The sequence below is a fragment of the Hemiscyllium ocellatum genome, chromosome 9, assembly GCF_020745735.1.
Source record: "Hemiscyllium ocellatum isolate sHemOce1 chromosome 9, sHemOce1.pat.X.cur, whole genome shotgun sequence".
NCBI classification, from domain to species: Eukaryota; Metazoa; Chordata; class Chondrichthyes; order Orectolobiformes; family Hemiscylliidae; genus Hemiscyllium; species Hemiscyllium ocellatum.
Window position 1 is genome coordinate 77267848 of NC_083409.1, and position 59358 is coordinate 77327205.

The 59358-nt window shown below is 41.2% G+C and overlaps 1 protein-coding gene across 3 annotated transcripts; it reads right to left on the bottom strand.

The window, feature by feature from the left end:
• Window positions 1–9513: 9513 nt before the first annotated feature.
• Window positions 9514–43593, bottom strand: akr1a1b (aldo-keto reductase family 1, member A1b (aldehyde reductase)). 3 transcript variants are annotated; one of them, XM_060830486.1, is made up of 9 exons: window positions 43500–43593; window positions 38500–38592; window positions 31317–31436; window positions 28595–28746; window positions 25995–26190; window positions 18593–18792; window positions 15152–15224; window positions 12130–12216; window positions 9514–11511 (listed from the first exon to the last, which is right to left on the bottom strand). In XM_060830486.1, exons 2-9 carry the CDS (start codon window positions 38584–38586, stop codon window positions 11446–11448), a joined length of 981 nt encoding a protein of 326 aa, XP_060686469.1. In that variant the 5' UTR covers window positions 38587–38592; window positions 43500–43593; the 3' UTR covers window positions 9514–11445. The 3 variants fall into 3 exon arrangements, with proteins under 3 accessions (XP_060686469.1, XP_060686470.1, XP_060686471.1); XM_060830487.1 differs by having other exon boundaries at window positions 43432–43555; XM_060830488.1 differs by lacking the exon at window positions 43500–43593 and having other exon boundaries at window positions 38505–38581.
• Window positions 43594–59358: the final 15765 nt, after the last annotated feature.

Below are 59358 nucleotides of genomic sequence, written 5' to 3' on the forward strand. Positions count from 1 at the left end.
TCACACAACTCCAGGTTATAGTCCAACAGGTTTAATTGGAAGCGCACTAGTGATAGTGGAGGGCTTAATCCTAAAACACAGAATTTATAGCAAAAGTTTAGTGTGATGTAACTGAAATTATACATTGAAAAATTGATTGTCTGTTAAGCCTTTCATCTGTTAGAATACAGTGATAGTTTCACTTCTTTCCTGTGTAAGAAAGAAATGTCTAGGGTTTTAAACAGAACTTATTTATGATACATCACACATTTTATAGTGCATGGTGGACCAATTTTGAAGTTTCTTCTAATGTAGAAGCTTGATAGGGTTAAAAAGTTATAAATTAGGACTTGAAGAGTATACTTAATTTTTCATTAAGTAATTTGGGACCACTCCAGAGATTGCATTGTAATTAAGTACAAACCTTATTATTGTAACAGTAATTATGGTAATGCTTTTCAGTTGGGCTTCTATGTTCTTACAAGGTTCCGACTCTGTTACAATCACCCATACGAAATGGGTACAAGACTTGATCCTAATTTTAAATTTGTTGCTTCAATTAACATTAATATTATAAAACTTGATTTACAAATTTATGGATTTATTTTCATTTAACAATATCTACTTTTGCTTTTCTACATGCATGAGTTTTTAGTGCTATGCCATTCTGAGCACTTTTGCAGTAATTTTGTTTTGCTTGCTGCTGCAATTTATTTTTCAGCAAATGAAGTGGGCAGAATAGAATCTGCTTTGGAGTTACAAAACATGAAAAGTCTAAATGAGGAAGACAAATTCATTAGGGGACAATAAATGCAATTAAAATGAAATCTAGATGGTTTTACCTGCACCTATTATTACTTCAGGATCTGAAGCTACAGATACCTTGCCTGAACATGTTATTCATTAATCTATTTCACATGAGAAGCTATAAATATATATTGAGCTGTGGTCTGAGCTGCAAACAGATCAAAAAAAGGTTAAGTTTTCTGGTAGAAGTGTAAGTTGCCATAAAATGAAGCTATAAAGCTACTGTATTCATCCAATTTATTGCTAAGTTGAGAAGATCACAATGTTCCTTTTTATCAAACAAGCAACAGATGCAGTATTCACGAGGAGAAACATTTTTGTGTTCCTGCAGAATGGAAGCACCTAAATGTTCATGGGGTTAAATGGTTCCCATCAAAAGTGACAATCTCCGAGACATCAGTATTCCTCATATCAACAGATTGACTTACACAAACATAAATATTCAAATCGTGCCTAACTACAGGAGGCTCATTATCAGGGAAGCAACCACAGTCATTATTTTACATCACAAAGTTCCACATTATTAGCGTGTCACAGAAACTATGTATGTTTGTTAAGAAACTGCAGACATAATCTGCACACATTGTTGCTGTCTCAATTGACACCTTTGAACAGCATGTAACAAGGATCCTATTTATGTCAAAAGATCTATTTTGTAATAAGTATTCAAAAATGCTGTATAGCAGCAACAGCAGATTGTTGGAGTAGGCCCAGTCCTGCAAAGCTTGACTTTCTCTCCTACCAAGTCCTACTGTGAAGTATATTTATAAAGACTGTTCTTTATGTAGTTTTAAACATGGTGTCAAACTTATTTTCTTTTAACAATATGAAGTCATTTTGTCATCTGAGCAGAAGAAGTAAGTATGGTCATTGGATGCTGTTCAATGTCTCAAAGAATGAAGGTAGGATGATACCTTTACAATGTGGAAATTTACGGAATGGCCTGGATAGAGCAAATGTGGAAAAGATGTTTCCTCTAGCAGGAGAGACTAGGACCCAAAAACACAGACTCAAAGTAAAGGGGTGACCATTTTGAACTGTGATGAAAATGAATTTTTTTCAGCCAAAGCGCGTTGAATCTGTGGAACTTGTTGCTGCAGAAGGATATGGAGGCCAAGTCATTGAGTGCATTTCAGACAGTGATAGGTTCTTAGATTTGTTAGGGGGATCAAGGGAGAAGGCAGGAGAATTGGGTTGAGAAACGTATCAGAGCAGAAAATGTTTTGCTGGAAAAGCGCAGCAGGTCAGGCAGCATCCAAGGAGCAAGAGAATTGACGTTTCAGGCATGAGCCCTTCTTCAGGAAACATCGATTCTCCTGCTCCTTGGATGCTGCCTGACCTGCTGCGCTTTTGCAGCAACACATTTTCAGCTCTGATCTCCAACATCTGCAGACCTCACTTTCTCCTTGAGAAATGTATCAGCCATGATCAAATGGTGGAGCAGACTTGGTGGGCTGAATAACCTCATTCTGTTCCTATATCATGCAGATTCATTGAGATATACAGCACAGAAACAGATCCTTCAGTCCTACTTGTCCAGGCTGACCAGGTATTCAAAATAAATCTAGTCCTTTTTGCCAGCATTTAGCCAATATCTCTCAAAACCATTCATATTCATATACGCAACCAGATACCTTTTAAATATTGTAATTGTACCAGTCTCCACCACTTCTTCTAGCAGCTCATTCCATACATGTATCACTGTCTGCATGAAAAGTTGCTCTTTAGATCCCTTTTAAATCTTTCCCTTCTCACCTTAAACCTATGCCCTCTATTTTTGGACTCCCCCACCCTGGGGATAAGACCTGGGGAAAACCATGCTCCTCATGATTTTACAACCTCTAAAAGGTCACCCTTCAGCCTCTGATGCTCCAGGGAAAATAGTCCCATTCTACTCAGCCTCTCCCTGTAGTTCAAACCCTACAACCCTGTCAGAATCCTTGTAAATCATTCCTGAACCCTTTCAAGTTTCACAACATCCTTCCTGTAGCAGGGAGACCAGAGCAGCACACAGAATGTCAATAGTGTCCTGACTGATATCCTGGACAGTCGCAACATGACCTCCCAACTCCTATATTCAGTGCACTGACCAATAAAGACAAGCATACCAAATGCCTTCTTCACTATCCTATCTTCTTGCAATTCCAGTTTCAAGGAACTATGGTGTTTTTATAAATGACCCTTGTGTGCCTGAAGCCATGTTTCAGAAAACACAGGATAATAGTACTTACCCAGAAACAAGAGGTCTTTGTGGTAATTTTATTTTACTATGTCACCATTTTATGGAATGCTAGTATTAACAGCAAAATACTGCAGCTGCTGGAAATTTGAAATAAAACAAAGTACTGTGAAAGTATCCACAGATATTGCCAGTTCCACAATGTTTTTCCAGCACTTTCTAGTCTTATTACATTTATAATTAAGTTTTTCAGAAGAAACCCTTGGTATGAGGTTTGGTTTATATATACCTTGAAGGAAGGTAGTCAAGTCACAATGGATGAGTCATACTGTGCCTGATCTCTACTGATGAAGGGCTCTGGCCCGAAACATCGAATTTCCTGTTCCTTGGATGCTGCCTGACCTGCTGTGCTTTAACCAGCAACATATTTTCAGCCCTGATCTCTACTACCCACATGTCTACAGTTAGGTGACCAGATTTCAGTTTGATAGATGACTATCAAACCAACCAGCCTCCAACTGACATACTTCTTGTGACAGCAGTCATAATACCGGAATGTGTGCAAAGGCAAAATACTAACATTACATTGAGTCTTATAGTCATACAATACCCATGCTGGCCAGTTTCCTGAACTGAACTCACATTTATCTAAATTAAACTCCATCTGCCATTCCTTGGCCCACTGGCCTAGTTACACAAGATCCTGTTGTACTCTTAGATAACCTTCTTCACTATCCACTATACCACAAATTTTAGTGTTAATCCACAAACTTACTAACCACATCTCCTATATTCCCATCCAAATCGTATCGTAAATGATGAACAACAATAGACCCAGCACCAATCCTTGCGGTACACTGCTGGTCACATGTCTCCAGTCTGAACAACAACCCTCTACCACCATCCTCTGTCTCCTACCATCAAGTCAACTTTGTATCCAATTAGCTAGTTCTCCCTGAATCCCATGTGATCTAACTACTAACCAGTCTACCATATGGAACTTTACGAAAGTCCATGTAAACAATGACTACCGCTCTGCTTTCATCCACCTTCCTGGTCACCTCTTAAAAAAAACTCAATCATGTTTGAGAGACAAAAAAATTGGAAGGTTTTCCACAGGAATTCAGTCTTAGCATAAACTTCATGTGATATTACATGAAAGAAAATATACGAGAATGATTAGCCAGTGTAGGAATAATAGGTCATTCAACCTTAAGGTTATTCAGCCATTTGATTAGATAATGTTTTAAAATTCATTCATGGTATGTGAGTATAGCTGGCTAGGGTAGCATTTAGTGTCCATCATTAATTACCCTTGAAGTGGCAGTGAGCAGCCTTCTTGAAAGGTAGATCTTTCAGGGAGGAAGTTCCAGGATTTTGACCCTGCAACAGTGAAGGAATAGCAATATAGTTGCAGATCAGGATGGTGTGTGGCCTGGAGTGGAACATTCTAGGTGGTCCTTCTAGGTGATGGACATGGATTTAGAAGCTGCTTTTGAAGGAGCTTTAGTGAGATGTTCTAAGACATATTGTATATGATACACACTGCTGCCGCTGTGAATTGGTGATGGAGAGAGTGATTATGGTGTTAGATAAGGTACCAATTAACAGTTCTGAAGAAGGATCACTGGATCCAAAATGTTAATAATGCTTTCTTTCCGTAGTGTTGCCAGATCTGCTGAGTTTTTCAGTTTCAGTTTTTGTTTTTGATTTCGAGCATCTACGGTTATTTGTTTTTTTTTTTGTTTATTACTAATTAAACAGACTGTTATGTCCTTGATGGATTTGTGTTCCTTGTGGAGCCAACATATAGGCTATGGGCCAAATGGCCACCTTCTGTGCTGTAATTGTTCCATGTTATGCTTTAACATCTTACCTTCAAGTAGTACATAACATAATTTCTAATGTGAGGAACAATGTCTTTGCAATGCACAATACATTTAAGAGTATTTGAGACAGGTTTTACAAAAAGAATTCTTTGCCTGGTGCACTGGTTACTGCTTCATCTGTCATTAGGCACCTGGTAATCAAATGAAATTCAGCTGGACAATGTCCTCCAAACAGTAATGTGTGCAAAATTACCTTCTCGTTACTTATTACGTAGAACCTGTCATTCTGTATTTTAAAATAGTTGAAAAAATTGTAAGTCAAGGGAATTTTCAGTAAACTTGTGGTTGCTAAATTATTTATACATTTAGAGTCATAGAGATGTACAACATGGAAGCAGACCCTTCGGTCCAACCCGTTCCATGCCGACCAGATATCCCAACCCAATCTAGTCCCACCTGCCAGCACACGGCCCATATCCCTCCAAACCCTTTCTATTCATATAGCCACTCAAATGCCTCTTAAATGTTGCAATTGCACCAGCCTCCACCACTTCCTCTGGCAGCTCATTCCATACACGTACCACCCTCGGTGTGTAAAAGTTGCCCCTCTCACAAGACAGAACTGTTATGAAGTTTATGATAGACTCACCCATCATTTACATGGATGAGTATCTAGCAAAATTAAAGACTAATTTGCAGTCTTGATTGATGTTGTCTTATTTGCAACATTAGGCCAAATCTAAATTTGCATAAGTGATTCTGGGTACTGCATCTGAAGTCAGTATTGGAAGAATGAATGGAAGCACTTGTCCTGAAGACCTCAACTCAGGTTATTGAAATTGCATGAAGATAAGCTTCTCAATTTGGGTCTGTCGATGGTTGATTTTTCCTACATGTTGGGACCCAACCTGCAAGCTCTGAGGGTGGCTTTCAGATTGTCTTTATATCAAAGTTTGGGACATTCTGAGATGCAGGTTCTCGTGGCTTTTGAAGACTGCCAATGGTAGCCAGGAATCCTCTGTGATCAACTCAGAGAAGTGGAGATCCAGTTAGCAAATCTTCAATGCGACATCTGCAGCACCTGTGAGAACCTGTGTTTGGCATTTTGTCCTGCAACTTGATATTGTAAATAGATGTGACAGTAAAGATGGAATGTTTTTACTGTATAATGAAAACAGAGAGCTGTGGATGCTGGAAATTTGAAACAAAAACAAAATACGGAGAAAATCAGAAGGTTTGTCAGCACTTGTAGAGAAAAAAAAGTTAACTTTTCAAGTCCAGTGACCCTTCATCAGAGCTGAAAATAACTGGGAAGGACTGATATTGATGCTGATGATGGGTGTATGTGTGGGAGTGGGGAGGAAATTAACAGAGTACAAAGTAATTGCTAATAAGTAGAGAGAGAGAGAGAGAAATGCCGAGTAAGATGCTAATGTGAAGTGTAAATTGTTGAAAATGGGTTGGCTGTTCTGGGAGCAACCTGAATAAATCAGGACCTAGGGATGTGGGGGTAGGTAACAAATGTTCACATTCTGAAATTTTCAAACTCTGTGCTGAATCCTGAAGGCTGAGAGGTACTTTGGCAGAAGATGAGTTGATGTTCCTCCAGCTTGTGTTGTACCTTGCTAGAGCACTGGAGTAAGCCTGAGAGCACTGCAGTAAGCCTGAGACAGATATGTTGATATGGGAACCTGTGATGTGTCAGAGACTGACAAGTGTCAGCAACGCAGATACCCAGTCAGTGTTTCATCTCCTCCATGTAGAGGTGTCTACTTTGTAAGTAGCGATAAGACTAGATTAAATGAGGTGCAAGTACATCAGTGCTTCACTTGGAAAGTGTGTTTGGGGCCTTGGATAATGAGGGAGGCTTCTAGTTGCTTTATATTATGGCATTCAGTTGTCCAAGTCTCTAATACAAAGAGGTGATGTTAAGGACTGCTGCTGGAACATGTAGATCATTTGGTTCAATAAGTATGCTCCAACATTCAATAAAATTATCTGAAAATCAACTCTTTTGCTGCCTTTTCCCCATAACCCTCAATTCCCTTAATTTAAAATCTGCTTATCTCACTTAAATATACTTAACATGCTGTTTTACCCCCTGGAGAACTCCACAAATTCATTGCCCTCAGAAAAAATCCTCACCTGTTCTAACTGGGCTAACCCTTACTCTGAGATTATGCCCTCTTGTCCTAGAAACTCTCATGAAGAGAAACACTTCTTTTGCATTCTACCCTGCAGAGTCCTCAGTGAATATTTCAATGTGGTCTCCTTTTATTCTTTAAACCTAACCTACTCAACCTTTCAGTAAAAAATGAGGTCTGCAGATGCTGGAGATCACAGCTGAAAATGTGTTGCTGGTCAAAGCACAGCAGGCCAGGCAGCATCTCAGGAATAGAGAATTCGACATTTCGAGCATAAGCCCTTCATCAGGAATGATTCATCATTCCTGATGAAGGGCTTATGCTCGAAACGTTGAATTCTCTATTCCTGAGATGCTGCCTGGCCTGCTGTGCTTTGACCAGCAACACATTTTCAGCTACTCAACCTTTCCTCAGGATAATCCCTCCCTACCAGGGATCAACCTAGTGAACTAAGGGTGCTTCCGATGCCAGTATATCTTTTCTTAGAGAAGAGAACTAAAATTGCAAGACAATCTCCATGCTCTTTCCAAAATCTGAACATGACTGCTACTAGTTCAAAAAAATTGTACAACATTGGACTTTATACCCTTAATTTTAAATCAGAGTGGTGCTGGAAAAGCACAGCAGGTCAAGCAGCACCTGAGGAGCAGAAAAATTGACGTTTTGGGCAAAAGCCCTTCATCAGGAATAGAGGCTGGAAGCCTCCAGGGTGGAGAGATAAATGGGGGGGGGGGGGGTCCCAGACTATGAGGTTGGAGGCTGTGGGTGGGAGATCTCCTGAAGTGATGAGGTTCTGTATGGTCCAGGAAATGATGGTTTGGTGATGGGGTGTGGGGTCATGGTCGAGGGGGCGGTAGGAGGAGGGGTCTTCAAGTTGGCACCTGGATTCAGCAGTATCCCCAACAGTACCCTTCCACTGATTCTCATTCGTTTGGCTGAACTGGTCCTCACCCTTAATTTCTCCTTCAAATCCTCCCACTTCCTCCAAACCATAGGAGTAGCCATGGGCACCTGTATGGGCCTCAGCAATGCCTGTCTCTTTGTCAGCTACGTAGAACAGTCCATCTTCCGTAGTTACAGCGGCACCACTCCCCACCTCTTCCTCCACTACATTGATGACTGCATTGGCACCACCTCATGCTCCCACGAGGAGGTTGAGCATAAACTTCACCAACACATTCCACCCAGACCTTAAATTCACCTGGACCATCTCTGACACCTCCTTCCCCTTCCTGGACCTCTCCATCTCCAATGATGACCAACTTGACACTGACATTTTTTACAAATCCACAGCTACCTGGATTATACCTCTTCCTACCCTACCTCCTGCAAAAATGCCATCCCGTATTCCCAATTCCTCCACCTACGCCGTATCTAGTCCCAGGAGGGCCAGTTCCACCACAGAACACACCAGATGGCCTCCTTCTTTAGAGATCGCAATTTCTCTTCTCACGTGATTGAAGATGTCCTCCAATGCATCTCATCCACATCCCACACCTCTGCCCTCACAACCCACCCCTCCAACTGTAACAAGGACAGAACCCCCTGGTGCTCACCTTCCACCCTACCAACCTTCACATTAACCATATCATCCACTAGCGTTTCCGCCACATCCAAACGGACCCTACTACCAGAGATATATTTCCCTCCCCACCCCTATCCACTTTTCGCAAAGACCATTCCCTCCGTGACTACCTGGTCAGGTCCATGCCCCCGAACAAACCATCCCCCCCCGTCCTGGCATCCTCCCCTGCCACCGCAGGAATTGCGAAACCTGCACCCACACCTCCTCTCTCACCACCATCCAAGGCCCCAAAGAAGTCTTCCACATCCATCAAAATTTCACCTGCACATCCACCAATGTCATTTATTGTATCCGTTGCTCTTGATGCAGTCTCCTCTACATTGGGAAGACTATACATCTCCTCGCAGAGCACTTCAGGGAACATCTCCAGGACACCCGCACCAATCCATCCCACCATTCCGTGGTCCAATATTTCAACTCCCCCTCCACCGAGGATATGCAGGTCCTGGGCCTCTCCACTGCCGCTCCCTCACCACCCAACACCTTCCGCCTCAGAACACTTCAACCCCAGGGCATCACTATGGACTTCACCAGTTTCCTCATTTCCCCTCCCACCCACCTTACCTCAGTTCCAACCTTCCAGCTCAGCACTAACCTCATGACCTGTTCTACCTACCAATCTCCCTTCCCACCTATCCGCTCCACCCTCTCCTCTGACCCATCACCTTCAGCTCCACCCTCTTCTCTGACCTATCACCTCCATTATCACCCTCATTCATCTATTGTACTCTTTGCTACCTTCTCCCCAGCCCCACCCCCTCCATTTATCTCTCCATCCTGGAGGCTTCCTGCCTCTATTCCTGATGAAGGGCTTTTGCTCAAAACGTTGATTTTCCTGCTCCTCGGATGCTGTCTGACCTGCTGTGCTTTTCCAACACCAATCTGATCTAAACTCTGATTTCCAGCATCTGCAATCCTCACTTTTGCCTAACTGATTTATAACATTAAGGGTATATCAGTTGCTTTTGGTAAATAAATACAAGAATACACTTATTTTAAAGATAATTTTATTAATATGCATTAGAATCTTGTGACGAGGTGTTTATACTTGAAGCAAAAAACCTACTTCATTACTACATCTATTTAAAAGAATACAGCACAAAGTAGGAAATCAGCAGTTAGTGAATTTATAATCAGATTGTTAAACAATCCAAAATCTTTAGAAATTGAAGTCAGTTTCATAGAATATTTTTCAGAGAGACTTCAGGTTCTTTTATGGAAAATAAATATGAAATCAAGGTTTGTTATTTCGAAGTTTAGTTTTCAAAGCCATCCAATCTGTATGCCATTACCTTTCTTGTACTTGCTCAGTATTGATCTGTCTCCCTGTTAATGCACTGCTTAGTGATGTAGGTTGAGTGTTAAAGTTCTTTCTCCATTTGGGACTTCAAGTTACAAGTAATTTGCAACTGAGGAGTGCTCACCCAAAGTATATGTGTAGTACATGGAGTTGGATCACAAATCAGCCATCAGTTTAGCCTCAAATGGGATACATGGCTTCATGTTGTTCATTGTTTTTTCTATATCAAGTGGAAACTCACCACAGTTAGAAGCAATATTCCCTCAGCTGCACAGCTGTTGCAGAGATTTCTGTGCACGCAGGTGAATGGCTTCTGCTTTCAGAACCCATTGCTGCACATGGACCTTGGAGGTTTGTGCAGTAGTGAAATAAATTATAGGGAACATTGTTTGGCAGGTAGTATAGAATCAAGGAGGGAAGATGTTATAACAATCATTCATAACCATAAAGGAAAATATGAGGAAAACTAATGGGAATCAATGCTCAAGGCCACCACACTCAGTGCTTGCACCTTCAAAAGTCATAAAATAAGTGGATGTAGAGGTGGTAGATCTTTGAGTGTAACGTTTCAAAATTCTGCAAAGATCCTAATGGATTGGAAAACCACAAATGTAACAACACTTCAGAAAAAGGAGACAACAGATTTTGGGAATCTATCGACCAGTTTGCTTAACAGCTGTCATTGGGAAATTGCTGAAATTCATTATTTAAAGGAATTAGTAGCAAGACATTTAGAAAATAGTCAAAACTGTTAATCCTGCTCAATTTCCAGAAAGGGGAAAAAAAAAAGTGTTTGACAATTTATCTTTGAGCAGGGAGGATAAATGAGAAACAATGGATGCAGCATATTTGAATTTCCAAGAGGTATTCAATTTGCTGGCTTATTAAAGGCGACTGCACAAGATTGAAGTATTCAGGTCAAAATAAATAGAAATGAACAGAGGAATGGATAACTAACGGAAAAATATTTAGGTAAGTGTAATTTTTAAGTTGGACAACAACAACAACCACCACCAGTAGGATACGTGGGACCAGTGCAAGAGTCAACTATTTACAAATCTATGTTAATGGCTATAGAGAGGCACTGCATCTCAAGGATACATGGTAATGATAACAATAATGTTGCACAAAGTAAATTCACAAAGGGATGTACATCTCAAACCAGCTCCTGGGTGATGTCATAGTCCATATTGGCAAAAACAATTTCTTCATTCCCAAAGAGCACAGTTAATATTTTGATGGGAGGTATAATAATTTGTGATTACTTAATATGGCAAAGATGTTCATCCACTCCCCCATCAAAAGCCCCAGTTTCTAAGATTCATTGTCAAGATATTTGTTTACAGGGATGGCGATGTCATATAAACTGTTTCTCTATCAAGATCTGTTCTTTTTATAGAAAGGGAATCAGGGCAAGGAAAACTTGAATAGCAGTTTCCTTTTCTCCTCTATTTTGGTTTCAAACATTTCATATCAAAGTAACACTACATAGAATCAGTATTGAGTATCTAAAAAGCTACAAAATATGATAATGGTTCTGAAGATTATTTATTTATGGAATCATACAAGTAGAATAAAAAGTTGATTTTCATGTAATGTTACAAACACGTCAGGCAGAAGCATTAATATGGATCATTGAAAGGGTAATAGGGATGTTGTGCATCTCTGTGTACAAATTCATTGTCAATCTGCATTAACAAGGAGAAAAAGGTATTAGTTCAAGAAATATGACATTACTATGCACACAATCCAAACAGCTAATTACTAACTAAATGTTTAATAATTTGTTACATTTTAGTATTGAACACAAGATTGAAGAGAGTGACTTCAACACTGTACCAGGGCTAAAAATGAATCAAATAGTAGTTTAATTGACTTGAGGTAGAACCTCATAACTAATGACAGATAATTTTCAAAGAGTCTCCAAAGAAATCCAATGCACTACCGATATTGAAAACATGATCATCAGAGTAGATACTGCTACAATTCAGACTAAAATTTAAACTCTGATCCGTTAAAGTTCATGTATGGAAGTGATTTTAGAATTCAGATTTATTGCTATCTAAACAAATGCTACATACAAAGCCACTTGAGGTGCAAAGATAAAATAGTTTAAAACGTTTCCCTATTTTACAGGGAAGGTGGAGCAATTTAATATTCTGGATGCAAGTAGGAATATAAATTTGAATACATAATTAGTTCTGGCTACATAGTACTCGATGGAAATCGATATTGCAGTCTCAGCTTTGAGTGAAATTCAATTGCTTTCATCTTTGCAAGGGTACGGCAAGACTTACTACACTTACTTTAATTTTTGGCACAATGTAACGCCAGTTTCTGTTGAGAGTTCCAATTCTTTTCATCTCATCTTCAGTCAAGGTGAAATCAAACACCTAGAAGAGAATAACAATTCCAAGATTGAGTGGAAAGAAAATAATTTTATTAACTGCGAACCAAGGTGGCAAAAACATGACAAAAAAGGGTAATAAGTTTGAGGAAAAAAATTGTGTGGGTAGTACAGAGAAATAATGGTATGCAGTTCAAAAGTCCTTGATTTGGGGAGGCATAAGCCTAATGATATTATTGTTGCATTGCTATTCCAGAAACTCAGCTAATGTTCTGGAAACCCAGGTTGAATCCGATCACCAGATGATTGAATTCAAATTCAATAATCTACCTGCATTAACAAAGAGGAATACTGATGACTATGAAACCACTGCTGGTTCTTGGAAAAATTCAACTGGTTAACAAATGTTCTTCAGGGCAGGAAATCTGCCACCCATAACTGATCTGACCACACATCACTTCTGACCCTCGGGCAACTGTCTGTGTAGAGTTTGTACATTCTCCCTGTGTCTGCGTGGGTTTCTTCCGGGTGCTCCGGTTTCCTCCCTCAGTCCAAAAATATGCAGGTTAGGTGAATTGGCCATGCTAACTTGCCCATAGTGTCAGGTGAAGGGGTAAGTGTGGGGGAATGGGTCTGGGTGGGTTGCTCTTTGGAGGGTCAGTGTGGACTTGTTTGGCCAAAGGGCCTGTTTCTACACTAAGTAATCTAAATCTAAATCAACGTGGCTGACTCTTAAATCTTAGTGGCTTACCAAGCAGTTAACAATCGCTTCGACAGCACGTGTACTACAGCGATTCAAGACGACAGCTTATCATCTCGAGAGCAACCAAGGAGAGGCAATAAATGCTGATGGAGCCAGTCATGCCCACATCCCATGAGTGATTACAAAAAATGTTAAATTTTTGAATGCATGATGACAGTTAAATTGTTGACCAGTATCCTCAGCAGTGCCAACATTCATAAATATCAAGAGTTTTTGGCAAATAGTTATTTTCTCAATGTGCTTTTTCACCTGGTGATGTTTGACCTGGTGGAATGTGTATAAGAGACAGAGACAGAATCGGGGAGACTGGATAGTACACAGATAATCTGTCCCCAATATATGAAATCATACAGTGTGAATTAAAAAGCAGGAAATGAAAATTTCTTGACACTGTTTTAATTGTTTTGATTTATCTTTTTTTAAAAAAGCTAATTTTAGTACAGTCTGTGTCCTTTCAAAAATTATTTTAGTCCATGAAAGCTTTGGGTAAAATAGTCAGGTGATGGAATTTTAATCATAAACATGTTTTACACTTTAAACACTTTCCTAATGACTAAGTAATAAGCTATTATCAAAGTTATTTTATCTACATACGTAAGAGTCAGAGATATACAACATAGAAACAGATCCTTCATTCCAACTCATCCATGCTGACCAGATATCTTAAATTAATCTAGCACTATTTGCCAGCAATTGGCCCATGTCCCTCTAAATGCTTCCTATTCATATACCCAGCCAGATACCTTTTAAATGTTATAGTTGTAAAAGCCTCAACCACTTCTTCTGACAGCTCATCTCAAACATGCACCACCCTCTGCATGAAAAAGTTGTACCTTAGGTCCCATTTAAATCTTCTCCCTCTCATTTTAAATCTATGCCCTCCAGTTCTGAACTCACCCACCCCAGGGAAAAGACCGTCTCTATTTACCATTACCATGCCCTTCATTATTTTATAAACCTCTATAACCCCTCAGTCTCCAACTCTCCAAGGAAAAGGGACTTTGCATTTACTGGCTGAAAACCATTGACTGGATTTTTAGAAGTCTGGGACAACATTTGTAGCTGCAGCTTTGAAGGTAGCCAAATATCTGCAACACCACACAATATGACCTTTACCACCACCAATTGGCACCAACTGGTCTAGAAAGCCCAGAGACAATTATTCTGTATCAAAAACTTTGGTTGAGAAAGGAATTTATCCCAGCCACAAGTCAAAACCACCTATCCAGAATGTACGAACCATGACCGTATTTAGATCATTGGTCACTTGAATGGAGCAGATCATATTTTAAGTCAATTATGAAAGAGAAGAATGTAGAACACACATGAACATAATTGTACCTCAAGCTCTGATCACCGTGGTTCTCCATTATTTACAGACTGCCACTTGTAAAATTCCCCTTTATCCCAACTGTCTGTCTTCAACTAGTAAGCCAAAACTCTAACCATACTATATAGTATTTCCAACAATTCTTTTCTTGTTAAAAATAGTGTAACGCATGTTATCCAACTATATTACAACCAAGGTCCCCGTTTATCTATCTTGCTTGTTACTTGTACAGAAATAAACTGACATCTGTCAAGCAGGATTTCTTTAAGAAACCATGCTAACTCTATGATAACACCAATGTAAGTTTTGGGACCAATGTGAGGGAAACTGTAAATACAGGTCATTCTGCAATAATGTACATTTCGTCAACGTGAATTGGCTACAACATGATTGACAAATAGGGACACGATTTCTAAAGCTAGACTTTTAAAACGTGCGTTGGCTATAATGCGATTGCATCGCCAACACTAAGTGCTATTTTTATTGTGCAATTTTACACAAGAAATACCTGTAGCTCAAAATCTGATAATCAAGTATAATAATTCTGTATCCAGTTCTGGTAGTAAAGAAATAGACATGTACACATTATTGACAGTGCTGAGAAAAGTCATGCAACTAATATGCAGATTTGGGTTAATGAAAGATTGGTTACATTTCATTCAGTAACACGTGGATAAACTGTGGAAATCATTATTAAAAGGGGCGTGGATATTAATTCGGCTATGCAGTGGTCCTAATGCAGGTGGAATGGCTTTCCTCATTCTTACCTGCCTTTTCATCACAAGATCATAAAATGGAGAACCACTGCATATATAACAAACACAATCTTTGTCTTTACAACTAACAGAAATAGAGTTAATCTTAACATTCATAAAACAGCCACGTTACCTGTAGATTTTGGGCAATTCGTGCTGGATTGACACTCTTGGGAATGGCTACCACTCCACGTTGTACCTGCCATCTGTAGAGGAAAGGCATCTAATGAGGTTACATGAAAAGATTATGGAAGCTTAAGAGTAAAAAATTTCAATATATTAATTCTAACTCATTGATCAATGGCGATGAGCCCTTACAGGAATGTATCATTGCCATATGAAAAATTTTCACAATTTAACATATCAGAACAGAAGAGAATTATTGTTTTTATTTAGGATATGGTCACAAATGGCAAAGTACTGAAAAAATTCAGTAATCCTAGCAGAATCTCTGAAAAGAGATTTTGTGTTCCTATAATTCTCGAAGATTCATAATCAGATTCAAAAATTTAACTTTCTTTCTCCACAGATGCCATCAGACCTGCTGAACTTTTACAGCAATTTGAGAGTGATAGTGGGACTGCGAGCAAGAGAGCCATCAGTATATCACTTGGAACATGGAACACAAATTGTATCACTTAAGGTGTTTACAATTGCAAGGACTATACCCAGTGGTTGAGGGAATGGAAGGAAGACCGGTTAACAACATTACCTACAGTTGCCAGGCAAAGCAGAAACTTTTCTCAAATGGGTTAAAGTGCATGGCATTAATAGCCATTAAGAGTCCTGTCCAATACTTTCAACTGTGGCAGTTATATCTAGACTATATATTACAATGTATTTTTCTGACAGACCACAAAAAGCTAGTTTGAAAACCCAACTGACTGTATGGTTAATTCTCCTTTGGAATTATTTTGATTGAATAATCCTCATTGCGTATACATTAAGATTCTGCGGTGATGGTGGTGCAGGTAGGTTTATGGGGTAAAACCTGCTCAGTCCTCTGACCATATTTGATCTTTGTCATTGTCAGTGTCCTCATGAAACCCAAGATATTTAGTTCAAGGTGTTATCACGCAATCCAGTTTTCTGCTTAGCTACACTAGGCTTTCCCTCTATCTTTCCTTCTAACATCATCTTTCATAAACTACCGCTTCTTAACAAATATCAAGTATTTCAACTTCAGTTTGTCCACCACTAATAAATGTATGTTACCGACTCTGACCTGATGCAAATACTCATTTGGTTGAACATTTTTTGATCCTTTTCACCCTAAGCATCCTGCAAAAGCACCAAAGTTCAAAAGAAATGATCATTTCCTTGTTTATAATTTAGATCATGAGACCTAGGAGCAGAATTAGGCCATTCAGCCCATCAAATCTGTTCTGCCATTTAACCTTGGCTGATATGTTTCTCAAATACAATTTCTTACCTTCTCCCTGAAACCCTTGATTGTCTTACCAATCAAGAACCTGCCTTAAACTATCTTTAATGACTTGGCATCCACAGCCCTCTGCAGCAATGAGGTTCACAGATTAACAATCCTCTGACTCAAGAAATTCCATCTCATCTCAATTCTTCATACTGAGGCTGTCTCCTCAGGTCTTAATCTCTCCTACTAATAGAAACATCATCTTCATATCCACTTTATTCCAGGCCTCTCAGTATCCTGTAAGTTTCAAATGAAACAAACACTCTTCTAAATTTCATGAGTACTGACCTAGAGTCCTCAACCACTTGTCATACAACATGCCCCTCATCCTAGAGATCATTCTTGTAAACCTCCTTTGGAGGTCAGCACATCTTTCCTTAGATATTGACCCAAAACTACTCAATATTCCATATGCTGTCTGACCTGAGCCTTATACAGGTTCAATAGTACATTTCTACTCTGAATTCTAGTTCACTTGAACTTAATGTTAACATTACATTTGCCTTCCTTACTGCCAAATTAATCTGCATGTTAACCCAAATCCCTTTATATTTTAAAACATTCCCCCATTTAGAAATAGTCTATGTCTCTATTTTTTCTGCCAACATGTATAACCTGATCTTGCATTCATATGCCACTTCTTTGTCCAATCACCCCTATACGCACCACCCTCTGCATGAAAAGGTTACCCATCAGCTCCTTTTTACATCTTTCCCCTCTCCCCTTGGCTAATCACCCTATCCATGCCCCTCACTACATTGCAAACCTCTAAGTCCCAGTCTATTCAGTTTTTCCCTATAACTTAAATCTTTGTGTAAAGATTCGTAGCTCAGGTGCCGGTTGTCATGGTTGTGGCTATGTTCGACTGGGACAACACAATGATCGTTGGACAGCCAGAACATTTCTGGAAGCATGGCACTCAGCCACAGACTCCACCAACAAGCACAGTGACCTCGACCCAATACGTCAGCCACTATAATGAACAACCAGAACTGAAAGCAGCAGAAACAGAACCAAATAAATTCCAAAAGGCAGTGTACAGCAGGGCTTCACAGGAATTTCCAAAGCACTGAAGATTTAACCTAGACAGGAGACGAATCATCTGCAAATCAGTTTGCCAGCTTGGCGAACATATCCATAACTCAAATCCTCCAATCCCTACAACATCCTTGTAAATCTTCTCTGGACTCTCTCAAGTTTAACAACATCTTTCTTATAGGATGAGAATTGAATGCAATATTCTAAAAGTGGCCGAACCAATGTCCTATACAGCTGCAACATGACCTCTTAACTCCTTTTTGTAATGTTCTGACTAATGAAGCCAAACGTGCCAAACAACTTCCTCATCACCCGGTTTATCTGTGACTTGACTTTTAAAGAACTATACATCTTGCACCCCCACGTCTGTTTGGCAACACACCCCAGGGCCCTACCATCAAGGTGTACAGGTTCTGCCCTGACTTGCCTTACCAAAATGCAGCACCTCACATTAAACTCCGTCTGCCACTCCTCAGCCTATTGGCCCATCTGATCAAGGTCCTCATTGTACTCTGCGGTAATTGGCTTCACTATCCACTACACCACCTATTTTGGGGTCATCTGCAAACTCACTAATTGTACTTCATATTCACGTTCAAATGTTTAAATAATGACAGAAAGTAGTAGACTCTGCATGGATCCTTGTGGCACACCACTGGTCACAGGCCTCCAGTCTGAAAAAGGAACCCTCTACCACCACCTACTGTCTCCTACCTTCAAGCCAAGATTGCCAATTGGCTAGGTCCCCTGGATCCCACGTGATCTGACTGTACTAAGCAGTCTACCATGAGAACCTTGTTGAATGCTTGTTCTTTGTTCCCCATGAATACTGCTCCAGCCTCATTTTCGAATGAGGAAATGTCCACTCTTAGTTCTCTCACTTCTTAAGATAATGAAAAAGATTTGTGCAAATCTTCTTTCATATTACTAGCAAACTTACTCGTATTTCATCTGCTGCTTATTTCTTTAGTATCTTTTTTTAAAAACTCTATCTAATACCTTAAATGGCAATAGAAAACAGCATGATTCAAGGATCTTAAGCTGAGTTCTTTTACCAATAGATTTATCTTTCCAAGTATTAGTTGATACAGTCCTTGCTTGTACCTGAGCATAACTTGAGCAGGGGATTTCCCATGTTTTTCAGCTATAGCTTTAATGTTGGTATCTGCAAGTAACACTGGTTCATCTGGTGCTTTCCACAACCGATCAGAGGAACCAAGAGGACTGTATGCTGTCACCACTAATCCATGTTTCTGGCAATGTCCAATCAGCTCATTCTGGGCAAGATATGGATGGCATTCAATCTAATAATATAAAATAAAATGTATTTTAAGTCATGCATCACCAGGATCTGTGTGTAATTGCTAGATCTAAAAACATTTTAGGTGTACACTAAATTGCAGGAAAACAACTTACAGTGGATATGATATTTACAACAACTATTTATAACTTAGATTAATACAAGAGACATTGTTAGAGACTAATGAAGGCTACGTAGATAGCAGGTCTAATTCCTTCAAGATTCTAAACTGATTTCCTTCCTCCCCAAATCTATGTAATATCATAACAGGTGAGATTTTAGGTACATATCAGTATTAAACCACAATTATATATCCAACTTTCCAAGTTTTCTCATTATTATTATTATTAACTGCTTCGCCCCATCTAGGATCAGTGAATTCACATATTCAAGTAGTCTAATTGAAGTGCTTAATACTGCTCATTAGATATTAGATTATTTGAGAACACCCACAGTGTTACTGAATTTCGCAATCTGAACTCTTTTTGCTATTGACAGCAGTGGAAAACATTTTGATTAATCCAGTATATTCACATGTTTTTCAAGAAATGTTCATTTTGCCAGTATAGCTAATCCCAAAGGATTTGGTCTTCTGTTTAGTTTCCGCTATGCACTTATCAAGCCCTGCAAAATCTTTTTACTGGCCATTCCTTGATTTGGACTAATCCTCCTGTCACTTAATGATAATGAAAGTTAAAACACACAATCGTGCTCGAGTAAGAATTCTTGATGCTATATTATGCATAAACTCGATACTATCTGATAGTGTTGCAGAGTTGCTTGTAGCATATCTTCGTCTTCAGTGCTGTTCCTCCATGACTACATTAATGCTGTCAGCTGAAGATGGTATTTGATTAACCACAACACACTGATTGATTATATAGTGACACTTACTCCCGTATCAAGCTTAAAAAATGAGATGTCAATAGACAAATATATGCAATCCTCAATTAATGCATTAGTTCCGTTTCTGAAAACCACTGCATTAAGCAAAACACATTAAAGTTGATCTTCCTCTGCAGCTATAACACTATAGTCTGTATTCTGTTCTATTATCTGGATGTGCTCACATAAGGTATGGTCTGCCTGGATAGCATGCAAAACAAAAAGATTCACTATAATCTCCGAACATGTGACAAAAATTTGATTTGATTTATTCAAGTTACTTGAATCATATTCCCACAGAAGTACATAAATATGCGCTTGTACCTGGGTTTGCATCAGTGACCATGATCATTAGTAGCGAGTGTTGATTTTACTGATTTATTAGTTTCTCATGTCACTTTTTAGGGATTTTGTATCTTAATAAACAAATACCTAAACCAGAAACCATGGATGATCTAGGAGATCTACTGCCTGGTGAAGTCCAGGTCTGAGGTGTACAAGTCAAATAACCCTGACCTATACAGAAAATCCAGGTATGATTTTTGAAGGGTCATCAAATATGCCACGAGATAATACCAAGCTAAGCTTGAGATACAGACCAACTAGATGGGATCCGTTATTTGTGGCAAGGCTTTACACAACATATTGGACTACGAAGCAAAGTCAAGCAGAATCGTGGCAACAATATATCTTTATCCAACAAGCTCAATGCTTGCTTTGAACAGAAGGTCAGTGAAATGATGTCACCTATCTCAACAACATCAGATGCACGTGTACTGATGGTCACCACTGCAGACATTAGATTTGCTTTCTTGAGAATGAACAGAGAGCGACTGGTCCAGCCAGAGTCCCTGGCTGTGCACTCGGATCCTATGTGAACCAGATGGTGAGTGTATTTGCAATAATCTTTAATCTCTTCTTAATAGGATTTGAAGTCCCCACCTGCTTCAAGGCCACCATCATCCCGATGCCAAAGAATGATCATGCAGCATGCCTCAAATGACTACTGCCGCGCAGCTGACTTCCATAATTAGAAATGCTCCGATAGGTTAAGCATGGCTGACATCAACTCCAGCAGACTAAATTGACTTGATCCTTTGCAATGTTCTTACTGACAACAGGGTCATAACAGACCCATCTCCCTGGTCCTACACTCATCCCTGGAACATCTGGAAAAACAAGGGTAACTGCATCAGACACCCACGTATTGACTACAGCTCTGCCTTCAACACCACAATTCCAAAAAAAAACCTTATTTCTAAACTCAGAGACCCAGGTCTCTGCTCTCCACTCTAACTGGATACTCAACTTCCTGACTTATGTTCTACAATAAGTCAGAATAGGCAATATCATGTCCTCCTCCATAACCCTCAACACCATTGTCTAACAAGGCTGTGTACTCAGTGCCCCCAACATACCCCTTATACACTCAGCTGTTTGGCCGAATTCTGCCTCAACTCCATTTATAAACTTTACTGCCACCATTGTAGGTTGGATCTCAAAAATGAGACGACAGAAAATAGGCAAGAAATTGTATGCTTAGTGACATGGAATGAAGGCAACAATTTCTCTGGCAATGTCAGCAAGATGAAGGAGCTGGTCATTGACTTCAGGAAGAGGAGTGGAGGGCATGCCCATGTCAGCTTCAATGGTAGGGATAATGATGATGGACAGCTTCATTTTCCTGCGAGTGATGATTACCTGGTCCACCCATATTGACACAGTGGCCAAGGAAGCATAAGTACTTCCTCAGGAGGCTCAGGATATTCGGTATATCTCAGACTCTTATTAACTTTTATAGATGCATCATAGAAAGCATCCTATCTGGGTGCATCAGTGTGGTATGGCAACTGCTCTTCTCAAGACCGCAAGAAACTATAGAGCCATAAACATAGCTCAGACCATTATGCAAACTAACCTTCCATCCATTGATTCTATCTATACTTCCATGGCCTCGGGAAAGCAAACAACATAATCAAAGACCCCTCCCACCCCAGTTGCATGCTCTTCCATCAGGCAGAAGATATAAAAGTTTGAATATGCTTACAAACAGTTTCAAGAGCAGCTTCTCCTCAGGCTGCTATCAGACTTCTGAATGGATCTCTCAAACGTTATTTGGGATCGCTCTCTGCACTTTTCTGGGGTAGCATTCTGTACCCTGGTCTGTTACCTTGATGGGCTTTGAATGGTATGATCTGCCTGTATGGTATGCAAAATATCACTCTCCCCTGTATATGTGACAACAATTAAATCAAAAGAGGATTTCGATCTGTGGAAAGTCTATCTTATTCTTAGGTTTGATCTGTTTTGGTTCCAGAGTTCTGCTTCACTCATTATCTGAGCAGCTTTTCTAGAGTCTAACCTTTTTGACCGTATAAATCTAAAACTAATTATGAGTTTAAAACTAACAGTCACATTTTCCACTAATCTGTGAAGATCTTGAATGAAATGATATGGATTTTCCTGAAGGAACTCTTCTATTAAATCTTGCTTTTTCCAGAATTTTATTTGCTTGGAGATGAATTATGAAAGGCTTCCAGTACCTAGAGTCACAGAGCCGTACAGCACAGAAGCAGATGCTTTGGTCCAACTTGTCCATGCCAACCAGATATCCTAACTTAATCTACATTTGGCCCATATCACTCCAAACCCTTCCTATTCAGGTGCCTTTTAAATTTGTACCAGCCTCCAACACATTCTCTGGCAGCTCATTGCATACATGCACCACCCTTTGCATAAAAACATTGCCCCTTAGGTCCCTTTTAAATCTCTCCCCTCTCACCTTAAACCAATGCCCTCTAGTTGTGGGCTCCACCACCATCCCCCTGTTTCTGCCTGCCCAACTGTTTGACTTGATCATTTCCCCAAATTACCATTCTCAGACTGATCTCGTTCCTTACTTTCTCTTCAGGACCATCTCCCCTTGAATATTCTGCATTCTCTCAGATATCCTCGATTCTGGCATCAGGAAGGCAACACACCATTCTGATATCTCACTGGTGACTGCAGAAACTTCTGTGCCTCTGACTAGAGAGTCCCCTATCACAATTGATGGCTACGAACTTGACATACTGTTCGCCAAGCTGGGAATTTGTGTTGCAGACCCCTGTCTAGGTGACATCCTTAGTGCTTGGGAGCCTCCTGTGAAGCGCTTCTGTGATGTTTCCTCCAGCATTTATAGTGATTTGTATCTGCCGCTTCCGGTTGTCAATTCCAGCTGTCCGCTGCAGTGGCTGGTATATTGGGTCCAAGTCGATGTGCTTATTGATTGAATCTGTGGATGAATGCCATGCCTCTAGGAATTCCCTGGATGTTCTCTGTTTGGCTTGTCCTATAATAGTAGTGTTGTCCCAGTTAAACTCATATTGCTTGTCATCTGAGTGTGTGGCTACTAAGAATAGCTGGTCGTGTCGTTTCGAGGCTAGTTGCTGTTCATAGATGCAGACCGTTAGCTGTCTGCCTGTTTGTCCTATGTAGCGTTTTGTGCAGTCCTTGCATGGGATTTTGTACACTACATTGGTTTTGCTCATGCTGGGTATTGGGTCCTTTGTTCTGGTGAGAGTTGTTGTCTGAGACAGGGGACGAAACGTCTGCAACACAAATTCCCAGCGTGGCGAACAGAACCACAAGAACAAGCATCCGAGCTACAAATCTTCTCTCAAACTTTGAACTCGACATACCCCTCGTTATAAGAGAGCCAGTCTCAGTACCAGAAACCTGGCTTTCAATGCTGCATCCTACAGCGAATTATACAATGAATGGAAGAGCCTTGGGAAAAGTTGATGGGCAGAGAGATCTGGGAGTGCAGGTCCATTGTACCCTGAAGGTTGCTGCACAGGTGGATAGAGTGGTCGAGAAGGCATATAGTATGCTTGCTTTCATTGGACGGGGTATTGATTATAAGAGCTGGCAAGTCATGTTAAAATTGTACAAGACATTGGTTTGGCCGCATTTGGAATATTGTGTACAGTTCTGGTCGCCATATTACCAAGAGGATGTGGACGCTTTGGACAGGGTGCAGAGTAGATTTATGAGGATGTTGCCTGACATGGAAGGTGCCAGCTATGAAGAGAGGTTGAGTAGGTTAGGTTTACAAAATCATGAAGGGTGTAGACAGGGTGGATAGGGACAAGCTTTTTCCCTGGGTGAAGGTTTCAATAACCAGAGGTCATGCTTTCAGGGTAAGAGGTGGAAAGTTTAAGGGGGATACACGCGGCAAGTACTTCACAGAGGGTGGTGGGCATTTGGAATGCGTTGCCAGCAGCGGTGGTACAGGCAGGCACGGTAGATTCATTTAAGATGTGTCCGGACAGATGCATGATTAGGTGAGGAGCAGAGGGATACAAATGCTTAGGAATTGACTGACAGGTTTAGACAGTACATTTGGATCAGCTCAGGCTTGAAGGGCTGAAGGGCCTGTTCCTAGGCAGTAAATTTTCTTTGTTCTTTGTTCTTTATTCTCCTGAGAGTCCATCACCTCCTTCATTTTCCATAACAGCATAGTTGTTTGAGATGGGGATTGCCACAGGAGATTCCTGCACGACCTGGCCTCGCTTTCCTGGAAGTAACCCACCTTCCTTAATCTGCAGTTATATCCCTTCCTGCAACTGCCATCCATCACACCCCCAGCTCCTGTAAATTCCTTACTGCCTCTAATTGCTGTTCCAACCAATCCATGCGAGCCAATAATGTTTGCAACCAAACACTTCCTCCAGACATAATCATCAGTATCAAAAAAAACGTTCCACATCTGACCGGAACCCTCAATTATATGCCACCTTTACACGTTAATCTACAGACGCAGGAAATAACAATCTTATTGCTCTAAGAAGCACTGCTCCAGGCTATTACCTATGTTTTATATTTTTAAAGTTTAATCAACAGACTGATGTCAAAACAAATCAAAAAGGAATCCACCCTATTCACTATTGTAGATTAACAAAAAAAAGTGAGGTTATACTTGAAAAAAACTCTGTGCTGTGAGTTTCCCCATACAGGTTTCTCCAAGATCAGCTGTAAATTTTGCTGCTTATTTATTTTTTGAGATTAACTTCTTACTTCTGAAATATTGTAGCCTCTTTTGCACCTTCGTGAGCTACATTCCCAAATATGTAAAAAAGTATATTTACTTGTTCACTATGTTCGTTCATGGACGCTGGCTGAATGTGGACTCGAGACTATTTCTACAGACCATTTGCACCCAATGTAATCTGTAACTGCCTTCAACTAGCTAAAACCCCAGCTCCAGGAAATTTCAAACAATTCTGTTGTTGTATGCCCTTTTAATTCCGAAATGAAATATCATTGATGTCTAGTTGAATCTTACTAGGATGTTCTTTCCTTTTGTTTGACTGAACGTTCAGAACTTCTTGCAGTTGGCTATATGCAAGAACATCCTTCTTATAAGGTGCATCTGAAGAACTGTTTCAGACTTCCATCACTGCCAGCATACAGGAGGCACCATTGGTCATTACATTTTAAGGTGAATCCTCACCACTGCTCATCAGGTTGTAAGAGCTATTTGGTAGATTTGCTGTCACCACCCTTTTTTCTAGTAGGAATCTACAAGACCTGATTGGTCTAGTATCGTAGAGGAAAACCTCTTGGTTATCTCATAAAACCAGACTCTTGTCGAAAACAAGATGTACTCATACAAACAGAAACAAAAGACTGGAAAAACACAGATCTGGCAGCATCCATTAACATTTTGAGTCCAATATGACTTATCTCCAAAATTAAACATTCATGGTTATTACATCCATACAGTCAAGCAAGTCTCAAAATCTTAACTTTGCTTTTCCCTCCATGCTGCTGCCAGACCTGCTGAGTTTCTCCAGCACATTCGTTACTTATCGATTGCTAACATCTGCAGTATTTTACTTTTGTTTTATGTAGTTGTTCTATATGACTTCTACATCTATACCTACAAGTTAACTTACTATTACGGACATTTCTGTGGAGAACACCACCATTTGTATGGTAGGTTTTACTTCTTCAAGAACCTAAATTGTTTCCCTGACCACCCCCATCATGCCATGCTCTCTCTCAGCTCGTAGAACATTATAGTGGGCGGTGCTTCAGACACTCCTAAACATTAACTCTTTCAGATCATTACACCCCGAACAACAATATCCATTTTTTGGAAGACTGAAAGATTATATGAAAAACAAATGGAAAATGGAAATCTTGATTAAAACAAAATTAAATCAAGTCAATGATCATTCATTGTCATCACACTATCACCACGTATATTAATGACATACTGACTTGTTTGCAGTGTTTTGAGCTTGATAGTATTAAAAAAGACAAAAAATATTTTACCTGCAATACTGCAGGTTTGATAGTAGCTATTGAAATAATGTCATCTATCTGTTGACTGTTGAAATTTGAGAGTCCAATAGCTTTAACCAAGCCCTTTTTCACTAGGGTCTCCATTGCTTTCCAAGTTTCCTTATAATCAATAAAATCATATCTTATTGTGCCATCAGGATTCTTTGGAAAAGGAATGTCACCTCGTCTGAAAACAGCAAAACATTGTACAAGTAAAATTGCAACACAAATATTGTACAAGGAACAAGTTACTCTTAGTATGGCTGACAAATGTTGAGTCTTATTGGTAATTGGGCTATGTAAATGGATCATGTAACTGTTTTTGTAAAAAGAATGGTAGTGGAAGGGAAGTATTCTGCCTAGAAGTCAGTGGTGAGTGGTGTTCCACAGGGCTCTGTTCTTGGGCCTCTCCTCTTTGTAATTTTTATTAATGACTTGGATGAGGAGATTGAAGAATGGGTTAGCAAGTTTTCAGATGACACAAAGGTTGGAGGTGTCGTTGACAGGACAGAGGACTTTGTAGGCTGCAGCGTGACATTGACAGGATGCAGAGATGGGCTGAGAGGTGGCAGATAGAGTTCAACCTGGATAAATGCGAAGTGATGCATTTTGGAAGGTCGAACTTGAAAGTCGAGTACAGGATTAAAGACAGGATTCTTGGCAGTGTGGAGGAACAGCGGGATCTTGGTGTGCAGGAACATAGATCCCTTAAAATTGCCACCCATGTGGACAGGGTTGTTAAGAAAGCATATGGTGTTTTGGCTTTCATTAATGGGGGATTGAGTTTAAGAGCAGTGAGATCTTGTTGCAGCTCTATAAAACTTTGGTTAGACCACACTTGGAATACTGCGTCCAGTTCTGGTCGCCCTATTATAGAAAAGATGTGGATGCTTTGGAGAGGGTTCAAAAGAGGTTTACCAGGATGCTGCATGGAATGGAAGGCTTGTCTTACAAAGAGAGTTGACCGAGTTCAGACTTTTTTCATTGGAAAAAGGAAGGAAGAGAGGGGACCTAACTGAGGTGTACAAGATAATGAGAGGCGTAGATAGAGTTGATAGCCAGAGACTTTTTCCCAGGACAGAAATTGTTAACACGAGGGGTCATAGTTTTAAGGTGTTTGGCCGAAAGTATGGAGGGGATGTCAGAGACGGATTCTTTACGCAGAGAGTTGAGAGAGCATGGAATGCGTTGCCAGCAGCAGTTGTGGAAGCAAGGTCATTTGGGATATTTGAGAGACTGCTGGACATGCATATCGTCACAGAAATTTGAGGGTTCGTACATTAGGTTTATCTTACAAGTGGATCAATGGTCGGCACAATATCATGGGCTGAAGGGCCTGTTCTGTGCTGTACTGTTCTATGTTCTATGAAAAGGATTTAGTCAGGACTCAACGTAAAACAGTGGCCTGCATCCACAAGTAGTCAAAAGAAAGCTTTCAACCTTTACGGGGGAGCATGGAGGAGAACAATTAATGTTGAACAATTTTCTTTACAAGAACAAAGGCAGGGAATAGGAAGGAGAGGAGGAAAGTACAGAAAGGAGGCCCTACAACAGGGTGGAAGGCAACACACAGTAAATGATACTGGGATAATGGTGCAAGGCTAACAGGATAAGTAAAGAAATAAAGATATATCTTAAAGGAAACATAAATGCTAATAGCAGAATCAATACCAAAAACTTTTGTATGAAAGCAATGTGAGCAGTGGTTAAGGTATGAAATTGTTGAAACAAATCTAAGTGTGTAATTGAACAATGGGATGATGCTTGCGCTTCATTAGAACAGCGTAAAGACTAAAAAAGGACAGAGGTTCAAATGGAGGGGAATAGTAAAATGAGAAGTGATTTGCAGCTCAACGGAGGTGGTCCGCAAACAATCATCCCATTTAACTTTGGTCCCCATGTGAGGGAATCCACATTATTGTAATGAACACAGGATGATAAAGTTGCAATTTCACCTGGAAGAGGATTTAAAGTCTTTTATGTTGGGAAGGGAGAAGCTAAAAGAACAGATATCGAAGCTCCAGCACTTGCATTTGAACACACCGTGGTAAGGACAGGGGATATTGGAAGTGACTAAAGCATGGGCTAAGATATGAGAAAGCACGTTTTTTGAATTGCCGAAAAAGAAATGGGGAATTTTGTAATGTTGTCATTCGAGAGATGACAGAACATGGTTCATTGAACGTGGAAGCCGAAAGGGTGGAAGGTAAGGACAAGTAGAAATGAATCATGACAACAAGAAAGAAGGGAAAGAACAATCACAAAAAATGCAGGAAATCGAACAGACAGAATTGATGATCCAGGTAACTACAGTGGAGGGGAAAATAAAATAACTATTAGATTATCAAACTGAAACATCAAATCTGTTGTTATCCTTAAATGTTGCCTCATTGTAAAGTATTTCCAGGATTATGTTTCTTTTTAATTTGACACTAGAAGTATTTGTTTGGAAGATGACATTGTGAGAACTGATCCAACAGGCAAGAAATGGAGAAAACAGAAGTGAATCTGTATAAAAAGTTGGGAGGGAGGAAGTATTCTCAAAGTATCCAAGGCCAATGGGATTATAGTAGACATTAACCACGTCTTACTCAAAAGCATGAGGCCAGTGAATCAGGTACAAATCCAGATAAGTGAGCTTCAGGTCGTCCAAGGATTTGCAGCAGGAAACTTCCACATCTTCAGGATGATGTTTAGTGTTCCACAACTTGGAGGTCACAAAAAGTTCTTCACGTCTTATCATCTACAAACAAAATGTGCATAGAAAAATGAAATTTCTCTAAGGCCCGGAAGTTCAACTTTACATATCTTGATACATGTTCATCATTTTGAACAAAAGGATTTTCTCTAAATTTCAACTTGAACAAGACTAGTTCAGTTTCAGCCAGAGAATTGTGTCCAGTTTGATGTGCCACACTTTAAGGAGGTGGTGTAGATGTTAGGAGGTGCAGAAAATATTCACAAGGATAACATTTTCATTCCTGCAACTAATTTTTTAAGATACATTAGAGAAATTAGGACAGTGTTCCACAGAGAACACAGATGAGATTTGGTACAGCTACTCAAAATTCTGAGGGGTCTGGATAAAGTAGAGAGGGAGCAAAAGGTTCCTGTTTATGAAATGCTTGAGAAAGAAGCATGTTTATAAGAATTAGAAAAAGGTGCAAAAACAGTACAAGAAGAAAAGCTGTACCTCACACAAAGTGGTTAAGGTCTAAAATGCCTTACAGTGTGGGGTTGACAGTTCAATCAAAAAGCATTCACAAATCATATTGCTATTTGAAAAAGGAAGAATTAGCAGAATTATGGGCAAAATTGAGAGAATGACACTTTGCACATTGTTCAACTGCCTCCTGAACAATCAACAGGCTCATTGAGCATATAATAAATTTCATGATTCTGTAACATGGAGTCATCTATATCTTCATTCAAAACATTTCACTTCTTGATTCATTTGTAGTGTTGTGACCAGCAAACTCAGATGTAATATGAAAAGCCTGTCAATGCATGATAGAATGGGATTAGCAAGGTTTTTTTTTAAAGAAAAAGGTGAGTTGTTAATTCAAAAATTGATTGGGATCAGAAGTTCGCAGGTAAAGGCAGGAGGTGTGGGCGCAGGTTTTGCAATTCCTGCGGTGGCTGGGGAAGGTGCCAGGAGGGGAGGGTGGCTTGTTAGGGGGCATGGACCTGACCAAGTAGTTGTGGAGGGAACAGTCTTTCTGGAAAGCAAATGGGGTGGGATGGAAATATATCCTTGATTTCAAATTGCATTATCATCACTGTCAGATGTTTTGCTATGACACTACTAAATTTACCCTTCCTGTATACATAGCATTAGATATAAAGTTGCTTTGTCTCCAGTTGCTTTGTCTCCAGTTGCTCCAGGAAACAACTACGAAAGTATTCCACAAACTCATTTTCCACACTAACTTTGTCAATTTGATTGGTCTAGTCCACGCAAAGATTAAAGCTCTCCTTAACTATTGCACTGGAGTCTGTTATACACTAATTTCTTGTGTAATACTCTGGTCAGTAATCTAACTACCATCAGGGACCCATAAACTTCTCCCACCACCTTTTTCTGAACCTTGGCATTGCTAATTTTCACCCACATCAATTCTACTACTCATTTTTTAGCCATGACTGTTTATCACAAGTGACATCTTATCATCAGTGCAACCCATTCTCCTTTGTCAGGCTGCTTGTCTTTTCAAACTGTGGCGTATCTTGGGATAGTTATTAGCTAGCATTGGTCCCTTTGTAAACATGCTTTTTAGAGCAAATAGATGGAAACCATTTAGCTCTTATTTGTCCCATAAATTCATCCATGCAAATGAACTTGTTTTCATTTTTATTTCAAAATGAATGGAATGTCAAAGTAGGGAAATTTTACTAAAACTATAGAAGGCACTCATCAAGATTACAGCTGGAATACTGTAAATAGTTTTGGTCCTCTTATCAAAGGGAGATATACTACCATTGGGGGCAGTCCAGAAAAGGTTCTTGAGGTTTATTCCAGGTAGAGATTTTCTTTGAGGAACTGGAGTAGGTTGGACATGCACTCATTGGAGTTTAGAAGAATGACAAGAGACCTCATCAAAACAATTTTTTTTTTGGCTTTACAGGGTAGGTGCAAAGAACTTGTTTTCCTTTGTGGGAAGTCTAGGACAGAAGAACATAACCTAGTGAGGCAAGACGTAACGAGGATTTTTTTTTTCCCTGAGGGCATTCAATCTCTGGAGTTCTTTATCACAGACAGCTGTGAGAGTTAGATAATTAACTATATTCATGGCTGAGATAGATAGACTAAGTCAGTATGGAAATCAAGGGTTATAGAGATAGTATAGGAAATTAGAATTTAGGATTATCAGATCTGCTATGACTTCATTGAATGGTAGAACAGACTTGATGGGCTGAATGTTCTACTCCTCCTACAGTCTTCTGTTGAGAGTGAGCTTGGAAGGTAGGGGGGTGGTACTTAGAGTACAGGGAGTGCCATTTTTCACACCTATGCTGGCCCCTTTCACTGGTAACAATCAGGCCTTGATTTGAATTTATTTGGCCAAACCCACTGGACTAGGACAAGAAAAAAATTGGCATGTGTATATCAAGGGCTTCACAGCCAAACAAAGGAATTCTTCACCTGAGTCTCTGTTCCATAGTTAGCAATGCTGCATGAACTAATCAGCTTGTAATCCAAGTTGTTTGTTGCACACCTCCCACCCAGGGTTTGTGATTCTCCGTCAAAAATAAATCCAAATCTGGATTCATTAATTCTACTATCTGGGTTCATCAACGGATCTTTAATCATACCTTATCAGTACCGACATTCTCTTTAAAAAACTCTCCAATTTCAGCTTCATTGTTGTACACTGCAGCACAGTCTATGTGACGATAGCCTGTCTTTACAGCATTCCAGACAGCTGCTTTCACCTGAACAAGAACAGCAAACAAGATCATGCATTCCAATGTACAGTTCCAAGGTCCCTGCCAGCATGAATAAATCAAGGTTGAATTGTTATTTGAAACATGTTTTTAGCATCCAGTGCCATAAAGAGGAATCAGACACTTTGTGCAGTAGTTAAAAGGAGGGATCTATGTAACATATTAATGTTTGTTGATGATTCAAAGTTAGGTAGGAATGCAAAAATGTGAGGACACACAAGGTTGCAAAGGCATGAAAAACAAGCGAGGGACAACAAGATGGAAAGTGGAGTATACCATGGAGAAATGAAGTGAAAGATTATCCACTCGAGAATAGAAAAGCAGATTTTTAAAAATTTTTTTTTAAATAAAAAGGGCACAAAACCTGTAGATCCAGAGGGAGCATTTTTTGTGGTTGGGAGTCTAGAACCAGGGTTGTCTCAGGACAAGTCAAATCTTTTAGGACCAGATGATGAAGTATTTCTTCAAATAAAAAGTAATGAACGTGGAATTCTCTACCACAAAAGGCTGTGGAGGCCTGGTCACTGAATATATTCAAGGAGATAAATTTTGTTAATATTAAAGGAATCGAGAGGTACAGGGAGAAAAACAAAGTGAGAACATTGTATTGAGATAGAGGACCAGCCATAGTCATATTGAATGGCAGAGCCAGCTGGCCTATTACTGCTCCTAGAATTTAAGTAACAGAATCTTGACCCTTCGTGTTCTAAATAAACCTAGTGCAATACTATAAATTCTAGGCTTTCAGAGAAAAGTTTACGTTGTAGTTGCGTTGTTACAATGTTAAAGATGAGCAACATATTTTCTTTCCAAAAAGTGAAAACTGAAGTCTCAGCTAATCATAAATCAAAATTTTTATGATAAAAGTCAAAGCAAACACCAAATGCAGTCAATCCTGTGCTCTTACAATACAGAAACAATGAGTTAAACATGAATTACTAAAACACGGGTTAAATGTAAATTATGAACTACAAATTAAATGACACATTGAGTTAGTAGTCCATTCAGATTTTAGTGATCCCAGTGAATCAATCAGTCCTTTAAACTTCATCTTCCTCAGGCAATTTGAGCTTCTCTCCTAGGAAGGCAACAACAGTGCACAAGCAGAGTTCTAAAAGGCAGAGTCATCACCACAACTGGCATGTGTGCAGAACTTACTCAACTTGGCTTGGATGGGGCAGGTGAGGACTGCAGATGCTGGAGATCAGAGCTGAAAAATGTGTTGCTGGAAAAGCGCAGCAGGTCAGGCAGAATCCAAGGAACAGGAGAATTGACGTTTCGGGCATAAGCCCTTCTTCTAGAATTAGGAAGGTGTGCCAAGCAGGCTAAGATAAAAGGTGGGGAGGAGGGATTTGGGGGAGGAGTGTTGGGAATGTAATAGGTGGAAGGAAGTTAAGGTGAGAGCGATAGGCTGGAGAGGGAGTGGGGGCAGAGAGGTCGGGAAGAAGATCACAGGTCAAGAAGGCAGTGCTGAGTCTGAGGGTTGGGACTGAGATAAGGTGGGGGGGTGGGGGGAAATGAGGAAGCTGGAGAAATTTGCATTCATCCCTTGTGGTTGGAGGGTTCCTAGACGGAAGATAAGGCGCTCTTCCTCCAGGCATCGTATTGCCATGGTCTGGCGATGGAGGCGGCCAAGGACCTGCATGTCCTTGGCGGAGTGGTAGGGGGAGTTAAAGTGTTCAGCCACAGGTCGGTTGGGTTGGTTGGTGTGGGTGTCCCAGAGGTGTTCTCTGAAACATTCCGCAAGTAGGCGGCCTGTCTCCCTTAATGTAGAGGAGGCCACATTGAGTGCAGCAGATGCAGTAAATGATGTGTGTGGAGGTGGAGGTGCAGGTGAATTTGTGACGGATATGGAAGGATCCCTTGGGGCCTTGAAGGGAAGTGAGGGGGGAGGTGTGGGCGCAAGTTTTGCATTTCTTGGGGTTGCAGAGGAAGGTGCCGGGGGTGGAGGTTGGGTTGGTGGGGGGTGTGGACCTGATGAGGGAGTCGTGGAGGGAGTGGTCTTTCTGGAATGCTGATAGGGGAGGGGAGGGAAGGGAAATATATCCTTGGTGGTGGGATCTGTTTGGAGGTGGCAGAAATGACGAAGGATGATACGATGTATCTGGAGGTTGGTGGGATGGTAGGTGAGGACCAGTGGGGTTCTGTCCTGGTGGCAATTGGAGGGGCAGGGTTCAAGGACGGAGGAGCAGGAAGTGGAGGGAATGCGGTGGAGAGCATGGTCAACCATGTCGGAGGGGAAATTGCTATCTTTGAAGAAGGAGGCCATCTGGGCTGTTCGGTATTGGTGTTGGTCCTCCTGGGTGCAGATGCGGCAGAGGTGAAGGAATTGGGAATGTGGGATGGCGTTTTTACAGGGGGCAGGGTGGGAGGTGGTATAATCTAGGTAGCTGTGGGAGTCGGTCAGTTTATAGTAAATGCCCGTGTTGAGTCGGTCGCCTGAGATAGAAATGGAGAGGTCTAGGAAGGGGAGGGAGGAGTCTGAGACGGTCCAGTTAAATTTGAGGTCGGGGTGGAAGATGTTAGTAAAGTGGATGAACTGTTCAACCTCCTAGTGGGAGCAAAGGTAGCACCGATACAGTCATCGATGTAGCAGAGGAAAAAGGACTCAGCACCGCCTTCTTGACCTGCAATCTTCTTCCCGACCTCTCCATCCCCACCCCCTCTCCGGCCTATCACCCTCACTTTAACCTCCTTCCACCTATTGCATTCCCAACGCCCCTCCTCCAAATCCCTCCTCCCTACCTTTTATCTTAGCTTGCTTGGCACACCTTCCTCATTCCTTGGATGGGGCAGATTTACCACTTAGCTTCATGTGACAGAAACAGCAGTAACACATATTCCCTTTGCTTATTCAGTTTATGGAACTATCCACTCCCACTTTTTGTGTCTTCTTTCACTTGTCTGTTTGTCCCAATGGACACAACAATTACTACTGCACAGCTATCCTTTTATTTCATTCAACTTCAGTTTGTTCCCAATTATCTTTGGGTACCAATAGTTTAGTTTCTCTTCTCTTTAGACTTTAAGCTTTGCTTTTAGTTACATTTGCAGTTTTGATGTAGGGTCTGCTTCAGAGCCATACAACTTTATTTTAAAATAGATTCAAATCTCTGTAAATTGGGCATGAAAAGCTCAATATTTTTACTCATGTTATGTTTTGTAATAAGAAAGTGTTGCATTTATGGACACTGCAACACTTCCTACACATACAGATGGCAGCCATGATGTGGTTATAATCCAATAGGTTTATTTGGAAGCACTTGCTTTCAGAGTGCTGCTCCTTCATCGGGTAGTTGTGGAGCAGGACCATAAGGCACAATTTATTGCAAAAGATTACAGTGTCATGCAATTGCTGTCATAGGTGTTCTCCCCCCCCGCCCCCCATGAAAAACTCTTCAGCAGTCCCAGTATTTCTCAGTATATAATCAAACTTTACTGAAAATATGGTGGGAAGGTAGTATTTCAAGCTCCCATCATTCCTTTGCACTATAAGGAAAGAGAAAGTCTGTTCTTCGCAACGCCTGCTCACTATGATTTCTAATACATTTAGGAGAATGATGCACGAACACTAAGTGGTCATTTTATCAGCTTGTGAAAACACAAGAGATCCTACAGTACAGAAGTTAAATGAAAAACGGAATTTGCTTCAGCTTCAAACTTCTTAGTATTTCATTTGGCAAATATGGACAAAAAGTCTGTCAGTTGTACATAAATCAAATTTAAGTATTTGTAAAATGATTGAAAGCTTAAATAATAAATATGCATTGAAGTGTTTTAGGGACCTGTTGATTTCATGTGGAAGGAATTGTTAAATCAGCTGATTGTACTGGTTTTTAAAAATATTATAATTCATCAAAAACAGTTTTTATCCAAGTTCTGTTTCTGACCTGGGCAGTACAAAGAATCATAATCCCATAAGTTAAACCTGTCTCTTTTTGTACAAAGATGAGAAGCAGTTTGAAGTAGATAATGAAAGTCTAGAAATAGACTGAAGCACTATGCTCAGGCATACTTTCATTGTTTAAAATGCCTAGATGTGGAATCCAGTGTTTGCAAGGGCACTAGAATACACTTATAAATTAGGACGGTCCGTAGCTTGAAAATGGGAATGTCTAGGTGTCAGTATTCCCATGCACCTACTATCCTCACCTTCTAGACGATAATGGTTGTGGATTCAGAGGGTGTGGATGGGGTATTTTTTTTCCCGAGATGACAGAGTTTCTCTGGCATTGTTGGAACTACACCCATCCAGGCAAGTAAAGAGTATTCTATCACATGCTCGATTTAACCTTCTGGATGGTGACTTGGCACTAGAGAGTCAAGAGGAGATTACTCACCAGAATTTCTAGTCTTTGATCTGCTCTGTAACTATAGTATTTAAAAGACTAGTTAGGTTCAGCATCTGGTCAATGGCAGCCATCAAGATACTGACAGATTCAGTATAAATGTTTAGAATACCAAGGACAGTGCTGGCTAGATTCTTCTTGCTGGAGATGTGCATTGTCTGTAATGTGCAGTATGACTGTTACTTGCCATTCGGGAACACGCCTGCATGCTGTCCAGGTATTTTTGCAAATGAAAAAATTGCTTCAATGGCTGAGCTGTTGTGAATCCAGTTTTTAGTGCCAAACATCAAACATCCCCAATTCTCGTGTTATGATGGAAGAAAGGTCATCAACGAAGCAGCTGCAGATAGATGGGATGATGGCACAACTGAAGAGTTCCTTAGTCCATCAAGCACAACTATCTTCCTTGATATTGGGTAGAAGTCAAACCAATTCAGTGTTCCCCCCAAATCCTGTTGACTTTTATTTTATCAGAGTGCTTCCTTGTTGCCACACTTGGTCAAATATAGCCTGGTCATCATTTTTACTTTAGTTCAGCATTTTTGTCCACTTTTAGACCAAGCTGCAACTTGGTCAGACATTGAATGGCCTCTGTGTAGCAGAAACCAAACATCAGTAACTAGTAGTGGTGCTCATCAGCAGTGTGCTGCTCATCATCTGACAGTGTGCTGATGATCAGGAGACTGATCAAATAACATTTGTCCTGCTTGCTGTTGATAGGAATACTTCAGCAGTGTTTTTTTCACACTGCTGGCTGGATGCCAGTATTGTAGCTGTACTGAAACAGCTTATCTGGGGAAGTCAAGTTGAAATTGTGCATTAGGTGAAAGACATGTTAACTGAAGGATAGCAGGCTAGAATTTTGTTACTGGAAATCTCTTGGCAGCTAAGAAAATTCACAAGTGAGTTGAAGGGTTGTATATTTATGGAATCTCCCATATTCTCAAATTAATATAAGCAGTGTTAACTGATCACAGCTAATCTATTATGGACTGAACAATGTGTTTTTTTAGCTACTGAAAATGTTTTGCTCTTAGCATTCCCACTGATTTAATGGGTTAAAATGACCAAAACCATTAAAAAATAACAATGCCGTTCTGGGTCATAATTGTGTCCAAAATTTAATTAAGTTGCAACTGAGGATACAAGATCTGAACTTTTTGACTGTATTAAATTCATCAGTATCATGCAAATAATGACAAAATGACACTTAGAGAGTTATAGGGATGTACAGCATGGAAACAGACCTTTCAGTCCAACCTGTCCATGCCGACCAGATATCCCAACCCAATCTAGTCCCACCTACCAGCACACGGCCCATATCCCTCCAAACCCTTCCTATTCATATACCCATCCAAATACCTTGTAAATGTTGCAATTGTACCAGTCTCCACCACTTTCTCTGGTAGCTCATTCCATACACTTACCACCCTCTGTGAAAAAGTTGCCCCTTAGGTCTCTTATATCTTTCCCCTCTCACCCTAAACCTATGTCCTCTAGTTCTGGACTCCCCCACCCCAGGGAAAAGAGTTTGCCTATTTACCCTATCCATGCCTCTCAATTTTGTAAACCTCTATAAAGGTCACCCCTCAGCCTCCGACGGTCCGGAGAAAACAGCCCCATCCTGTTCAGCCTCTCCCTATAGCTTAGATCCTTCAATCCTGGCAACATCCTTGTAAACCTCTTCTGAACTCTTTCAAGTTTCACAACATCTTTCAGATAAGGAGACCAGAATTGCACGCAATATTCCAACAGTGGCCTAACCAATGTCCTGTACAGCCGCAACATGACCTTCCAACTCCTGTACTCAATACTCTGACCAATAAAGGAAAGCATACCAAACGCCTTCTTCACTATCCTATCTACCTGCGACTCCACTTTCAAGGAGATATGAACCTACATTCCAAGGTCTCTTTGTTCAGCACTGTGGAAGAGGAGAGAATAAAGATGATGGAGAACACAACATTCAATACATGCCATACAGCTTGAAAAGACCAGAAATTAAGTCCAGTCCAGTGCAATTTTTGCAACTGTTGTTATGTGACTAATTTATTAAAATATTAAAAACATACAAAGTAAATCAACTTTTGGAGCCTAAAACAACTTGAAGGCAACATTGTTATTTCTAGCATTCAAAATAATTTGTAGTCAAGTAATGTGCAGAAGTTACTTGTGAACTATGATTGAGAATCTGTAAGTTACAAGATCTTGCAGCATAAAAACCACTGAGTGACAGTTTCTCGTCAATGGAAACATGAAACTTGTTTATAAGAAAGCAGAATAAGATAGGGAAGAAATTGTGTGCAAAAGTAAGTGCATCACTAAAACACCCTAACCATGGCAGGAGGTTAAAAACAAAATCCATTTGATATCATTTTAGCCTCGCTGGCAACTTGCTTACCTAGATTCCAGATGAGCTTAAGGTCAGTCTCAACCTTTAATATATTAATTTATGAATACATCAACACTCCTCTCAAATTCGCATTAATCAACTTGGTTTGATGAGTGGATGGTTCAATGAATACCACTGGGAGAGAAGTCAATGGTAGCAAATGGAGAAAAATAGGATTACAGTACACCGTCAGAATGGAAAAACTACATGACCAAATTCAAGCCATCAATTCAATAGGAAAACCAAAAAACAACTGGTACCACAAAAGAAAGCAATCAAGTTTTTATCTGTGCCAATGTATTCAGGTTACCTCACCAGGTGCGCTTTTCCATGTCCCCAACCCAATGAGAGGCATCTTCTGTCCAGTATGGAGCAAAACGTAATCAGAAGTGGCCATTTTAATCTAAAGAAACAAAAATATTTTATAACATGAGAATCACTGTACAAATCTGTGACTTCATAGTTCAAGGCCATTTATTTCTTCTTGAATAATTAGAGAACATGAAATCGGTTGACAGATACCTATACTGAACTAAAAAAGAAATTACTGAAGAAACTCAGAAGGTCTGGCAGCATCAGTGAGGAGGCAAAGTTAACACAGAGTCCAGTGACCCTTCCTCAGAATAGTAGCTAGGACAGTGTGGTACACTATAACTGAAAGGAAACATACCGATTATTTATTTGTGTGTTATTTCCAAGACAACTCTCAGTGCTAGTTAAAAGGTCTTGGCTACAAAATAGTATTCAATTGGTTTTACAAATTTTGACAATTAATTAAAATAAATAGAAATTACTGTTGGCACCCATAAATGTAAAAGGTCATTTCAATTCCTCATCACATTTATGCCCAAATTTCTTTGAGGGATTGGGAAGTAACAAAAAACAAAATCCAGATTCCTGCAGTACATTGGGCTAATGGGAAATCAGCCTCTGAGCTCAGCTTGCTAGGGATGTGCTAGCTGTTTTGTTCTCCCCCATCTTTCTTTCATGGGATCTGAGCATCATCAGCAGGGTCAGTGCTTCTACCCCATACCTAGTAGACTTTGAACTGAGTGGCTTGTTATGTCATTTCAGAGGGCAGTTAAGAGTTAACCATACTGCTTCAAGTCGAAAGTGATACGTAGACAAACCAAGTTAGGATGGCAAATTTTCCTTCGGTGAAGGAAATCAGTGAAACTATGCTTGTTTTTATGACAATTAACAATGATTTCCATTGTACTGGTCTTTTCAATTGTTCCATATTTATTAAGTCAATGGAATCAGTCATGATGTGATTCCATTCTATGAGCATGTCACGAGAGCACGAATTTGGGTCTGTGAATTATTAGTCCAGTGAAAAAAAACTTTCATGCCTTCAGCTCAGTTGATTGGGGAAAATGTCCTCAAGGTCCAGATTTTGAGGAGTACAGAGCAGTGCAAAGATGTTGAGAAGCTGCGAGATGCAAGCTAAAAGGAGGAATTTAACAACTACACTTAACATTAATGGATGGTAAAATAAATACACAGCTTTAGTTTCTCTAAAAATCATAGCTAAGCACACTGTATAGTAGGACGTTAATTTCAGCTGGCCCTCAATAACTGATGAATTCACACCATCAGAACTAACAAATTGAGCTAATGAGGTTCAGGAGGTATTCTCTTTGATGATAACTGTAACCATTACCTCTAATGGCATTAAACTGTGTTTGGTGTCAACTGAAGGATCAAATCGGAATGAGGAAAGCAGAACTGCACTCTACTTTGGGAAGTATTTTTGGATACTTTGGATTATGAAGAACTTTGGGTTGCAGTTGGTGCTGTATATGGATTAAGGGACTGCCAATAAATCCATGATATTCACCTTTGTTGTATCAATAATCTTTGTTTTGAATTGTGGACAAGATTCACAAGTTTGTTCCATAAAAGTAGTTTGGCTTTTATTAAGTTTTAGCATATCATAACATCTTGCAGCATTTTTGGAAGATTAGCTTGGCATTAAAACAGGAGTAAAATCTCTCACATGCTACCCCTTCAAAACTGGATCGCATTACTTGCAAATACACGATAAGACATTTCTAACTCTCGTACTCTAAGATTCTATGCACAAGATATTATATCGAGGACATTGAAGTGTTAACATCCAGTAAATTTCAGATTTTTAAAAAAAACTGTCTCAGTTAACTTACCAGCTTATCATTAATAAAGCTGCTTTCTGCAACTATCACAGCAGTTTAGGTGGTCACCTCATCCTCTTAGTGAAATGACAGGGAATCAACATGAATATCTTGAGGCTTCCCTCAGATATTTAAATTCTATTAAGACCACTGTCTTTCTATATTTATGCTTTTTAAAACTGTAGAATGGAGTGAGAAAGAACTACATTGAAAACTAGGAATTTCCATGGCTACATGTTTTGAGAGCAAATAATTGATACCTTATGTGAATCAGTTTGTGGGTTTCAGCAATATGCAGATGAACTGGGGTCAAGATACTGTTCACAAGTGAGGCTGATTGATGTGGTCAAATGATCAATTATTGTTTGCCTGCCAACATCTATGATTGGAGCTGAAAATGTGTTGCTGGAAAAGCGCAGCAGATCAGGCAGCATCCAAGGAGCAGGAGAATCGATGTTTTGGGCATAAGCCCTTCTTCAGGAATGAGGAAAGTGTGCCAAGCAGGCTAAGGTAAAAGGTAGGGAGGAGGGACTTGGGGGAGGAGCGTTGGAAAAGCATAGGTGAAAGGAGGTTAAGGTGAGGGTGATAGGCCAGAGAGGTCAGGAAGAAGATTGCAGGTTAGGAAGGTGGTGCTGAGTTCGAGGTGGGGGGAGGGGAAATGAGGAAATTGGAGAAATCTGAGTTCATCCCTTGTGGTTGGAGGGTTCCTAGGCGGAAGATGAGGCGCTCTTCCTCCAGCCGTCGTGTTGTTATGGTCCGGCGATGGAGGAGTCCAAGGACCTGCATCCTTGGTGGAGGGAGGGGAGTTGAAGTGTTGAGCCACAGGGCGGTTGGGTTAGTTGGTCCGAGTGTCCCAGAGGTGTTCTCTGATTGGTTGTCTTGTAACTGATCAGTTTGGACTATGAGCCAGATTGAGAGAAGCTACTTACACCAGAAGACAAAAACAGGTCTGCAGCAATAAAAAAAAACTTTCTCCACTCTGCAGTAAGCCACGTTAAATCTAAAGAAAACCTGCATATCTTTCCTTCAGCAGATGTTGCAAGTTAAGACTTTGAATCGGAGGAGTCAGAGACCTCTGCCCTTGCAAACCAGCTGAAACATTCAGGTAAAGGACAATCAAAAGAAAAACTTTCAGACCAAGTAAGAACCAACCCAAATTTGAAGCAAAATTGCAGCACTGGAGTTGGCATTGAGGCTCCTCTGCCCTGACTTGTCTTCTTCATCTGTATTTTTCTTTTTCTTTCTTGAAACCTACCTGATGGGCTCAGGAGCAGTGGAGGAGTCTTCAGAGGCAGAAAAGCTGCAGAGACGGTTGGTCAGACTGTGAATCATGATGTGGGAGTCGAGCTTCCGTGTGGACTATGCCCCTGGCAGCAAAATGGCACAGACTGGCAGAGCCCAGAACAGGACTCTGGCAATGGAATGGCCCAGACTAGGAAGCCTGGAGTAGTCTCTGGCAGTGGCGTGCTGTAGCAGCACAGAAGAAAAAGTTGGACTCTCTATCATTTTTAATTTTATTCAAAGCTAATGTACTGAATTTAGTAAAATCATTTACCCATAGCTAGAGTCTATGGATCTATTTAAAAAAAAGTGATTTATTAAGTACCAAAACCTGGTCTTTGCTTTCTATCTTTCTATCATCCTGGGTCCGGAAAGAAAACCTTTTATGACTTGTCCAGAAATAGTAGGGCTCATTGTTGTGGTTCTGTTCGCCGAGCTGGGAATTTGTGTTGCAGACGTTTCATCCCCTGTCTAGGTGACATTCTCAGTGCTTGGCAGCCTCCAGTGAAGCACTTGTGTGATGTTTCCTCTGGCATTTATACTGATTTGTATCTGCCGCTTCCGGTTGTCAGTTCCAGCTGTCCGCTGCAGGGCCGGTATATTGGGTCCAGGTCAACGTGCTTATTGATTGAATCAGTGGATGAATGCCATGCCTCTAGAAATTCGCTGGCTGTTCTCTGTTTGGCTTGTGCTATAATAGTAGTGTTGTCCCAGTCAGGCAACATGATTTCAACATGAATCCACTAATTCAATCAATAAGCACATTGACCTGGACCCAATATACCGGCCACTGCAGCGGACAGCTGGAACTGACAACCGGAAGCGGCAGATACAAATCACAATAATTGCCGGAGCAGTGATTATCACTGCTGCCTCACAGCACCAGGGACCCAGGTTCGATTCCAGCCTTGGACAACTGTCTGTGTGGAGTTTGCACATTCTCCCCATATCTGCGTGGTCTGGGTCCTCCCACAATCCAAAAGATACGCTGGTCAGGTGAATTGGCTATGCTAAATTGCCCATAGTGCTTTCAGCTCTGATCTCCAGCATCTGCAGTCCTCACTTTCTCCTAAATTGCCCATAGTGTCAGCCGTGAATATAGGGTGGGGGAAATGGGTCTGAGTGGGTTACTCTTCGAAAGGTTGGTACGAACTTGTTGGGCAGGAGGGCCTGTTTTCATATTGGATAAAAACAAGTCGGGAATCTAATCAAAATACAACGATTTTGCACTGAACATATGAAAGAATGTCTAATTTTGTTTGTCTTCATTATTTCAAAGGATCTGGGAATATTTTGACTAGTTTAAAGGATCTATCGAAGTGCAAGTTGTGTCTGATTTTCAGCATCTGCATTTTAAAAAAAGAAAGATCACCTGATACATCTAATTTGATTAAAAAGTGAGGTCTGCAGATGCTGGAGATCAGAGCTGAAAATGTGTTGCTGGTTAAAGCACAGTAGGTTAGGCAGCATCCAAGGAACAGGAAATTCGACGAACAGGAAACGTCGAATTTCCTGTTCCTTGGATGACATCTAATTTGATCCTGATTTCAAATGACTTCGCGTTATGATCCAACAACTTCGATCAATTCTGAATGGGGTTTCCTTGATCCTCAATCCAAAACGTCTCCCAATCGCTAAAACATCATTAATAAAATAATACTATGACAAATTACGTGAACATAATACGCTGACCAACATACCGACTGCGGGCAGCACAGTGATTGATCACGATTATTTCGAATTGCAAGATATACATACAGTTAAGAAGTCGTTATGACATCCCCTCACTCCCTACCACAAATACCTACTTTGACCAAGCTGATTGTTTTTCCAATTTCCTCCAGAACTACTGTGACTATTAAACTTTAAAATGTACCTGTGCTGCAAAACACCAGTTAGCTCCAGTCACAGGACAAGCCAACTGCTTCCGGAAAAACTGGTCACGTGCCACCGTCCCGTGATTTAGTAGTCTGAGAATAATATTTCAAAATTACATACATATCTCTTTTTCATATATTTCAAGGGATCGAAATTTTTTTTCAAATATTGGTCAGGACACGAAAGAGTAAGCAAGCAAACATTATAAAGTATGTTTGACCTCAACTGTTTCGCCTGTGTTGGGAGATGGCGCATGCGCGTTCGGCTCAGCTTTAGTGAAGGGAGGTAGCGGACGCGCGACGAAGTGCGCATGCGTTGGGAGGGGAGGCAGCGGACGCGCGCTGTCGGGTGACGGGGTGCGCATGCGTTGGGAGGGGTGGCGGGAGGCAGCAGACGCGTGCTGTCGGGTGACGGAGAGCGCATGCGTTGGGGGAGGCAGCGGACGCGTGCTGTCGGGTGACGGAGAGCGCATGCGTTGGGCGGGAGGCACGCGGTGTTTGCGCGGGTCCAACGGTTTACAATTGGGCGCGAGGCGGTGAGTAACGGCAGGTAACAACTAATCTCCCGGCGCAGATTACTTAGAAAAACAGCTATTCTTTTATTTAAAAACAAAAACGGACTCCTTCATAACATTGGCATCATTTAAAAAAAAACTTTGTGCTGTTGACTTGCCACAAAATGGTGTATAATCTCTTAACAAGACTGGCCCTGCTCTCTAATTATTAAGCACTGTTCCCAACCGCTAACTATAATCACTGATTATTCACTGGTGAGGATGTGGACGGGGAAATAGTCGAAGCGAATAACGAAAGAATGTTTGAGGGTAATTTGCATATGTTATAAGTGAATTCTGTCTAGGCTTTCTGAATCTCCGGAGAATAGTTCCTGACACTTGGCTAACTATTCTAACTCTAGGGATCTGATTCAGAACAACCGGGTCCTGCCTCCGAACTCTGCCAACCGCGGACTGTCCTTTAACCCTTGTATCAAGGGAGACTGTCCGCAAGGTTAAGTTCAAAAAGGCGAACTCCAAGTTGACTGGTATCAGCCCTTATCCCCACCGGCTATCACTTCTCCCGTGGCAATTCGAAATACTGCGAGACACACACAAACGGAGCAACAGATGTTTATTCAATCTTCGAAGATTGGGCGAGTTTCCAAAAAGGACTTCGGAAATCGCAACGGAAGATTTTACAGCACTAATACTTATACGTTATTTTTCCATTCAAATACATTGGTGATAATTTCATTGGTTTAAACATCTCACGCTATGGATTTTTCTTACATTAAAAATCATTAATGACAATTCCATTGGTTAAAGCATTTCATGCTTTTCTCTGCCAATTTCTTTAATTAAAATGTTATATTATTTTACAATTTCTGCTATTTGGCACATTCCCTTATCTTCATGTTCTACTAGTTATAGCATTTATTGATTTTTGTGTATGCCATGAAAAGAGCTTTCATTGTATTTTGCCCTCTGTGTCTAACTGAAGCATTCCTTGGTTTCTTGCCCAAGGTTACCATGTTCCTGGCTTTACAGAGGTGACTTACAGTTCATGCTTCTTTATGGCCTTAGTAAATTACTAGTCTTACAATTTCAACTTTTATTCATTAAATTTTTGTTTTAGTATAGAAATTACCCCACTTATACCAAGAGAGTGAGTGTGTGTGTGTGTAATATGTGTGTGGTGTGTGAATGTATGTGTGTGTGTGAAGGTAGTGTGGGTCTAGTGTGTATATGTGTGTGGGTCTTTGTATGTGTGTGTGGGTCTAGTGTGTATCTGTGTGTGTGTGTATGCGCGTGAATTGGGTGTGTATATGTGTGAATAAAGAAATATGTGTGTGTGTGTGAAACTGCAGAAATTACATTAACCATATCACATACACACATGAAAAAGAGTTAGAAGGAATTCCTAACGAGGTGAGTGGGAAGGGGAAAGGAGTCTCGATGGAGCTCAATGCACAAGCACTGACTGGATGGGCCGAATCGTCTGTGCTTATTTCTTTTGCTTTGGTATTTCACCCCACGATGCATGACTTGTTGCTGTGCTGATTGTCATTCATTAATCACTGATGGTAGAAGCCATACTATCAGTAACCAAGATGAATAATGATTTTAAATTATTTCTAATTGGTGCCATGTGATCTTAACACAGACTTGAGTGGGAAAGTTGCTATGACTTTCCCATCAGATGAAGTTGTAGGTCAAAACCAATTGTGAATGCCTGAACCTTTTCTGGGAGAGAGAAACCAAAATATCTCATTGTTTAGTCTGATCAGGGCATTGATTGGCTGAATGGGAAGGCTTATGGACATTTTTTTGAGAAACTCAAGTGCCTGGACATTATTTCTATTTGACTAACTGGCTCTGGTCGTGATCACGTTAAGAATCAATCCCTTTATTGGATGCACATAATTCTGATGAGACTCCACTGCCTATTTATACTGAGGATGCACTCTCTCCTTTGGTTTCTCCCTTGAGCAGCTGTGGAAGAAGGTTTTGTGCCAGATTAAAAAACCTCCTACATCGCTGTTGTCTGGTGGTTTAAGGGAGATAATATTCTCAGGAGCATCCTGAGAGTCACTGGCAAGGTATGTGATAGATCAGTGACTCACACAAAGAGGCTCAATGGCAACAAGATAAGGGAGTAAGTACTGCTCTTCACTTCCTAATCTTAAAGAGCACCTGAAAACTCTTCCTTTTCCCACCATTCAACAATTATCATCCCTTCATAACACTCTTCAAAATTCAGTCATAATGGCACACTACAATCTTCCCATGTTATGTGCAGTAACCTTTCTTCTCTTCCAATCTCACGTGGACAGGAATATCTTTTCAATCTCTGCCACTCATATAAGTACTAATATTCCTTTTAAAGTTCACATTTTACTTGCCATTCATCATATTCTCTTCATTGTTCCACTTTGTTTCTTTCCAAGTTCCCACCACATACTACATGCATGCACCCAACTTGCCGCCATTTAAGTTCTCCTATTCAATCTGTAATGCTCTCCTCTCCAAGAAAGTCATAATGCTGAAACTATACCCAGTATAGAAAGAAGAGTTACTAAAATGATTGCTTTAATTCAAGCAGTTAAAAACTTTGGAGATCAGTAGCTCTAGCAATAATAATTATTTGGGTGGAGAGGATAGCACTTAGTGTCTGCATGTTACTCATCCTTACATTCAGTCAATAAATTCAGTCAAAGAATTCTCTATTCCTGAGATGCTGCCTAACCTGCTGTGCTTTGACCAGCAACACATTTGCAGCTGTGATCTCCAGCATCTGCAGACCTCATTTTTTATTCAGTCAATAAACTTGCATATGTGCACATTTCAAGTTACATTCTTAGAATTGTTACCTGCAAATGTCCACTTAGTACTTGTCAATTTAATTTTTATCCTTTTGATATTTCATTTGGGTCCTGGACAGTAAGAGTTTGCGATTTTGGAGTAGACCTATAGCTCAGGATGTAAGTTTGCTCGTTGAGCTGGTAGATTTATTCTCAGGTGTTTTGTCACCATGCGAGGCAGCATCATCAATGAGCCTCTGAGGAAGCGCTGGTGTTCTGTCCCACTTGCAATTCATGTCTTGATCTGTTGTGATGGGTGATGTCGCTTCCGGTTCTTTTTTTTGGTGAGTTTGGCAAATTTCCAAAGTTATATGTTTGTTAATGGAGTTCTGGTTTGAATGGCAGGGCTCTAGGAATTCTCGTGTATGTCTTTGTTTAGCCTGTTCCAGGATGGATGTAATGTCCCAGTCAAACTGGTGTCCCTTTTTGTCTGTGTGCATGGATACTAGTGATAATTGGTCATGTCTTTTGGTGGCTAGCTGGTGCTTATGAATCCTGGCGGTTAGTTTCCTGCCTGTCTGTCCAATGAAATGTTTGTTGCAGTCCTTGCAGGGTATTTTGTAAATGATGTTTGTTCTGATGGTTGTTGGTGCAGGATCCTTTTAAATTCATCAGGAGCTGTTGTGTGGTGGTTGGTTTGTGGGCTACCCTGGTGTTCAGCCACCAAAAGACATGACCAATTATCATTAGTATCCATACACAAAGACAAAGAGGGGCATCAGTTCGACTGGGGCAATACATCCATCCTGGGACCAGCTAAACAAAAACATGCGCAGGAATTCCTCGAGCCCTGACATTCAAACTGGAACTCCATTAACAAACATATCAATTTGGACCCCATTTACCAACCTCTCAAAAAGTGATATCACCCACCACAACAGACCAAGACACACCAATAGCAAGTGGGACAGAGCACAGCGCTTCAGGAGAGGCTCACTGATGATGTTATCTAGCATGATGACAAAATGTCTGATATCAAATCTGCCAGCTCAGTGAGCAAACTTACAGTAAGAGTTTGCTGTATAAAATGCCTCTGAGGAGAACAGTCCTTCCAAGACTGCTTTCAGTTGCTGTATGTGGCCCAGTTCCGAATTCATCATTGGCACCCTGTTAAGTGGTGAGGCAGAGGATCTACATGTAGGGAAACCCAAAAGTATTGGTGAGCAGCAACAGTTACTGAATGATGGGGACAACCTAGAGAGAGTTTGATGAGGAGGTCCCCATCTCCCCCTCCGCCTTGTCCTCCACCAAAGAGGTCTGAAACAAGGTGCAGGATTGTCTTTATGGATGTCGTAACCCTGCCATGCTGTTGAGATGTAGATCAGAAAGCTTGATTCTTTGCAGTAAGCATTACCCTATTGTGATTGTCCAACTGGAGTAGTTAATAGTCAGAGGCCAAAGTTTCCAACCATTTACAGATAGTGGGTAGACTCTGTTATCAGGCCAATTGAAGGCATTTGAATCTAAAGAAGCAACATGTTCCAGTGGAAGTGAGGTAAAGGAGAGGGGATGTCAAAGTGAACTGTTAAGTGTAAAATTTTAAAAATGGATTTTGCACTTAAGACACAATTGTGTGCGGGGAACCTCTGTAAAGGGAAGCCTGTGACTATTGCAATACCCAAACAGGCAGGGATGATTTTTCTCGGCCTGTTTGGAATGTAATCCAACCTCCATCTTGATGTGCCACCTAGAACTTTCAGGCACCAAAATCTGTTTGGACTGCCTGCAGGAGCCAGAATTCCATCTGAAAAATCTGTTTCCTGCAATTCTTAAAAATTTCATTCAGAGGTGGTGTGCTTCAGTGGCTGGTCAGCATTTAATGTCTGTCACTTATTACCCTTGAGCAGGTGGAGTTGAGCAGCCTTTTTGATCTGCTGGAGTCGATTTGAATGGAATTACGCTCTCAATGCTGTTAGAGGGATTTTCAGGATTTTGATCCAATGACAGGGAATGATGGTATATTTCCAAGTCAGGATGGTGTGTGTCTAGGAAGAGGACTTGCACGTACTACGTATTTCCTGATATTGTCTTCCTTTGGTGGTAGTGCTCATGCATTTGGAAGGTGCAGTCTAAGAGGCCTTGGCGAATTTCTGAAGTCCATCTTTTGGTCGATACTTATTGCTGCCCTTACTAGTGCCTGATAGATGGTGGATAAACTTTGGGAAGTTTGGTGAGCTGCTACTCTGCAGGATTTCTAGCCTCTGACCTGTTCTTGTTGCCACAGTTTTTATCTGGTTAGTCCAATTCAATTTCTGGCTTTGGTCAGGCTGAAACATTGATTCTTTTGCTCCTCGGGTGCTGCCTGACTGACTGTGCTTTTCCAGCACCATATTCTTCGATTCTGATCTCCAGCATCTGCAGTCCTCACTTTGTTCCAGAATGTTGATAGTGCGGGATTCAGCAAGGAAGTACCCTTGAACATGTCAAGGAGTGATAGTTTTGTTGGAAATAGCTATCATCTCTCACTTGCATGGTGCGAATGTTAACTATGACTTGTCAGATAAAGCCTGGACATGAAGTAAAAACAAAAATAAAGTTTGGATATTATACATCAAACCGAAATTCTTGGAAAGGCTCAGCAGGTCTGATACCATTTGTGAAGAGAAATCCTGAGTTAATGTTATGGATTGAGTGACCCTTCCTCAGACTTGGAATATCCAGGCTTGAATATTCCAGGTCTTGCTGCATTTGCATGTGACTGCTTCAGTATCTGAGGAGCATGAGACAATGGACATTCCCACTTTTGATGCTGGGGAAGTCATTTGATGAAACAGTTGAAGATGGTTGAAATTCTTTTCTGTATCTTTTCTCTCTTTATTAAATGCTGCTTAATCAGTATCTGATTTGGTAATGAATTTTCTCTTGTCTCCTTTTCTGTGGTTTTGTTGTTTTCTCAGTCTCTCAATTTGGTTTGTTAAAGAGAAACAATGTTATTCTTTTCTCGGGTTGCATATGCCTTCCCTCGTTTCTTTGACGGTTGCTGAGAGTCCAAGCTAATAGCAATGTACAAATGCAGTTCTAATAGCAGATGCCATTAAAGCCCCTGCTGCAGCAAATTTGGGCAGATATTCAATAGTGATTGGAGTGAGCTGGGTCTTGTTGTCTACAAGTTTCTTCAGGTTGGTAATCTGAGCTAATAGGAACCCTGGCTGACCAAACAAGGAATCTCAGTTCTGGGGACTGACTACTGTCTGGGCCATAGTCAGTGTGTACTACCACTGGTTTCTGCTTTTGGGGAACCTGATTCCTGAACTAGCTGAATTATATAGCCAGTTTGTTAACTTTTTTTTTATTAGTTCCCTAAACTGAGGAGAGCCTAACCTCCTGATATATTTGTCAGCCAGGGCATTCCTGATTGTCCCAGGTTAACAGTACACACTAACTAAATCTCCTGTTTTTTAAAAAAATTTTTTCCCCACACTACTGCCTCACAGTGGTGGTACTTATATTTTGGTATTCCTCCTTTGAGGACTGATTATAAACTGCCTGATCTACACAGTCAATGTGTTTCAATTCTCATTACGGCACTGTTGTTTTACTGGCTGATTGCAGCCCGTGTTACTCTTTTCTCCTTTATTTTGAGAAAAGGACAATGCTGATTTTGTGGCAGGGCTTAGCCCTTGCATTGATTTTTTTTTCTCTTTTGAATGTGTTTTCACCTTTTTGGTGTTTGGACTGAGCCTTTGAGAGAAAATGCACCTTTCCAGATGAGCTGTTCCTACAGGTAGGCCTGGCCCTTTGTTAATGGGTTAGGCCTCTGTAAAGACTGAACACCTGTGTGTGCTGGGAAGTGAGCATTTGCTGTGCCCTGGAGTTCGGGAGTGGACTCTGCCTTCGGGGTGGACCAAACCCCTGAGAGTTAACAGCACTGTCACAATGTATGGTGTTCCTGTGAGTGGGCCAGGCTTCTGTGGAGACTGAACATCTGTGTGTCTGTGCGCGCTGCAGAGTGTGTATTTGCTGCTTTTCATGAGTGTTCTCTGCTTACCGGAGTGGACTGTGTGGTTGTACACCCCATCTCTGACAATGCATCCTGCATACTGGTGTGGACACTTCCTTGGAATGGACTCTGCATTTTGAAGAGAACTGTTTATGGTAATGGACTCTGTTGATGCTTAACTGACTCTTGTTGGTCTCCTTTATCACTTGCAATGTCTTGCATGTACCTGGGTCTGGCAGGCCTCACTGGGAGGCTCATAGGACATACTGAAAGCTGTCACCGAGAGTCAGAGGGTGGGTAGGCTGACCTGTGAACCTGAACGTGGGTAGGCTGCCCCAAAGGCCAGAAGGTGGATAGGCCATTCTGGAGTTGTTGTCCTGAGAAGAGGTAATCGGGACTCGCTATCCTAGAGGTGGTTGGAAGGTGTGTCGGAACAAGAGTACCAGAAGATGCGTAGGGGCAGGCCAAGATCCAGAAGGCTTGTGGGCTGCCCTGTGCGCCATCGTCGCAGGGAGGGGGATGGGCTATACTAGAGGTGGCCAGAAGAGAGATCAGGACAGTCCACAGGCCAAATGATGTGTCGAGGTGGGTGGGAGCCAGATGGTATGTGGGACAGACAGAATGCTCGATGGCAGGTAGGCCGTCTGTGCTTTCACCTCAGGCAGGTACTGTGGCAGGCTGTCGTAGAGGTGGTCGGAAGGCATGAGACGGCAGTTAGGGAAGTCTGAAGGTGGGTGGGCTGTCCTTGTTGCGGTCGTACCTGGTAGTTGGGGAAACAGGCTGTCCTAGAGATGGCCAGAACGTGTATCAGGGTGGACCGAGAGCCCAAAGAGGTGTTGAGGTGGGCTGCCTTTGTGTGGCTGGAAGATGGGAGGGACGGGTGGTTTGTTGGGTTGCCAGAGGTGTCTGATATATGCACTGTTTTATTGTTCAATTTATCAAATTGTCTGTATGTTATTGCGTTTACTGTTTCCTCGTTTAATGTAAGGTGGGATTCAAGGTTCATTTTAGTTTCCTTGTGAACTGACTGTATGGTGGGGTTTGGCTTTGCTGCCCCTTTCCCTTGTAAGTTGCTGTTTCTTGTAAACGACTTAATAATTGTTTGTAATTTTTACTGGTTAATAAAAAAAAGTGGATTCAGAATCTCAGTTCTGGGGACTGACTCTGTGCTGGCTGGGCCACAGTCAGTGTGTACTGTTGCTGGTTTCTGTTTGTTTTTGGGGAACCTGATTCCTGAACTGGCTGAATTATATAGCCAATTTGTTAACTGTATTCCTTTTTATCGAGGACTGATTTTTAAATTGACTGTGAAATTCAAGCAATGTGTTTTAGGTGTAACTCAGTTCTTATTTGGGAACTGTTTCACTGGATGGTTACAGCCTGTGTTACTCTTATCTCCTTTTATTTTGAGAAAAGGACTATGTTGATTTTTATAGCAGGGCTTAGCCCTTGCACTCTGGTTTTCTTTATTTTGAATGTGTTTTCATCTTTTTGGTGTTTGGACTGAGCCTTTGTGAGAAAATACATCTTTCAGATGAGCTGTTCCTGTATGGTCCTTTGTGGATGACTAGGCCTCTGGAAAGACTTGAACACCTGTGTATGTGCTGGAAGGTGAGCAATTGCTACCTTCGGGAGTGGTCCAAACCCCTGTGAGTTAACTGCAGTATCACAATGTACTGTGTTCCTGTTGGTGGAGCTGGTTCTCCATGGATGTGCCAGACCTTTATGGAGTCAACACCTGCACTGCTTCTCATTTGATTGAAATAATGACTTGAAAGTGGGGTTTGAGGTTTGTCCTCATTTCCCTGAAAACTGGTTGAACGGTGGGATTTGGAGTCTGGCTTTGCTGCCCTTTTCCCCTGTAAATTGCTGTTTCTTGTATGCGACTGTTCATGTTAACTGTTTGTAATTTGTATTGGTTAACAAAATTTTAAACAGAACACCGGTTTTTAGAATCTCTGTTCTGGCGACTTACTGAGCTGGCTTGCCATAGCCAGTGTTATGGAGGGTTTATTGTTTTATTTAGTTGTGGGGAACAAGTTCTTGAGCTGGCTGGCCTTTTGGCTTACTGACCACAGCCAGTTTGCCCTGGCTGTTGAGTTGGCTGGCCACTGCCAGTGGTTTGATGGGGCCTTTTTTCTTTTAACAGATCTGTATTTGTTTCCTTCTTGAGGATCTGACCTTTAAGCAGTGGCACTGCTTGGTTTATTCATTTTCCTTGGGGAACTGGCCTTTTAGCTAGCTAGTTGCAACCCAGCAGTATTGTGATTTTTGGAGAAGATGTGGGAGTGAGAGAGACAATTTGGCAGTGGGACTTATTCTTTTTTCCACGGTCAGCTGTTTGGACTCCACTTCTTACCTGTCCTGTTTTGATTCTTGTGCATGGACTGAACCTTCTATGGTGGGCTTGACCTCATTGAGTATTTGGATTTTTTGTATGGGGCTAGGCCCCTTGGAGTGGATTGTGGTGGTGAGTGGGCCAGACCTCATGGGGGAGCCGAGCCTTCCTGTGCATTGTGTGCATCCTGCCGACGGGAGTGAACCCTGCTATTGGAGGCAGGTTCTGGTTTGGGAAGTTAGATTCTGGGACAGTCTGCTCCTTTGGGTTTGCAGTGTACTCTTGTGTGTGTATTGTGTTTGCACTGTATCTTAGGTTGTGATTAAATCGTGTTTCCATATTTGCATTGAGTTTTGTTTGTCTCCGGGGGTGCTGGTGTGTGGGTTTCCTTTTATGCACTTTTTTTGGCTGTTTGCTGTGTTTTTATTAGATTGCTATGTGGTTGACTTCACTGGTTATGTTTATTGCTTTTCCTGCTGGTTATAGAGGGGACTTGAGGCATTTGTTTTTGGGACCCTGTTTCTTTGTAGTGTTTTTAACTGTTAGTGATACATGTTTGACAATTTCTATAACGTTGAATAAAAATGAAGAATAAATAGGGGATTTAGAATCTCCATTCAGGTGACTGACTCTAAGCTGGCTGGCCAAAGCCAGTGTACTGTATAAATATAGGGTGACTTGGTGACTAGATACTGGTCTCTGCAGTTATTTCAGCAGCGACAACTGAAAACAATACGTGCTTGAAGAACACTGACTCAACAGTCATCTTGGAGTTGGGGGGTAAGCATTTCTGGCATCATGTCTTTATTTGGGAAGCTTGATTCGTTTGAGCCTGTGTTGAAGACTGGACCCAGATATGGAAAGAATACAGTATTTTTTCTGGGCAAATGACATTGTGGCACATGAAAAGCAGCAAATAATCTTTCTGACTGCTGTGGACCTACACCATTTTCAGTTATAAGGGTCTTAACTTTCCCAGAGGCACCAGACACGAACCTTCCAAGTGTTGGAGTTGGTTAAGTACTATTATGACCCCAAACCACCTCTAACCCTGAGACATTATCAGTTTTATTTGGCTGTTGGAGAACTGGAGGAATCTGTAACAGGGTTTTTGACAGGGTTAAGATAATTGACAGACACGTGATTCTGAGTTAACCCTTAATGAGATGCTGTGAGATTGTTTGTTTGATAAGTGGAATTAATGATGTAATCATGCGGAAGTACCTACTCGCTGAAGCCAAACTGGACTTCAAACAGGCACTACGATTTGCTTTGTTATTAGAAAATGCAGCACGTGGAGCATGGGATCTACAGGGCATCCCAGTGGAAGTGGAACCCTCATCTGTCCAACTACGTTTGAGGAACACCCATTCTTGCATGTAGGCAATTGTAGAGCCTCCTGCAGGGCATATCCAGAGCAGAGGGACCCTAGGCCAGCCCAAAGCATAACCTCACAAAGCTGTGCCTTAGCCAAGTGGTTTAAAAAGTTCTTCAGGATTGAGGCTATCAAGCCATTATGTTGCTGTTGTTATGCAGATATGAGACAGCAAAGAAATCCTAGGAAGGCCTGACTTGAATAAGAAAACTCGTAGGATAGTATCCAGGGGGGGTGTAGACCCTGCAATGTCCCCCTTTTTGTGGGTTGGAACAAATAATTTGCTCAGTAACATCCAAATTAGAACTGATTAATTTTAATGTTCAGTTAAATGGTCACCCAGTTCCCATGGAGGATACTGGTGTAGCTGTACATGTTGTTGCAGAACCCATCTTTAACGCGATTTGCTTAAGTTTCCAACCCTTAAGATTGCACAAGACCTCGGCCAAACTGAGAACATACATTGTGGAACCATTGCAATGGGTTCTGGTCTCCTACAAGAAGCAGTTGGTGCAGGCATCCCTGAAAGGGAAGGACTTTTCAGGAAGGGCTTGGGACTGTCAAAGAGGCCAAAGCCACTTTACATGTTGACCAGGAAGCGATAGTGTGATTTTGCAAGGCCTGCCCAATGCCATTTGCCTTGTGGGCAAAAGTAGAAGCCTCTCAAGAGGCTGGAGAGTAAAGGAATCATCAAACCAGTGCAGTTTGCAGAATGAGCAGCATTTGTCTTAGCGATTGTGAAGCCTGATAGCTCAATTTGCCTTTGTGGGGATTTTAAGCAAATGGTAAACCGTTCTTGCAGCTGGATAAATATCCAATCCTTCACATAAAGGATTTGTATGTAAAGTTGATAGGGGGCCAGTCCTTTTTGAAGCTGAACGTGAGTGACACCTACCTGCAATTGCGACTGATGAGGAATCTTAGAAGTATGCCACAATTAACACCTGTAAGCGTTTATACAGTATAAAAGACTGCCATTTGGAGAATCATCTGCCTGTGCCCTTTTCCAGCAGACCAGACATTTTATAAGGGCTACTCCAGGTTGCCATTTATCTGGATGATCTGCTAATAACCCAAAAGACCACGAAGGAGCACGCGGTGTCCACCAGCACTTGAGATTTTCATGGAAAGGTGGGCACTGCGGGAAGTGGAGTGTATTAATTCCTCCTCTTTTTTTCTCCCCACCCACCCCCAAACTCTATTTTGATTTAATCCTTGCCTTCCCCTTCACTGTTTGATCATGCAGCATTGCCCTTTGATATGCAGGGCACTTGGATATTTTCTTTTCTTCCTGATGGTGGAAATTGAATAAAGATTTGTTATACCTGTTGTCTTTCACTGTCTCTCTCACCTGCACACATTCAACATGAGTGCTGGAGAAAAAATATAAGCACTACTGCAGGTAGGTGGTATTGTGGGGGTAAAAGGGAACAAAATAGCATTTGGAGAACTCTGATGTACTGCTTAAACGTTTCTCCTATCCAGGTGTATACCTCAGAACAGGTGTTTGCCAGCTGTCCGAAGTAATAAAACTGGGTTACGCCTGTCAGAAAATAGTGATGGGGAGCGAAGGAGCCCTGTTCCCACATCTATACGAGAGTATAGGTCTTTCCTTGGGTTAGTGAATTACTATAGATACTGTCCAAACTCTTCCAGGGTCATCCAGGGTTTTCAAAATGAAGAGGCTAGCGAGAAACTATGTATGGTGACAAGAGTTGAATGCCAACATAGCTTTGGTGGGGAGTGCCAAAAAATTGGTACCACCAGCTCACATTTGTAGGACTAGCTAGGTAAACCCTGTACGCTGTTACATGTGGACTGTGCTGGCCCTTTCATGGGCTCAATGTTGCAGGTGATTGTGCATGTCCATCCACAAAGTCCATTTGTGAAAGCTTTGGGATGACAATTGAATAGCTGCGAGCATTGTTCACAATAGAAGGACTCCCAGAAGTATTGGAAGCAGACAGTGGGATGTCACTTACCAGCAGAGAATTTAAGTATTTCCTGAAGTCGAATGGCATTCTGCACATAACAACAGCTCCATTTCAACCACCATATGGTATAAAGTGGTCCAAACATTGAAGCCAGGCTTGAAGCAGCAGTCTACAGTGTTGCTTGATACCAAACTGTTCCTGTTCAATTATAAGACCACCCCTCTCTCAAAACAGGGATAGCTCCAATAGAATTGTTGAGAAGACTCCTCACCAGCTTAACCCTGATTTTTTTTAACTGGTGGGGGATGGCGGTGAAACCAAAGCAGGAATGTCTGTGTCGCCTTTAACCGCGTGAGTTTAATTTGGGTACAAACTTTGGTGCCAGAACCATGGAAGTGGCCCTGTATGGATATGAGGTGAGGTCAAGTTAATTAGCATGGATAAAATGTTTGTGTAGCTGAGAGGGTTCTGAACAAACATGGATCACCTGAAAACCATTAATTTGCAAATGGGCATGAGCCAAACATACTTAGGCCTTCTGGCTGCGATGAGGGGCCATCAGAAATTGTAGGTTCTTTCCCACCGTCTAGTGTTGAGGAAATTTTGGAATCCGAGATTGATGCAGCCTCGATGCAATTACCGCCAGAAGGGAAGGAAACTCTCACAATATGGTCCTGATGCAAGAAACCGGCTATGATCTGATATGTGCCGCCAGCAGCAATGTCCGAATTGGAGATATCAGACCTGAGGCAAAAACCTGGCAGAAAAAAACTACAGGAGAAACACCAGGCCTACATCCCCAAACTTTTGCTGGGGGTGGAGTGGAGTGATTGTAACCAGGTATTTTGTGTTGATCAAAATGTTCTTGATTGGAATAGAATTGAATTTATTGTCATGTGGACCAAGGTACAATGAAAAGCCTTGTCTTGCGAGCAACACAGGCAGATCAGAGTTAATTAGCATGGATAAGTAAATAATGGGTAAACAGCAGTCAAAACAAAAAAAAAGTACAGACAAATGTTAAGAGTTTGAGAGTTCAGTATTCTAACAACAGGGTAGAAACGATTTTGAAACCGGCTGGTGTGTGTTCGGGCTTCTATATTTTCTCCCTGATGGTAGAGATTCTGTAGGAGAAAGGGTCAGTATGTGGGGTGGCGGAGTGTTGGAACGGCAACAGCCTGACTATAGGAAAGCAGGTCAGAGGTGGATTGTTCAGTGTGTGAGCCAGTGCCTGACATCCGTCCTGGAGGAAAATGGACTGGGGAGAGTCAATCAGTACGGAGGGCTGCCAGAGACTGGAAGGCTGGCGACCAGCTTGTGGGAAAGTGGCCCAGTGTAGTCCAGCCAGTACATTGGGTGACTGGAGCTGGGTGATTGACGACCAGCCTGGAGGATTTGTCAATACGGAGGGTGGCCAGAGACCGCAAGGCCGACGACTGCCTTGTGGGAAGGCTAGCTAAGGACTGCATGATCAGTATATGGTGCAGAAGGTATCAGGTGTTTTTTTTCAATAGCGATATTGAGTCTATGTTCTGTGCACTGTTTCTGATTTGATTGCACTGTCTTGCCTGTGTTTGTTACTGTTATCTTTGTGATGAATGGAATTGGGATTTGAAGTTTGTCCCTCCTCCCTGAAAACTGGTTGAATCGTGGGGTTTGGTGTTTGACTTTGCTGCTTTATCCCTTGTATGTAGTGGGTTTTTTTGTGAACTGCTGTTTTCTGTTTATTGTTAACTGTACTCTGTACTGTTTAATAAATGTATAAACAGGGTATTTAGAATCTCCTCCATTTAGGGGACTGACTCTCTGCTGGCTGGGCCACAGTCAGTGTGTTACTGCTGCTGTTGGTTTGTTTTTTGGGCCTGGTTTAGGGGGATCTGATTCCTGAACTGTCTGAATTATATTGCTTTTTTTTTAGTGGCGACTACAAATCAGGCAGTTTAGAAATCAATGTGTTTCAGGTGTAACTCGGTTCTTATTAGGGGACTGTTGTTTCACTGGCTGGTTACAGCCTATGTATTACTCTTTTACTTTGAGAAAAGGACTCTGATTTTTTTCTGTGGCAGGGCTCAGCCCTTGCACTCTTGCTTTTCTTTTGAATGTGTCTTCATTTTTTTTGGTGTTTGGACTGAGCCCTTGTGAGAAAATACATCTTTAGAGATGAGCTGTCCCTATGGGTTGGCCTGGCCCTTGTCAGTGGACTAGGCCTCTGTAAAGGTTGAACACCTGTGTGTGTGCTGGAAGGTGAACATTTGCTGCACCCTGGAGTGGACTCTGTCTTTGGGAGTGGACCAAATCCCTATCTGAGATATTGGTGGACAGCCAAGATTCCAAAGCATGTGGAAATGTTACTGCAGAGGAGTTAATGCTATCGTTTACATGGTGGATGCTGCAGACTTTGAAAATATTGAAGAATGAAAGAACGAAGTTCATAACTTATTAGATAAACCACAGTTGAAAGGAATTCCAGTGGTGCAGAGAAACTAGATTGGGGCACTCCCCAGAATGGAACACCATATGCCTGTCTGCTCCAGCTCACCACTTGCTCCTTCATGCATCCATCTTGGCTAGCAGTTGCAATCATTTGAAGGATATGTTCCACACCAAACTCTTTCATTTCAATGTGCCTCTGCCAGGCTGAGGATGCATACACATCCCCCCCCCCGCATAGAATTAGTCATGTTGACCCCTTTCCTGTTCATCATGTGTAAGTATCAAAAGCAATGATTTCAAATTGATTGGAATAAAAATAAACAGGGGATTTAGAATCTCCTCAGTTAGGGGACTGACTCTGTTGAAAAAAGTGTGTTTCTGTTTTTTGGAGAACTTGATTCTTGAACTGGCTGAATTATACAGCCAGTTTGTTAACTGGTAGTTTCCTTTTTTTATTGACTACTGATTTCTAAACTGCCT

Bases quoted from the DNA above. Each gene is read 5' to 3' on its own strand.
- akr1a1b (XM_060830486.1), bottom strand. From the start codon at position 38,586: ATGGCCACTTCTGATTACGTTTTGCTCCATACTGGACAGAAGATGCCT. The intron at 12,217-15,151 runs GTAACGTGGCTG...ATTCTCTTCTAG, and splicing joins GAATTGCCCAAAATCTACAG to GTGTTTGATTTCACCTTGAC. The intron at 11,512-12,129 runs GTAAGTGTAGTA...TTGTTAATGCAG, and splicing joins ACATTGTGCCAAAAATTAAA to ATTGACAATGAATTTGTACA.